Consider the following 72,089-nt stretch of genomic DNA (forward strand, 5'->3'; position numbering starts at 1 on the left):
TGGGTATCGAAAAGCAAGTGAGTTAGGATTTGCCCATTTCGAGCAAATTCAATTATTCACTAACCGTGGTAACATCTTATCCAAATCATTGTCTTCTTCATTCCAACCTTACTAACACCGTCTGATAGTTGTTGTCGTTCTGTTCCTTAATGTCCAGCTGAGGTGGTCTTAGAGGGTGTTCAACACGCTAGTAGCTTCCTGAGCGCTAAGGAACACAAGTGGGACAAATTTCTGTTAACATGGTGTCTCTTAAACTTGTGCAACGTGCAGAGAATGAAGAACGAATCCCTTCACTTAAGGAACACTTACCATATCACCAAACATGATAATTCAGCATGGTTTAAGCCTCCGTGGCTCAGGCGGCAGCGCGTAGACCTCTCAGCGCTGGGTTCCATAGTTCAAATCCCGGTCACTCTATGTGAGATTTGTCCGGATGCGGGACAAGTTTTCCCACTCATCTTTCATTCCAGCACATTCTCCAATTTCATTTCATTTCATCTGTCAGTCATTAATATGCCGGTCCCGAGGTGTAGCGGTGGCGTGCCTGCTTCTTACCCGGAGGCCCCGGGTTCTATTCCTGGCCAGTTCAGGGATTTTACCTGCATCTGAGGGCTGGTTCGAGGTACACTCAACCTACGAGATTACAATTAAGGAGCTATCTGACGGTGAGATAGCGACCTCGGTCTAGAAAGCCACGAATAACTGCGTAGAGGATCCCTCATGCTGACCACACGACACCTCGTAATACAGTATGCAGGCCTTCGGACTGAGCAGCGGTCGCTTGGTAGGCCATGGCACTTCGGGGCTCTTGCACCATAGGGGCTAGTCATTAATCATTAGCCTCTAGGAGTGCGACAGGCTTCGGCAGTCGGCACAATTCCTATCCGTGGTTTCCCATTTTCACACCAGGTAAATGCTCGGGATGTACCTTAATTAAGGCCACGGCCGCTTCCTTCCTAGTCCTAACCATTTCCTGTCCCATCGTCGCCATAAGACCTATCTGTGTCGGTGCGACGTAAAGTCAATAGCAATTCCTACCCTCGCCAGTAGATGGGGGCTTCATTCATTCCATTCCTGACCCGGTCAAACGGCTGTGGATTTTCATTTCATCCCGCATGGTTTATCGCATTGAAGGGCTTCACTTTTAACTTCGGTTTACTAGTCTCTTTATGTGCTACGTTAATTCCAATTGTACGGCATCATTGTAGATACATTTACTTCCACCCTTCTCACCTTCAAAGGTATAAAAGTCAAGCCAGATAAATTTCACCTTGGTCTTATTCTGTACGTCAGGCTATCATGTTCATTCATAACCAAGCATTTTGATCTTCATTACTAACATCCTCCTTGCATTTTTCCCACCTTTTTTGTACTACTCGTAGCAATTACTCTCGATATGTAAGCTGTAGCTAATGGATTTCACTCCCGATTAAGTAAGTTGACTGCCGAGCGAGTTAGCCGTGCGTTTAGGGGCGTGCAGCTATGAGCTTGTATTCGAGAGACAGTGGGTTCGAACCACACTGTCAGCAGCCCTGAAGATATTTTTCCGTGGTTTCCCATTTTCACACAAAGAAAATGCTTTACCTTAATTAAGGCCACGGCCGCTTCCCTCCCACTCCCATCCCTTTCCTTTCCCATCGTCACCATAAGACCTATCTGAATCGGTGCGACGTAAAGCGGCTTGTAAAATCTTCTTCTGTGAGAATTCAGTCTAATGACTGGTTTGCCCCTGCGATGCGTCTTCTCCAAGTGGGTCGCTCCTGTGCAGTACGTTTTGCGTCTGCATAGCTCCTGCATCCTGAGTTCACAAGAAATGTCATCATGAATGTCTTTCTTGGCCTTCCCGAGGGCGTTTCCCTGGCATTTTACCTTCCAAAATTTCCACCCAAATATTCCTAGTCGAACCATGATTTAACTCAACAACTGTCCCTTTTCTTGGACAACGTTCAATATCTCACTGTTGGTCTTCTTCTCCACCCAACTTACCCGTTTCTGCCGATGCCAACACCACATATCAAAGGCTTATAGCCTTTTATTATCACTCTTGGTTAACGTCCATAACTCAGCACAATACAGCGCAACAGACCAAACATATGATTTCATTATTCTTTTACAAAAATTGAGGGGCATTTTTTCCTGACATAGAAGGGAGTGTTAATCTCTGAAGGCTTGCTTTGGCATTGCTATTCGTGTTTTTAATTTAGTGTGGCACTGAAGATTTTCTGTTTGGATCCGGCCAAAGTACACTGACTGACAGAGCAAATGCAACACCAAGAAGGAGTGGTCAGAACTTTATGCCAATTGCAGGGTAGACTGACGTCACTGAGGTATGCTCATGATGTGAAATGCGCCGCTGTGCTGCGCACGTAGCGAACGATAAATGGGACACGGCGTTGGCGAATGGCCCACTTCGTACCGTGATTTCTCAGCCGACAGTCATTGTAGAACGTGTTGTCGTGTGCCACAGGACACGTGTATAGCTAAGAATGCCAGGCCGCCGTCAACGGAGGCATTTCCAGCAGACAGACGACTTTACGAGGGGTATGGTGATCGGGCTGAGAAGGGCAGGTTGGTCGCTTCGTCAAATCGCAGCCGATACCCATAGGGATGTGTCCACGGTGCAGCGCCTGTGGCGAAGATGGTTGGCGCAGGGACATGTGGCACGTGCGAGGGGTCCAGGCGCAGCCCGAGTGACGTCAGCACGCGAGGATCGGCGCATCCGCCGCCAAGCGGTGGCAGCCCCGCACGCCACGTCAACCGCCATTCTTCAGCATGTGCAAGACACCCTGGCTGTTCCAATATCGACCAGAACAATTTCCCGTCGATTGGTTGAAGGAGGCCTGCACTCCCGGCGTCCTCTCAGAAGACTACCATTGACTCCACAGCATAGACGTGCACGCCTGACATGGTGCCGGGCTAGAGCGACTTGGATGAGGGAATGGCGGAACGTCGTGTTCTCCGATGAGTCACGCTTCTGTTCTGTCAGTGATAGTCACCGCAGACGAGTGTGGCGTCGGCGTGGAGAAAGGTCAAATCCGGCAGTAACTGTGGAGCGCCCTACCGCTAGACAACGCGGCATCATGGTTTGGGGCGCTATTGCGTATGATTCCACGTCACCTCTAGTGCGTATTCAAGGCACGTTAAATGCCCACCGCTACGTGCAGCATGTGCTGCGGCCGGTGGCACTCCCGTACCTTCAGGAGCTGCCCAATGCTCTGTTTCAGCAGGATAATGCCCGCCCACACACTGCTCGCATCTCCCAACGGGCTCTACGAGGTGTACAGATGCTTCCGTGGCCAGCGTACTCTCTGGATCTCTCACCAATCGAACACGTGTGGGATCTCATTGGACGCCGTTTGCAAACTCTGCCCCAGCCTCGTACGGACGACCAACTGTGGCAAATGGTTGACAGAGAATGGAGAACCATCCCTCAGGACACCATCCGCACTCTTATCGACTCTGTACCTCGACGTGTTTCTGCGTGCATCGCCGCTCGCGGTGGTCCTACATCCTACTGAGTCGATGCCGTGCGCATTGTGTAACCTGCATATCGGTTTGAAATAAACATCGATTATTCTTCCGTGCCGACTCTGTTTTTTCCGCAACTTTCATCCTTTTCGAACCACTCCTCCTTGGTGTTGCATTTGCTCTGTCAGTCAGTGTATTTGAACTGTGCTGCTTGGTGTACAGGCTACCACTGATCATCACGTGCAATGGACTGGGTTCCTACTAAACATCATGGATAAAGTTGCTGGAGTACCCGCGATTATAGCTTGATCATTGACAAATTTGATGGCCTGCATTATTTTAAAATAAAAAAATTTTAAAAAAAGTTGACTTACAAACAGTGTTATGAAATATCTTTTTAAGAAAAATCGGGAATTATCGATAAAATATAAACTTAAAAAATTATTTATGAAAACACACACATACTACTTTCGTATTCCTGGGAACTTGAACTTGGGTTATGAACATGCTTCTTTGTCTGTAGAGAGATATTTTCAGTCAGGAGTTAAACGAACACAGAGAGTAGAACAACACCCACTAATCGAATAGTATTTATATTTTGTCCTCTGCGGCAGATTAGCTAGCCACGGGCTGAAGCCGTGAGATCTTAAAGCTGGAAGAGAATAAGCTTTTTCTTCGGTTCAATTGAACTCAGCATGAGAATATTACTATCAGCTTGAAGAATGTTACAATTTCTGAACGATTGATTGAGATCTGATAACACAAAAAGGAGCAAAGTTATTCATACTCATTAAGAAGAGAGATTTCTAAATTGTGCAACAACTTACCATTCTAGGAAAGTAGGGCTATTTATCTTGTGTGGAGCAAGGACGTTGAGGTGAAAGAAGATCCATTACTGCGAAGTGCAGTTAACTTGGAAAACAAATTTAAACGACGCCCAGGAGAGCAATCGTGTTGAATAAGGAATTCATTAATGTCGCATTGCTTGATGCATGTTCAGTATTTTATGTGTCAAATTTACTCAAAGAAATGAAAAACCGATCTTCCTCCTCATAACGAGTACACAACTTGCCGTTGCTTATATTTACCGTGAGCACATGCAGCCCATTTGAGGACGACTGCTGCTCTGTCCGTCAACCTGCTTATTTTGGGGAGACCCGTACCGGCGTTTCCCAAACAAATTGATAAAACTCATACTTTTTGTCCTTCTTTTTCTCACATATTCCATGTCGATTTCGGAAACTTACAGCTAAAATTCGCAGCTAAAATCTAGTAGATAACCATTTCATAGAACGTAGTTTATGTGAACAACATTTCCGGTAAGTTTCAGGTGATGACACTGAAGCTTCTATCGTGAGTGTGAGCCTGAGATGCTTTGCAGAGCAAGTGTTAATTTGAATCTCTTCTTGTAAAATGTTTCAAAATAATTATAACGATTCTACTTCTAACGTTTCTACGGTTTGTAAGTTGCAAAATTAAAGTGAATGGCTTTTTTATGCAGAATACTGTGTTAAAATTATTTGAAATTATACGAATTGCAATTTGGATTGCTTATATACAAAACTATTTTATGTTTTGCCTGTGGTTAAACTATATGTCAGACAACCAAGGTTCCCCAAGGTTTAGTGAAATATTTCTAGGGTTGCCCGAAACGAAAGAGGTTGGAAAGCTATGCTCTAAAAGCTAACCCCTGTCACCTCAAAAGCAGAGTCCTGTCTTCAACACTCTTAGATTTCACCGCATGTAATGCATTCAGTAAATTACACCTGATAATGCATTATTTGTCGCTGAGAAACATTGACGTTGTTCTTCTATATTAAAAATAAATAAGGAGAATAAATCGGTGTTGAACAGGAGTCTGTGGCCAGAACTGAAATAAGTGCATGCCCGGTTGTGGCTGTGTTACCTCCAGTTGGTCCGTCACGAATACTGAGTCGTGACCATCCGGCACTCGATTATACCTGCTAGTTAACCTGTGGTTAGCAGTAGCCGTGTATTGACTATTACCGTGCTACGATTGAAGGTTCGTGCAGTAACACAGTACAAGATATATAATAACAAAACTCTAGAAAATGGATTTCCCACCTGCCATTCTGTGGACTTAAGAATAGGAATCATTTCTTCCACGCACTGAAATAACTTAGTGAAAGTGTTTACTTTTAATTTCATGTCGCTTTTCTGATACACTACGGGGCTGTCTATACGTGGCTGTAAGTATGTTTTCGCAAGGATGTAGGTTCGATTCCTTGTTAGCAAGTCGAAAAGTTTTGAAATGAGATATGCCCCCCGAGGTTTAACCAGCCTTCTCAAACAAAGAGCACCAGGTTAACTCCAGAGGGCAAAGGTGGGTAGGCATAAAAGCTAATATATTTATACTAACCAGTGCCAAGATTTCCGGATCCATGGCTAAATGGTTAGTGTGCTGGCCTTTGGCTCAAGGGGCGCGGGTTCGATTCCCGGCAGGGTACGGAATTTGAACCATAATTGATTAATTCCGCTGGCACGAGGGCTGGGTGTATGTGTTGCTTTCAACACCATTTCATCCTCATCCCGACGCGCAGCTCGATCTTATCCTCGGGTACTCCCAGCGCTAAACACCGTACGCCATTTCATTTTCATTATTATTATTATTATTATTATTATTATTATTATTATTATTATTGTGTCAAGTTAAAAATAGTGGAAGCCTTTACCTCCCATTCCTAAAGAGGGCCTGTTCAGAGATGGCTTTACCTTTGTTTTCTTTTACCTTATCTGATATATCAGAGTTAAGACATTCCTTTCGGAAATATATCAGTTTGATTATGTGGTGTCATCGACGTATAACAAACTCAAATTATTATTTAATTGGACTAGGAAGAAAAAGATCTCCTCACGCAAAAGTATTTCAATATAATTCATTTCATACTATTACATTGCTATTCTCTCTTGTGATAGGTTATTAAATTGTTAATTTAGAGATAGATACGATCGCAGCCGAGAGATGAAATATTTCTGAGTGTAATAATAATTGCTCTGGAATATTGGTATGCTTCCAACTTGGTTATTAAAATTGAGGTTTCTCTTATTGCTTTTGTACTTTAGCTTATTGTTAAAAGTTCGTTTAATTTACCTGTCGGTGAAAATTATAAACCTCACACACACGTTATGAATTATGAACACAAATCAACAGTAATATGTTGAAATATATATTCGAACCATTTCGAACATCTTCCTTTCATTTATCGTGGGGTAACATTCTAGGTAGTTGACATCCGAAAACTAAGATTACGTGTCCTAACCGGGCAGAGGTAGTTGATTATTTGCAGGGTAGAAGAGAGTCAATTCAACACTCGATGTCATTATTATTATTATTATTATTATTATTATTATTATTATTATTATTATTATTATTATTATTATTATTATTATTATTATTATTATTATTATATCCACAGCGTGACTCAGGCTATGAAGCATGCTATTCAACGATACAGTACTATGTATTATAATGTACATATGGTTTAAAAATATATTACACATAATATGCATAATTTTTTTTAAAATAATTAGCACGAAACTTAGTAACACACGAAATAACAAGACAGGAAAACAGAATGAATATATTTACAATGAACTTAATCCGTCAAAAAAAGCAATCTTAGTAACACACGAAATAACAAGACAGGAAAACAGAATGAATATATTTACAATGAACTTAATCCGTCAAAAAAAGCAATCTTAGTAACACACGAAATAACAAGACAGGAAAACAGAATGAATATATTTACAATGAACTTAATCCGTCAAAAAAAGCAATCTTAGTAACACACGAAATAACAAGACAGGAAAACAGAATGAATATATTTACAATGAACTTAATCCGTCAAAAAAAGCAATCTTAGTAACACACGAAATAACAAGACAGGAAAACAGAATGAATATATTTACAATGAACTTAATCCGTCAAAAAAAGGCAATCGGCCTTAAAACTGGGCCTAATCTCCCGTAGTGTCGACCCCAAATAGTTGGGAAAAGTTCTGAAAGTAGAATTTTTAAGAGTGGATGGTTGCTTATTTGTATGTCCTCTTTCAAATAATCACCACTATCACTCCAATTGAGAGTCAAATCAATGGCTAGACCAGTGATCCAGTGTGATACGCCTTTATTACTATTGTAATTAATTCATTATATTAATTATGATAGTAACAATAATGATGGTTATAATAAAATACGCTGAAGTGTCGAAAATTTTTCCTGAGAAATATTATTTTTAACATGACAGAAATTCTACTAATGAAAAATGAAATGGCGTATGGCATTTAGTGCCGGGAGTGTCCGAGGACAAGTTCGGCTCGCTAGGTGCAGGTCTTTTGAATTGACTCCCGTAGGCGACCTGCGCGTCGTGGTGAGGATGAAATGGTGATGAAGACGACACAATTACATCCAGCCCCTGTGCCAGCGAAATTAACCAATTATGGTTAAAATTCCCGACCCTGCCGGGAATCGAACCCGGGGCCCCTATCACCAAACGCTAGCACGCTAACCATTTAGCCATGGAGCCGGACAATCTACTATAGGACTACCTCATACTTTAGATCTCTTGACTACAAGGCGGTGTGCCGTTCTAAGCACATTATCTAATCGGCTCTGTAGCTGGCGTTAACGGATAGCGCGAATGAAGTTGATGGTTGACAGTTTGTTCTCATCATCGGCTAATGCCTGTTGTACACCATCATTTGTTTTCTTTTGTTTCATTACTTCACAAGAAAAATTATCAAATCTTGTCAAATACAATGTTGCTGAAGGTTTGAAAATATTTGGCAACGTTTGATAGCATTCTTTTAACATGGAGGAAAGGCAAGCAACTGTTGTGGTTCTTGCGTACAAGCAGTGGAATGCATTCTTAAAAAGAAGAGAAACACGCAATGTACCATAATTTATAAAGGGGAAAGTAACAATGAGGTTATCTTCAAACAAATTTTTGCAATTTACTTACTGCCATAACATCATTTGCAGAGGTCATGTTATATTGCATTCACTCACGTTAATTGAATAAAAACGATAGGAATGCAACGGAAATTCATATCTTATTACATGAAAACAGCTTAGGAATTCCATTATAATAATGATGATAATAATATGCGAAGATCATCATAAATCGGTCATTGCTGATAGTGTTTACTTATAGGTAATGGACATTAAAATCTGCCCACTTTCTTGAGATATTTCTCTTCGAATCTCCTCGTACGCTACCATTTTATTCATTCTGTTTTGGTACTCTACGTATTCCACTGAATATAAGCAGAGATGAGCTTCATACTTTACAATTAATACACATACAACATCCATCAGTCATGAAGAAGGCATTTTTGTTGTTTTATTCCCGTCCCGCCAATCCCAGCATGCCTAGCGGCTTGGCACGCACAGTTAATACTCGAATTCCATTGCTCAGTACTGTCAAAAGATTTGGCAATTCTTTGATCGACTAGAGTACGTTCTAATATACTTTCAATACTTTTGAAGACTTCTCAAGAATTCTCAAGTATTGAAAGTGATTTCATTTTTGACAGTTCTTGTGAAGTCTTGAATTCGACAATAAATTGATCGTGTACAACAGGCTTAAGGCAGGAAAATGAAAGTAACATGTTCTAGCTATAGGCTGATGGCCAGCAGTATAGTTTAGGCCCTTTAAGACAGTAATCACAACCACCCGTACCAGAAGATATCGTCGTTGCCGGGACAAAACCTATGTAATAATATTTTTGGAGATATACTGGCCCGCAGCACATACATTATGAAGAGCGAGAAGGTCTTGACAATATGCACACATTATTGTACCTTAGATGACAGAACCTTACCGGCCAAAGTTCTAAGCTAAAATACTTCACATAGGAGGTTTTGTCCCGGCACCGACAATATAGTGCAGTGTGTACGTTGTATCTCACCAGAGAATGAATTTGTGCAGGTCCTGTGCCTAAAACCATGAAATCAACAATCACGTAAAACTATAAGCTTACTTTCGAAATTTCCTTTTGCTACAGCTAGGTCTACTACCCGAGAATTCAAGTGTAACTTGCATTTTGACTCACCTACATAGTTTGTGTCTAGTTAACAGATCCACTGAAGACCAGGAAACCCAACATCGGATGTCATGCTGATCAATAGATTAGTTGTATTGTAAGTAAAGTGACTCAGCTGTCACTAATGGGGTCCTCCTTACAATAACTCTTAGTTTTTACTACCTGTTGAGTGTTAGTTCATCCATCATCAATGAGTATCATTGACTTAACAAAAGTAGTTCCACTGTATTGTTCCATTGATTACTACGATTGAAAATTGAAGTTATTGTGATAAGTGTCGTAATAGAATATTTCACTAGTGTGTGGTAACTTCTGGGTTAGCTAAACACAAGTAGTACTCTAACCTGACAGAGTACCATCAATCATTCTTTTCAGAAGTCATTGTTCCATGAAACATTTAACTTTACTCGCAGAAGAATGAATGCCTTCGCCGTGAATGAGCTAGTGAATGTTTCATTCTCTAACATATTGGTGTGCTCGAGTAAAGAAATGAAATTAATGATAACTCCCCGTGTTGCACGGTGCCTTTCTCTTGACCCACATCTGTTCAAGGTAGTCTCTTGCTGCTCTGGTATTATGATAATACAGAGCGCAGAGGTCAACGTGCAGGAGGTTGCCCTCTAACCATCTGTTACATCTGTTGGCGAGGGTGGGCTGGCACTCATTTACATTTTTCTTAATTTTCATTCTTTATTCATTTATTAGCTATGCTGTACATCTTTGACGGGTTAGTTTTGTACAACTGCAGGACTACTGTCGTATAGCGGAGATAAAAGTAAACTCGTGTCCTCGTACCTAAGTGGTGCAGTTCTTTTCAGGCACACCTCCAATGGAGGAGAGCTGCATGAACCATTTTAACCACATACCAGCCCTCCTGCCATTCTTGAATTTCTGACAATACAGGGAATCGAACCCGGGCCCCTGAGGATGGCAGCTAACATTGTTAATCACAGACAATAATTAATATTTTAATGCATGGTATGTTAATATAAAAGACATTTTTTCTGTAAATTTTAAATATTTGCCTAATACTTCATTTTTACCTGCGACTGGGTATATAAAATTCGAAATAGATGGTTAATTTCAATTTTTTCAGCCTATCTGATACAACATCGTTGTGAAATGTCTTTACAGAAATGTTCGAAACTTGATGGATAGCTGATACGTGGATGTGGTGCTTCGTAGCGCCTCGAAATAGCTCGATGTTGAGGGGAGAAATACTGACCCGGAGGACAAGTATCACACAACGAAAATTTGTTGTGTAGTTAGTGCAACACCGAACCTCAGTTCGGCTCCATGGCTAAATGGTTAGCGAGCTGACCTTAGGTCACAGGAGTCCCGGGTTCGATTTCTGGCACGGTCGGGAATTTTAACCATAATTGGTTAATTTCTCTGCCACTGGGGCTGGGTGTATGTGTCGTCTTCAACATCATTTCATCCTCATCACGACGCGAAGGTCGCTTACGGGCGTCAATTCCAAAGACCTGCACCTGGCGAGCCGAACTTGTCCTCGGACACTCCCAGCACTAAAAGCCATACGCCATTTCATTTCATTTTTACCAAACCTCAGATGGCAGAACCTTTCTGGTCAGAGTTATAAGCTGAAATATTATCACATAGCAGTTTTCTAGGCGCAACGACGGTATGAAGGCTTTGTGTATACAAGCGACAAAAAAAGAAATGTACTGAGAAAAATGAATTTTTCTGTGTAAACAGTTGTATATTTTCAGGATCTAAGTTTCAGAATTGTATTAGATAAAGTACCTATCTTATCTTGTTTATCTTGTTAGTTTTTATTGAGAACACATACAAAACCACGAAAAAATTCTTAAAAACCAAATAGTATGAAAGTGGCTTTATGCTTCAGGACTACAAAATATTATGAGCTATGCTATGGTAGAACCTATTGGAAGGAAATGAATAATAAGAGAAACTGATTATTTTCTGCAATGTACAAGCAAGAATTAATAAACTCCACTTTTAATTAATCGATATTAAACTGTTTATAAAAGAAAAAACCAAATTACTTGCAGTAAATCAAATTGACTTCTCCATTAGTCTGCAAAATGTCCTATAATTGAAATAATATTACTGCACAAGGTTTTCTTAAAAATGTCATACTTTCATCCTTCATGTAATCCATCCCATCCATCAATTCCCTCTTTTTCTCTATTGAAAGTCTACTGATGCAATTTAAAGGCTGCAGAAAGGCGACAATATCGCTCGTTACAACTTAACAGATGAATTCTGAATAGCACACAGCGCTATATCTTCAAACATAGACTTACCATGCCTCCAGTGGCATCTTTGGGAACATTTTGGAGCTACTTCCAGATCGAAGTTGACTTGGTCTATTATATAATTAAATAACGGTTGTTTCATAGCAAAATTTAAGACAAAAATGAAAATCGGAATTTTTTCCACTTGGCCCATTACATATTCACAGTGTTCATATTATTTGATTAGTATAGTGTACAGTAGCGCGTAAATATTTCAGGAAAGACTAAGAAGAGGGCTTGTCCAATATCTGAATTAAAGTCAATGTTACTGGTACTAAATTGTGTATATAACAAAAGTGATAGAACGTACAAACTTTTATATTTTTAACTTCCTTCCCTTTCGATGACTATTAATGGAGGTATACATAATTATTACATTTTCACCATCAACTTTATATTTCAGCAATTTTTAATATATCTAAAACCCGTCACAAAAAATTGTCTAGAAAATGAAATTTCCAATATTTTGCGTTAATTACATTTTTACCGTACGAACTGTAAATTAAAAGAAATTCACAACTTTCACAGGACGACAGACTCAAACATTTTATATCGTTTGACCTAAACAGGTCGGAATCATGTAACAATATCGAACGATCAAAACATGTAAAGTACTTGTTGTTTTATTTGTGTGTAAATTAAATTGCAATCACAGATTATGTATCTTAAAAAGGGGATTTGTAAACTGGTACAGTGTGTACGTAATCTCCTCTGTGCACCGAAGAACAAGTAAACTGCATAATTTGACAGTTACCTCTTTTCTAAGATATCCCTCAACCAGAAACATATTATTCAGACATACTCCATGGCAAGGGATTTTATTCCTAACGGAGTTGTATCTCATTAGCGACTATGCCCTTATGTTCGACACTATGTGCTACCTGTTTGCTTGAAACGCAGACTTGGTATCTGCATAACTCCTCTTCGAAGATTCTGTAAAATTCCTCGTATCTTTTTTCCTAAAAAGCAATTGATATACGTTGGCATGCATCACTCTAAGGCGAATAAAATTTACCGTAAACACCGCGCATATTAAAACTGTCTTGATGTGATACCGAATCACTGAAATGGCGTATGTCTTTTAGTGCCAGGAGTGTCCGAGGACAAGTTCGGCTCGCCAGATGCAGGTCGTTTGATTTGACGCCCGTAGGTGACCCTCGCTTGGTGATACGGATGAAATGATGATGAAAACGACACATACAGTACACCCAGTCCTCGTGCCAGGAGAATTAACCAATTATGGTGAAAATTCCCGACCCTGCCGGGAATCTAACCCAGGACCCCTGAGACCAAAGGCCAGCACGCTATTTACCCATGGAGCCGGACAATCGAATCACTAAACCCTCTTGATAGGGTGTAATATTTCAATATAAATGAAGAACCTCTAAGATTATTCAATCTGTCGAATACACATACAAATTGAAGATATCTTAAAAATATCATTACCGGGCGAGTTGGCCGTGCGCGTAGAGGCGCGCGGCTGTGAGCTTGCATCCGGGAGATAGTAGGTTCGAATCCCACTATCGGCAGCCCTGAAGATGGTTTTCCGTGGTTTCCCATTTTCACACCAGGCAAATGCTGGGGTTGTACCTTAATTAAGGCCACGGCCGCTTCCTTCCAACTCCTAGGCCTTTCCTATCCCATCGTCGCCATAAGACCTATCTGTGTCGAAGCGACGTAAAGCAACTAGCAAAAAAAATATCATCCGTCATCATTAATACATGCATCGACACACCATCGCATTGAATTCAGGATGCGCTTCACGTGGAATGCTGGCACGTTCTGTTCGTGAGTGTTTCCTATGATTAATGTACCATGTAGAGTTGTAGGAAAGGAGTTATAACATGTAAATAAATCGTTCCCAGACTCATGCCCATATAACATATCGTGGTTGCCGGGACAAAACCTCCTATGTGATAATATTTTTGGAGATATACTGACCCGCAGCACATACATTATGAAGAGCGAGAATGCCTGGACAATTCTTCTTCTTTTGCTACCGCTTTTTCCCACACCTTCGGGGTTGCGGGTGAGAACTGCGTCGCATGTATGGATTTGGCCCTGTTTTAAGGCTGGATGCCCTTCCTGACGCCAAACCTGTATGGAGGTATGTAATCACTATTGCGTGTTTCTGTGGGGGTTGATAGTGTCGTATGTTGTCTGAATATGATGAGGATAGTGTTGGGACGGACACATACACCCAGTCTCCGAGGCAGAAGAATTAATCAGAAGCGATTAAAATTCCCGACCGTATTCGGGAGATAGTAGGTTCGAACTCCACTGTCGGCAGCCCTGAAAATGGTTTTCCGTGGTTTCCCATTTTCACACCAGGCAAATGCTGGGGCTGTACCTTAATTAAGGCCACGGCCGCTTCCTTCCCACTCCTAGCCCTCTCCTGTTCCATCGTCGCCATAAGACGTGTCTGTGTCGGTGCGACGTAAAGCAATTAGCAAAAAAAAAAATCTCGACCCAGCCGGGAATCAAACCCGGGACACTCTGAACCTGATCATTTAGCCAACGAGTTGGACCGAGAAGCCATGATAATATTCACACAATATTGAACCTTAGATGACAGAACCTTACCGGCCAAAGTTCTAAGGTACTATATTTCGCATAAGAGGTTTTGTCCCAGCAGCGATGATATTTTATCCTCTACGTGCGACGAATTTGTCCTGAAAGATAGGCGGTACATTATTATTGCATCCTGTATGACATCACTGGAGAAGGAAATATATTATTAATTTATTATCCAGGCATGTTATAGTGATACTTGAATTTCTAATTTCTGTTCGAGAGATTTCCATAATATAAAAATTATATTAACTACGTCGACACAGAAAAAATACTTCTTTCTTAACAAATTAACACATAGCACGTGTTATAAATGATTAATTATAATAATATTTCCGAAACTAAGATGATGTTGATAAGGAAGGGATATAAAGAATTGATGTCAGGTCGTAAATGTGAAATTTGAACAAATGGATCATTTCAATTTTTTTTTTTTTTTTTTTTTTTTTTGTTATTTGCTTTACGTCGCACCGACACAGACAGGTCTTATGGCGACGATGGAATAGGGAAGGCCTAGAAGTGGAAAGGAAACGGCTGTGGCCTTAATTAAGGGACAGCCTCAGCATTTGCCTGGTGTGAAAATCAGAAACCACGGAAAACTATCTTCAGGGATATCGACAGTGGGATTTGAACCCTCTATCTCCCGGATGCAAGCTCACAGCTGCGCGACTTTAACCGCACGGCAAACGCGCCCGGTATTTCAAGTATTAAGGATATGCATTCTTTCAAGATTGTAGAATAGTATGTGAAACTAAATCAAGTGCAGCAAACGTAATGCGGTGGGTTCGCAGTTGCGCTCAACGGTATTCTATAGGAAAGAAATCGGTTCCGGGAAGAAATTCTTTTTACACCGGTATTTGTTCAGACCGACTTCATTGTACGGGAGTGAAATCTGGGTGGACTCAAGATGTATTATTTATAAGTTGGAAGTAACGGATATGCAAGTAGCGAAAATAATTGCCGGTAAAGTAGGTGATAACAATAGCAGGGAGGTACTCGGAATGAGGAGATAAAGGATAGATGAAGCTATACGTGTAAGCGGGTATCGGAGGTTATGGAGGGGTATAGCATATATAGAATGATAATGAACTTGACCACAAAAGGTTATAAAAGTAAAGGGGGGGGGGGCTAAAGTGATAATTATTAGACTCAGCTTTTAACGATCTAATGACATGAGGTATAGAACTGAAAGAGACCTCCGGGCTTTTTACAAATAGAGATTGTGTAGGCACATAAGTCACAGAGTTATATAACAAAGTAAGCTCGTGTCCTCGTCTAGAGGTGATGCATCTCTTTTCAGGCAGTAGCGGGAATCAAATCCAGGCTTCCAAGGATGGCACCAACCGTTACACTATGGAGGCGGGTTGTTCTATAATTCTCTAACAATCCTCATTTGTTTGACGTCACCGTCGTAATAACAAGAATTAATGTGTGTATAGCAGCTTCCGAAGGAGCATTCATCTTCTTGTCCAAGGACAAGACAAGTATGCTATGTCATAATGATCATAACCTTAAGAATTCGTGGTCACTTTTTGTGAGCAGACATAGTTTTATTGTGCCGTATTTTTCCTGTTACATCAAGTACTACGAAGTAGTAAGTACGATCAGCACATTGCACGTTGGTGAAAGGGCAAGCAACTTTTTTTATGTGAAGTTCAACGCAGCCGGTTCACCTGTGGTGCTATACAAGGAGTGATCCTAAAAAACTAGATCCTACACAGTGGCAGACGAAGGGCATGATCATCGACGTTCTACTGTGGCGTGACAGCTGAGGAAGCTCCAGATATCCTGATGTCATCAAAAGCTTCCTGGTCTCATATCCTGATGTTGTAAGTTATAGTTGCCATGCCTTATATAAGTAATGTTAACCAGACTCAAGATACCGGGGAGCGGGCCGTGCGGTTAGGGGCGCGCAGCTGTTAGCTTGCATCCGAGAGATAGTAGACTCGAACCCCACTGTCGGCAGCTCTGAAGATAGTTTTCCGTGGTTTCCCATTTTCACACCAGAAAAATGCCAGGGCTGTACTTTAATTAAAGCCACGGCCGCTTCCTTCCCACCTCTGGTTCTTTCCTATCCCATCATCGCCTTAAGACTTATCTGTGTCGGTGCCTGATGAAAATGGGAAACCACAGAAAACCATCTTCAGGGTTGCCGACAGCGTAGTTCGAACCCACTATCTCCCGAATGCTGGATACTGGTCGCACTTAAGCGACTGCAGCTATCGAGCTCGGTATAGTATTCCTAACTCCTTGCAGTTCGTTCCCACTTCTTATTTATGTTCCAGCTGGGCTGTAAAAAAAATTAGAAGAAAGGTACTGGGCTTGTATTATGAAGATGATGGGTTCAAATCCCACTGTCGGCAACCTGAAAATAATTTTCGATGTTTTCCCATTTTCACACCCAAATAGCCCTGTTCTATCCTTGCACCGCCGGAAACGTTCGATGTTTTACTGGGATGCTAAACCACTAATAAAAAATATCTTCCTAAATATTTGTTTTGCACTTTCTCTCATATACTTCATATGCACGCTCATTAATTTTAGGTTATTTTTATATTGCTCATTGAGCCAATGTTACTTCTTCTCCAATCTCCCTTCTTAACCCAGAAATTATAATCATCGATAGTCCATCTCGAATGTTGAATTTTTCTATTATATTTCTTATCAGTTTCTCTCCAAGCTCCCTTCAATACATTTCCACATGAGATGAGTGTTAATACCTCACCTGGACCGAGTGAAAATAATTTTTAAGAAATTGAATGCTTAATATGACAAGACAATGTTCTGAAATCAGAAAAGTAGGCTATACTCCTATACAGGGTGGCCCACTTAAACCTTTCGCCGCAAGATATATCTGGAACAACAAGATATATTGAAACATGACTTTCACGGACATGAAGGCAGGGAAGGGGCTAATTAAAGTAAATACTATGAGCCAGTCTGAAACGTAGGAAAATGGTATTTTCAACATCAACTTACGTTTTTTAAATGGATACCATGTATTATTTCGTGCGCAATCGTTAACATGAAAAATCACATAAGCAATGGCGTTTGTTTCATCGCAATCTGCGATGAAATGTTTAAGTGGGCCACCCTGTATATCGAATATCCATGGATAGAGACTGCAAAGGGTTAAGTAAATTAGGCAGCTGAAGTAATCAGTAATCAGTCCCCTCAGGCACCTAAAATGGAACCGGTACCTCATTCTTTACCTCAGAAGCGAATTTCGAGTGATGGAAAACTTGAATAAAGTAAACTAATTTAAATATAAAATAAACTTAAGACTATTTCGACTCTTTATAAGCATCGCAGCGTTTCTAAGATTAAAACGTGGTACTTACGGTCGTTGAGTGCAGATAAAGAGCGTCACGTTGTTAGTGTTGGTTGATTCCTCGACACCTGAAAAATTAAAAAGAAAATTACTAAGTATTACTATGAAAGTTGAATTTATTCAATAAAATATACACTCTATTTAAATAATATCCTCACTGTATTGATCATAGAATAAGTGCTATTGTTCATGCCATTATATTATATTACATTACATTACATTATATTTTTGCTTTGGAGACAGAATGAACGTGTTAGGAATGCGCATAACGCATAAGACGAGGCAAGTAGGCTTGTTCCATCTCTACACAATGGTACATCATACTGCACAAACTTTCCTTTTAGTGGAAACTACCATCTGACATGAAAATGCTCAAATTATCATCCCATTTTGAGAATAGACTCAATGTTGTTTACGTGGAGCCCATCGTGGTAAATAATGTACGATCGACTTCTTACACAAAACTATAAATTAATATATATTTTATTACTACATCTGCTTGAATATAAAAAGAGAGTTGTCTCAACGACAAAAAATACCAGTACAATATATATGCAAAACACATGTAATATCGCATGTAGTTATATTGGTACTCTTTGCCACTGGCAGCCTACAGTTGCTGCAAGAAGAACAGTAATTAAAAATGAAACCACTTTTCCCTTTGCGAAAATCAAATGATCTCTTGGTCATGGCCATGCATCAACGGCTGCTAATTTCAGATGACTACCCGCTATAAGACATAGCCTGCACGGTTCTTAGGGTTACATTTCCGTTACGCTGAATTCCGTAACGCAAGTTTTCAGCCACAAGACATATTTATTCAATTTGGACTTCTCAATCAGTCAAAATTTGATACAATTTGAAATTATTTCAGGTTGATGATAAGTTTGGCAAGTCCCGTGAGGTGGGGATAGCGTGACTATATTTTACTTGAAGTCCACGGGTCCGATTTCCAGATAGTCCGTGAGTTTTAATTCTGGAGTGAGAGCAGCATCCGAGTTCACTCAGTCTCCTGAGATCAACAGGAGTTGGACGATAGGAGAGGCAGCGCACTCGGTCAAGAAAGCCTCGCAGTAGGCAGAGGATGTCGTCACTTTGATTTTGTGCAACCCCAGTAACTGCGGGCTGATTGGGAATCAGGCGTGTTGGCAGGCCAAGGCCCTAGCGGGCTGTTTCCTTTACACACGGGCATAGGAAAATAAACTCAACAAAAATTGTTCTGATGGCGTGTCCAGTCTTGAGGGAAATAAAGGAAAGGAAAAACAGTCACATTTGCGTACAGCAGAGACGATATGTAACACACAACTGTACATTTACCGCTATCAGTTATAAAAATATTAGTATTATAAGTTCATTTCACTTGACTATTTGGTGCAGGTATTTGGGTAACTTTGCATGTACAGTGTTAAGCATTTATTTAATTGTATTTATCTTTTCTCGACGGTCGTATCTGTCCCTAGTATTTAGTTTTTGTAGAATCACTGTGCCTTACTTGTGTTTTTATGTTTATATATTTACAGTTTATTACTGACAGTGGTTAAGTGTAAGACAGAGCCGTGAGCCTTAACTTCGCCGCAAATATAAGCCAAGTACAAATAATTTCTTTTAAAATTATTTTCAGAGGGAATTTAAATGAGACGTTCAGTAAATCCCACATGTAAATGACCTCATTATCCGAAGGTTTTAAAATTAGCATCGGCAGCATTGGGAGGTAGAGACTTTGAAAAGTCATCTTCATTTCAATTAATTCTGTTATGTTTGTGCTGGTCGTGACTAGACTGGACTGGGCGAGACAGAAGTACTTATGATGTAATTTCTATTTCCACCTTCAAAACGGTGATGATCGGTTAGGTTAATAAGCTGGCATTAGCATTGCCCTTTACGAATGATGTCATTAGTTGTGAATGTCTAGGGTAAGTTCGCACCGAATATCCACTTTCGACAGCATGCCGCAATTCCCCTTCTGAAGGTCATGGTCATACTAGTCATTACGGCGCCTGTGTGATTACCTCACAGTGAAGAAGGACGGAAAAGTAGCGTAAATACACGAAAAACTCCGGTTGGTTCACATTCGGATCCTTGTCAATATGAGGAGTCCACCACTTTCTGTTTCTTGATGGATGCTGTATATTAGCGAACCACACTGTCGGCAGCCCTGAAGATGGTTTTCTGTGGTTTCCCATTTTCACACCAGGCAAACCTTAATTTACTTCCCACTCCTAGCCCTTTCCTATCTCATCGTCACCGCAATACCTAGGCCTATCTGTGTCGGTGGGACGTAAAGCAACTTGTAAAAAGAAAAAATATATAATCTGTCCTCTGGCACGTACCGATACATTAAGTATACCGATGTTTCATTCATTATCGATAATATGAAAAGTATCGATATGTCGACATTATCATAAGTAATTATAATTATCGCTATTTCTCGATAATATTTAAAAATATAGTTCCAAAAATATACATCCATTCGATGTCCAACTTTAACTTCCTGTGAAATACGATGGATTCATTTACAATGTATTACGTAAACATAAAAATAAACGTTCTATGAAACGTTAACAGGAAAGCGTATGGAAGGATCCAAGCTTCTGCGCTCAACACCAATAAATAACCTACTTCTTTATCCATGCAATGTACAGAGTGTAACTTATCTAAATATTTATACAAATGTACGGATGTGATTTCTGTGATCAAAACGAGAAAAAGATGTCCATGTGAATATATGTCCTGCGATGCGTTGTTACTGAGTTATGCGACAGAGTTAAGGGATAAACATTGTTCGTATAACAGGAGACGCTGAAAGTGTCCATTATGAAGAGTCTCAACATGAACTGGTGAACCCGCTCGTAGATACCTGGCTCCTGTCGAAAAGCTGCACAGGAGTTATTGATACGCTGCACCACGTCACTGATATCGTTAACCCCAGTAGCGAACGCTACAATTTTCATGTGTTCACACAAATAAAACTCCTGTGGATTAAAGTCAGGAGACCGGGGAGGCCAATGTACTGGACCTCGACGCCGATCCGCCGTCGTAGGAAGGTACTGTCCAAAACCTGGCGCACATCCAAACTGAAGTGAACTGGAGCCCCATAACGTATCAACAACACGGCGCGGAAAAAACCACGGTCACATGTTCCAGTAACACACACAACGTGGTACGCTGGTGCATTCAGTCGTCGGAGTAGCGTGAATGGACCGATCAGCTGCTCATGGAAAATGCCGCTCCGTACATTGTGTACAAAGCGCTGTTGATGATTAGCGACAATCATACCGTGGGGATTTTCAGCACTGCCTACAATAGATTGTGTGCTATGTAAGTTTATGATGCCATCTCTTCAAATGTGGCCTCGTCGGTGACCAAATGGGTGACAGACGACAAATATGTCAGTATGTTAGTGCCCATTATGCAACGTCCTTCCCTCAATAACAACGCATTGTAGGACATGCGTTCATGGGGACCTTTTTCCTTATTTTGAGCCCAGAATTCCGCCCCCCACCCGAAGTTTGCTACAAATAAAAAGTTCAAAAAAATTGGGGAACATGTTTTGTAACGTCCGGTATGTGAACGTTAATTTGGTAGATGGGGTCTTAGCTAGTCAGGATATGTCAAATCAAAGTTATACTCCATCTGTAGGCGTAGCCATGCATTAAAATGTCAGGTGACCCCTCAAAACAAAGTGAATAGCGGTGCGTCCGTGTGTCGTTGCGAGGTACACAGACTACTACGGTCATTTAAACACGTTGTGCGTAAACCAGCACATCCCACGATACATCTTAACAAGGTTCAAGTCGCAAGGGCCATCAGTTTGATCCAGGAAGGATGGACTTTTCGTCGTGTTGCTATTCATCTCAATGTCTCTCCATCAGTTATTCAATTCTTGTGGAATCGCTACGATGAGACAGGCCAATTTAAAAGGAGGGTCGGAGAAGATCATGGACGCATGACAACCCCACAAGATGACCGATATCTGACCATCTGTGCGTTGCGGCGTCTTTCACCAACTGCCAGAGAACTGCAACAAGACCTCAGGAGGGTCACTGGAGTCACGGTGTCTGACCAGACAGTAAGGAACACTTTAAGACAAGTGTCTTTGCGAACCAGACGTCGTGTTTGAGTGCCTCGTTTAACTCAGCAACATCGCGCAGCTCGCCTTCTGTTTGCCCTTGCCCACGTCAACTGGCAACTTCGCCAATGGAGATTTGTGTTGTTCACAGACGAGTCCAGATTTCCCCTGGCACAGCGTGCTGGACGTCAACGTGTATGGATACGCCGTGGTGAGCAGTGCATGCCAAACGTTGTCCAGGAAGGCGACCGTTTCGGACAAGGTTCTGTGATGGTGTGAGGTGGCATCAATATTGATGGCCGTACGGATCTTGTCGTGCGGGGTACATCGAGGAGATACTGTTAGAGCATGTGTTGGTTGCTGCAAACGGTGTTGGCCCTGAATTCGTACTCATGCACGACAATGCCAGGGCTAATGTAGCGCGCATCACCAGAGCTGTCTTGTGAGAACTGGACATTCAAGAGATGGAATGGCCAGCAGTAAGTCCCAACCTTAATCCCATTGAGCATGTCTGGGATAGGCTTTACAGAAGTGTTCGTGGGCGTCCTGTTCCTCCACAGACTCTCCAAGACCTCGAACAGACTCTCATTGAAGATGACGTGACCCCCGTAGACTTATACGGAGCATGCCACGTAGGTGCCAAGCTGTGATAAATGTTCGTGGAGGACATACATACACCATACTGAAGCTCTCCAACTGTGATAAAAATACACCCTGGAAAACTGTTACCACTTTGTTTTCGCCCCTATTTGGACATTTCCGTTTGTGTTCTGAAAATGAACCCGAATTCATCGATGTTTTGTATTCTTCAACGGGCTCGAAAAGATGTTCCCGTAATTTTTTTGAACTGTGTGTTTTGATACACTCTGTGAAGGTGTTCTTTAAGGGTCGGGTTGTGAATACAGCTCAGTAATTTCTAAGAACTGGGATACAATTATAATAGATGCTATTAAGGACTCACTCGCCGTCCTTTAACATCGCCTTTTCTGCTGACGTCCCTCCTTTGAAGTCATTGACTGAACCTTAATCAATGAAGATGGTTCAATGTTTCTCAAGTATTATAATTTCATACTTGATCGTCACCCTGCACAAATTTAGAATTCAGAATGATTGAGACCATTCGCTGCAGGTGATCTGATCTCTCCTTGAATGAATAATTATGAAGATAAGTTACCTCACTCTGTATTTCCCTTTTCTGACACGTGTGTTTATGAAGCAGCTGATGTTTGATCTGTTGGATATCTGACCACCATTCGGGCTTGGCATGTAACACACAGCGGCGGATAAAATTACTAGCGTACGAGTAGGACGCATGAATTCCAATGCTATGTCAACGCATTGGTGTCTCCGTCTGTCCAGAAAGTATCAAATGAATTAGCCTTACAGAAAAAGCACCTCATAATTCTGGCTCAAATTCTCCTAAAAACCTCGCGATGCTACGGGATGTTAGATGTTTTTCATTCTTGATTCAGTTTGTCATGAAAGAGTTGGTCACCATTACGGGCAGCTGCTTAACAAATGTTTTCTTATTCTACGGATTTTCGACAATGCTTGCGTAAAGAATGGACCAGTAGTGGGGAAAATAGAGGGAGTTTCTTAAATGTAAGTAAAAGCTCGATATTTGTTTCGGTTATAAACAAGAAAACACTGAAAACTCAGGACTGTAATAATAATAATAATAATAATAATAATAATAATAATAATAATACTAATAATAATAATAATAAAACTTTTACGTCCCTCTATTTTGATGCTTTCGCAGTCCCCAAGGCGCCGTAATTTTGTTAGTTTCTTTACGTACCAGTAAGGCTACTGTATTTGAGCACCTTCAAATCCCATCAGCCTTGGCCGGAGTGGAACCCGCCATCTTGGGCTAAAAAGTCCAGCGCTCTATTCTCCGAGCCACTCAGCCCGGGTCAGGACAGGCTTATATTAGGTGACATGTGACTCGTCCAGTGCTTCAGAAACACTCACTGACGATTAAAATTTATTATTATTATTATTATTATTATTATTATTATTATTATTATTATTATTATTATTATTATTATTATTATTATTATTATGTCAAAATCGTGATACAATATCGATCGTAGATGGAAAATGATCGAACCGTTAGTTTTTCATATAGTAAAATATACCTTCGGGAAATGACCTAGTGCTCTGAGGTGACGTAATATTAGCCTGGAAAGTCAACATCAGATTAAATCGATATTCATACGATTGAATTAAATTCGAATGACTGTTGTATGCATCATCGTAAGGTAATGGATTATTTATCTTCAAAGGCACAATTTAAGTCGAATGGGTATAAACCGAGTGCATCACTTAACCAGTAAACACCAAGTATATAGTAACAACGAGTGTATTCCAGAACATATGAGCCTGCGGAATGGATGTTTACAAGACAAATGGCGGAGACGAGAAGCCTCCAGCAGACCATTATATGTAATACTTGTCATGGATATCATGATGTTAGCATTGATTATACTTCACCAATTTCCTCTTGACGACTGATGCTCCCTGAAGCTATGTTAATATTGAAATCAAACGAAAACAATAAGACCTCGCAGATATTCGCTCGCGAAGGACAATGAGATATCGCGATGATCTCAGATGTGAACTAGTAAACCAGAGAAATTGCCAGTCATGCATTTTAAAAATATCAGCCGCTTAATTAAGCCACAATAGAAATGTGATGAGCTCACAACCACCACGCTCTGTTATTTATTAGCTGCTACTGAGAAGAGCCATCAATGAACATTAGTCTGTGGTAGCTTTCCAGGAATTCCATTCGTATCCTATAGCAGATATACTGAAACTAAGAATGGAAGTTTCAAAAATATCGTTTAATATTGGTGGGTAAATTTTGAATTATCCTTGCTGGATTTAATTATTTAATTGAATTTATGCTGCTTCATGATGATGTAGTAACCACAATCAAGCAGCCCATTAACAGTTTTGGCCAGCCAAGACGACTCTAATAATAATAATAGTAATAATAATCCCACCTCGTTTAAGATCGTTAAAGTATCAAGTCTGTGCGGTCTGACATCGAGGTAGGCCGGTTCGAATCACCTTGGTCGGAAAAAATTTCACCACCAGAATGTTGGCAGGAGAGGTGGTGTTGTACAATTTTTAATTACAACATTGCGTGCCAAAAACCTGGATTCATTTCAAAAATCTCTCCGCACTATGAACTCATATGTGATGCTGTTGATGGTGATTCGTCGGTCGGATGGAGACGTAAAGCTCTGGGCAGTATTATTCGACAGGTATATGCTACGTACCGGCACCGCGCTTCACCTTCTCCCTCCCTACTATCATACATCACGTCATTCATTTCATCTCATTGACTTCTCTGATGAGGAAGGACATCTGGTGTTTGAAAATGATCTGATAGGGGCCTACTCCATCCTCATGTCAGCCGACTATTTTTGCTAGTGTTTTGTCTTTTTTTCCTTTTTGTCTTTTAGCGACAATTGAAAAGGAATGGCCTAGGACAGCGAAGAACGTGACGTTAATTAAAGTACCTGGTGAGACACCAAAGGAAGTCATCTTCGGGACTGCCGACGTTCGGGATACCAACCAACCATTTCCCGCATCAATATCATAGCTACGTGAACCACCGCATAGCCAACTTTCTCGGTGTGTCGGTAAATTTACTATTCGTGATTTTTCCGGGTAAGGCACTCAGGAACTCTACTACACTTGAACTTGTAATCACCTCTTCTACATTAGTCATTGATTTAAATTTATTGTTTTAAAAGTAATAATCGAAACTGTATTTCCGACAGTGAAATTGAAGAGTCTTCATAGAGCACAGAAAAGGATACCAACTCGGGGTCTTTCAAAACTGAATATGACATTAGGACAGTGGTGTGCGGTTAACACATTCGTTACCCCACCTTCAAAAATGTTTTTCTTTTAAATATAAGCAATCGTAGCCCCACTACACTCTCTAAAGTCAACATTAGTATTTTATAAGGTTGATTTTTTTTTCGTGGAAAATGTTTACCTGAGAAATGTCATTCAATAATATTTTCAACCACACACTCGCACATATTTCCAAGACACCATCATAACTTAATCTATAGCAGATTTTAAACGATGTACTTACAGTTTCACCCGGTGATTCTTCGTGATAGTACACAAAAATACACTGGGTCTATTTGTTTTTAACTTAAAAAAAGCCTAATCTAAACCTTATCAGAAAAATTTAACGGCTATTTTACCGCCGCCGAGGTTTTATTGAAGAGTCTACTGAGTGTACGTGCATCAACGACAAACGAGGGAAAATATTCGTCACGACGCATTGACACACGTTATATTCATGAAGAATGCCACAGAACTTGCGAAACCTTCACCTATAATCCAAGAGGAACGCTTCTTTTGCTTTGTTCGGGGCGTCGACCTAGAACGGTCCTTTGCCCCTAGAAGGAACACTACAAAAATTCGCTGCATACCACCATCACAGAAAACCAATTACAACATTATTTTACTTTGCGCTTAGCTCTGTGTTCATGCTGGGCAACCTAAATATTTTTCTGCTCCTATCGGAATACATACTCTACGTGTGCTATCAATGAATTGCTAAAAAAATGTATACATGCCAAAATCCAAGAATAAAATATATTCTTTTTATTATAATTGATCTCATAAACTGTCTCTATTTTTAATAGCAAGACGATATGCAAGTGGCTATACTGTTAACATACTGATATTTTTTCTGTAGTCTCCATTGCGTGGTGCTGAACACTTCTAGTGTCAAGTATTAAAACTGACATATTTTACCCAAGCTAGCTGGTCTGTCGCCGTGAATTGCTGTCGGGGGAGGTCCCACAGCCCCGCCCCGCCCCGCCCCGCTTCCAGGACAAGGAAGCATCAACCAGGTAACTTAAATTTCGCTGGGGTAGCTCTCTTTCGCGCCGGCAAGGAAACCCAGCTCGCTGTAGAAGCTGAACTGCGGTAGTGAGAGCAGATTGTCTAGACAGCTGTTCTTGGCTTGGCTGAGATGTTCGCAGCTTTTTAAGCTTTATAAAAAGCGTTCTAAGGAATAATACGAAAATGCAAATACAAAGTTATTCACCCCAGCAGCGCTGGGGTAGATGGGGTTCAGTGCACGCCACTGAATTGGGAAGTGGTTAACTTACGTTCATGGCCTATCGTTTCTCGATAGCTGCAGTCGCTTATGTGCGGCCAGTATCCAGTAATCGGGAGATAGTGGGTTCGAGCCCGACTGTCGGCAGCCCTGAAGATGGTTTTCCGTGGTTTCCCATTTTCACACCAGGCAAATGCCGGGGCTGTACCTTAATTAAGGCCACGGCCGCTTCCTTCCACTTCCTAGGCATTTCCTATCCCATCGTCCCATAAGACATATCTGTGTCGGTGCGACGTAAAGCAAATAGAAAAAAAGTTTCTTCGTCCAGACAGAAAAAGACTATTCAGTTTCCTTATTGAACCTAATGTGATACATAATTTTAAACACTTGAGACACAAAAATTAAACCACACCCACCAGGTGTGGTCCCAAGGGAAAACGTTGTCTTTTACGTGTATGTAGCAGTTCGCGGACCTAGAGCTGACTCAGCCACACTTTTGTGGCAATTCTCCTGGGACCGACACATTTACTTGCAAAAAAAAATCTCCGTCAATTTGAAGTCCAATTTGCCTTTACAACAACAAATTTTCGTTGTAGATTAAGGAGTAGTAAATTACCTTTGTTGCTTCTTTGTCAAATAAAACTTTTAAAAAACTGGCCAGAAGCAGTCGGTACCGAACCAATCTTCAAAATATTTCTAATATATCTAGACACACCGGTAAAATACCGGCGTTGACAATAAGGTAAAACTAAAAATCCCAAGGTTGTAGTGACACTTACACCAACAACAGAGATATACAAGATTGCTTCTGTTCGCGGTTTCATGGACAGCAGTGTATATTTTATGATTAGTAGAACGGCTCCAATTACACAACTTAATGATCTTCTGTACAGGAGAGAGTAAAGATTTAGTTTATCCCTATTTCAAAACTTGTCCGCGCTGTCAGCATGCTCACATGTCATCAACTAGACTTCACGGTGTTAATTTAGCTCCGGAGCTGTCAAGGACGCTCATACCTTGCAGCATTATTTCAGCCTAATCACTCCAGCGCAAATTACTACCACTTAAATTGCCTTCTCCGAGGAAGACTCTCAGATATTTTGTAACTTCCTCCAGTTTAAGAGTACCGCCTAGTTGGACCTACTTTTTTACGTTTCAGCGTTTACTGACTGAGGTTAAAAACCTTCGGTTTTTTAACTTGAGTTCAGTTTTACGTCAGACTTTCACTGATGCCGTTCAGTTGTATCACTGCCAAAATACGCGAAAACGGATTTAAAGAAAGTGTTTCAAAGTGTATCCATTTACTTACTACACATTTGTCCGGCCACGCGGTATAGAGGGCAGCGCGTCGCGGTTCGATTCCCGGCCGAGTCAGGGGTTTTTAATTGTAAATGATTAATATCCCCGTCCTGGGGGCTGGGTGTTTCGTCTCTAACATTCCTTTCCTCGCATTCAACACTGTACACTTCACAATTCCACCTACACGCAGGTTCATATCATATGGTGAAAGTAGTGTCAAAATATTTCAGAGATCGACGCCACGAACAAATATAATATTTAGAAAACTACATATTAAACATTTATTCTTAAAACATCAGTTTCAAGGATGATTCTGATCACCAAATATCAGTGATTCCCTTAGGAGGTGTCGCACATTGTTCTAATTTCTCTGTGGTAGACATTTAGGTACTGACACATATGTATTTGTAACGATGTAATAGGAGGTCACTTGACCTTAATCTTGTTTTGTCACATGAATCAATCAATCAATCAATCAATCAATCAATCAATCAATCAATCAATCAATCAATCAATCAATCAATCAATCAAGCACACTGATCACCACAAAAGAATTTCAGTGGATATCTTGGTATCCAAGACCCTTTTTAAGGCAACTGAAACGTACTGATTCAAAATATGCGAACCATTCGCCTCTATACCCATCCTTCTTGAGATAGACGATATCAACCATTTACACTGACTGACAGAGCAAATGCAACACCAAGAAGGAGTGGTTCGAAAGGGATGAAAGTTGGGAAGAAAACAGAGACGGCACGGACGAATAATTGGTGTTTATTTCAAACCGATATGCAGGTTACACAATGCGCACGGCATCGACTCAGTAGGATGTAGGACCACCGCGAGCGGCGATGCACGCAGAAACACGTCGAGGTACAGAGTCAATAAGAGTGCGGATGGTGTCCTGAGGGATGGTTCTCCATTCTCTGTCAACCATTTGCCACAGTTGGTCGTCCGTACGAGGCTGGGGCAGAGTTTGCAAACGGCGTCCAATGAGATCCCACACGTGTTCGATTGGTGAGAGATCCGGAGAGTACGCTGGCCACGGAAGCATCTGTACACCTCGTAGAGCCTGTTGGGAGATGCGAGCAGTGTGTGGGCGGGCATTATCCTGCTGAAACAGAGCATTGGGCAGCCCCTGAAGGTACGGGAGTGCCACCGGCCGCAGCACATGCTGCACGTAGCGGTGGGCATTTAACGTGCCTTGAATACGCACTAGAGGTGACGTGGAATCATACGCAATAGCGCCCCAAGCCATGATGCCGCGTTGTCTAGCGGTAGGGCGCTCCACAGTTACTGCCGGATTTGACCTTTCTCCACGCCGACGCCACACTCGTCTGCGGTGACTATCACTGACAGAACAGAAGCGTGACTCATCGGAGAACACGACGTTCCGCCATTCCCTCATCCAAGTCGCTCTAGCCCGGCACCATGCCAGGCGTGCACGTCTATGCTGTGGAGTCAATGGTAGTCTTCTGAGCGGACGCCGGGAGTGCAGGCCTCCTTCAACCAATCGACGGGAAATTGTTCTGGTCGATTTTGGAACAGCCAGGGTGTCTTGCACATGCTGAAGAATGGCGGTTGACGTGGCGTGCGGGGCTGCCACCGCTTGGCGGCGGATGCGCCGATCCTCGCGTGCTGACGTCACTCGGGCTGCGCCTGAAACCCTCGCACGTGCCACATGTCCCTGCGCCAACCATCTTCGCCACAGGCGCTGCACCGTGGACACATCCCTATGGGTATCGGCTGCGATTTGACGAAGCGACGAACCTGCCCTTCTCAGCCCGATCACCATACCCCTCGTAAAGTCGTCTGTCTGCTGGAAATGCCTCCGTTGACGGTGGCCTGGCATTCTTAGCTATATACGTGTCCTGCGGCACACGACAACACGTTCTACAATGACTATCGGCTGAGAAATCACGGTACGAAGTGGGCCATTCGCCAACGCCGTGTCCCATTTATCGTTCGCTACGTGCGCAGCACAGCGGCGCATTTCACATCATGAGCATACCTCAGTGACGTCAGTCTACCCTGCAATTGGCATAAAGTTCTGACCACTCCTTCTTGGTGTTGCATTTGCTCTGTCAGTCAGTGTACATATGTTTAACATTGAATCCAAGAAAACAACTCACAAACAGAAGTTTCTCTAGAGCATTGATTGCTACGTAGAGTGCTGATGAACATGGCTTTAGCTAATATTAGTGCAAGTGGACCACATGGCGCATATTGTATTTGTTTGTTACATAGCCGCACACGTAGCAAAATAGATTCGGTGAATTCATACACACTCTGAAAGCCATAATGTCCACTGACTCGGACAATAAGAAAAGAAGGTAATGAAAATTTTCGCCTTTGTATGAAAAATAACGAAAAACAATTAAAACACTCCATGCACGCTGTTCCATGAAAAATAAAACTTTGTCAACATCTTCAAAATCTGATGTGATAAAGCAAAATGGTTAACAGATTTGAAATCAGGATGAAAAACCTCATTGGAAACAGTAAACACCATGTCAGACATCTACCCTTGTAAATCAATATAATCTATTAATACTTATTGCCATAAATTTCAATAATAATAATAATAATAATAATAATAATAATAATAATAATAAATTTGGCTACTCCCAACCACTACAGAAGCGCATATTATATTATATTTCCATGTCCGGATCAAACACAATTATTCCAGAACTCATGAGCTGATAAGGCGTTCGAATCGATTTAATTGTTAGAGTTGAAGATAAAATGAGTGAATAAGTAACAGAAAAAGTAAACGATACATATGAGAGCATGACGGCTGGACATACTTTAACCCGAAGAAGAGAAAAATGGATCAGATATATTTAGAGACATGGGAGTGAGATAGATTCTCGTGCATCCCAACGATACGTTTCTCCACGCATTACAGTCTCCATGTAGGCCTTCACACTTGGCGAGCAATTTGTTGAGTGACACCCCGGTTCAGTGCAGGAGTCATAATGGCTGACTGCTCATTAAAACCTCGATCTTGCTCTATTGTCCAGTTGATTGTGTTGCCTCAGGATTGCCTCAGACTGCACTCAACATACACAAACGGGTTATTAATTAATGACTGCCTTCCTGTATATGTGTTATCGCGTGCCCCGACGGATGTTGCTCACTGCTTGATTGCCTACCTTTTTATAGTTTCGTAACTTGCGTAATATTATTTCAATTATAGGTGGTTCCCTATTTCTCAAATGACCTGATTGCCTCGGTTGTAATTCACAGCTGTCTTGTGTGGGAGGTGGAGAAATCTCAGCTCCTAGTTTTAATACCAGTATTAAATGTCTCAGAACTGCCATTGATGGAAGTAGAAATCATTCTCTCGATTAAAAAAAAATATTATTTCATACCTCAATTACACAATGTCTTACATTAACGACCTGACTAACTTTGCAACGCCCAACTGTCTCAGGCGCATCACAATATGGTAGAGTATACCTCTGTTTTAGAGGTGTGAGCAACACAGCATAACTACAAGCTTTCCAGTTACGACATTTCACCAGTGAGAATGCGAAAAATATACCAGTTGTTCGAAAGAAATTTATAATAAATACAATATATCTTTGTTAGAGACTGTTATTTGTTTTAGAGTTAAATTTAATGTCTTTGTGAATGCTAGCACTGAGGCCTCGTACAGGTCTATACCTCCCACTTTAAAATAATTAGAAACTACAGCAAGTCTAACTCTCCTCCCCTGTTTCTCTCACCCTACATGTCTGAGGTCGTTATTCTCCTAGGTAACTCCTCCTCCATTCCCCTCACATGACCCACACACCGATCCCGGATCATATATCTGACCAGTTGCACAGAAAGGGACCAAATGTCAGCAATGGAAAATTTGCAGTAGATCTGATCAAAAGTGTTTGGAGTGTAAACATTGGATTTCTATGTTTTGAGTTCTTTTGTTACTTGCGGGTCTTCTTAACAAACTAACACGGCAGTTTGATTCTTCGCAACTCGATGTCACGGATTTATTTATTTGTTTACAATTTGCGATTAGTCTTATGGGACAGTGGGAGAGGAAGTCGCCGTGGCCTTAATTAAGGTACAGCCCCAGTATTTGCCTGGTGTGAAAATGGGAGACCACGGAAAATCATCTTTATGGCTGCAAGCTCACAGCTGCGCACCTCTAACCGCACGGCCAATGGAATGGATTTATTTATTTATTTATTTATTTATTTATTTATTTATTTATTTATTTATTTATTTATTTATTTATTTAACGAATGGCTTTTAGTGTCGGGAGTGTGCGAGGATATCTTCGGCTCGCCTGGTGGAGGTCTTTCTAGTTGACCCCATAGGCGACCTGCGCATCTAGATGTGGCATGATGATGACAACAAGGTAGGGAGAGGGTGAAACCCGGTGTTGGCACGTAGCCTACTCCTGTCGAATAATACCAAGGAATCTGCTCAAAACTTCACGTCTCCATCCGACGGACGAATCACCATCAACAGCGTCATATTCCCTCATTCCATATGAGCAATGTGGAGAGGTTTGCAATTGAATCCTCGCCTTTGACACGGAATCTAATGATTAGAAATGTATACCACCACCTCTCCTGTCCTGCAGGCCAACATTCTGATGGAAAAAAAAATTCGATCAACGGAACTCGAACCACCTAGCCACGGTGTCAGACCATGGCCACCAGGCGGGTTAATGTCGTGGAAAGTACAATTGGTAAGAAAATAAAAGGAAGGCTGTAATTTTTCTCTCAAAATACATTTTTCTTAATGGCAACAGTCAATAGTGAACATCCTCTGAAGTATTGCACCTAGAAGCATTTACTGTTTTTTAATTACTCAATATCTTGTGCCAATTTTTGAACCACAAAAATCTCAAACCTGAATTTTCCTGCTTTAGGTCCATTTCTGCACAACTAGACCCATTCAATTCCATATACAATTTCAACAATCCACATCTCGTTGTTCTTTATTTTTGCTAGTGGCTTTACGTCAAACCGACACAGATAGGACTTACACAGACGATGGGGTATGAAAGGCCTAGTAGTTAGAAGGAAGCGGCCGTGGCCTTGATTAAGGTACAGCCCCAGCATTTGCCTGGTGTGAAAATTGGTAACAATGGAAAACCATCTTCAGGGCTGCCGAAAGTGGGATTCGAACCCACTATCTCCCGGATGCAAGCTCACAGCCGCGCGCCCCTGACCGCCCGGCCAACTCGCCCGGTCTCGTTGTTCTGAGTAACCTCCTGCCATTACTCCCATCTGTTTGCACCCCAAAAAAATCCTTCTCGCTAATTCCATGTTCGTAACTTACAGCTTGTTAGTCTCACACGTCATCAGCCAGGAGGCTGGTGGGATCCTCAAATAGCACCGCCAAAGGTTATCCGGTTATTGGGAAACGACAGAAACCAATGGCAGCACTAAAATGAGGCGTACTGGGCAAGATGAGGAGTGAGGTAGTTTTCCGTTGTTTTCCTCGCCCGGTTAGAAAGTGCTATTGTAGCACAACTGGCCAAATTAGTAGCACATTCCACAACATACAGACACAAAAGTCGTGCTCAAAATGTCATTATCAGCACCACACTTATCTCAGCAGCTCCATACTGTCACAGTCATAAATGAGACTGAGACTTAGGTTATAGCTATATTTTTGCTCTGGCCTATGCTAAAAAATACGCAAAATTATTTCATCCAGCAAGAAATTGCAGCAGTCGTCACTTACATCTTATGGATAAGATATCACGAGTCCACCCAGCGTTCACTCTCGTACAGCAAAGTCATTCTGAAAATCCTTCTTGAGATTATGGACGGCCAGACAATGTTACCTAGCAACCGTGCAGGTAGTGTTTTAAGGTATGGATGGCCAGACAATGTTACCTAGCAACCGCGCAGACAGTGTTTTAAGGTATGGATGGATGGCCAGACAATGTTACCTAGCAACCGCGCAGACAGTGTTTTAAGGTATGGATGGATGGCCAGACAATGTTACCTAGCAACCGCGCAGGCAGTAATGTAAGGTATGGATGGATGGCCAGACAATGTTACCTAGCAACCGTGCAGGTAGTGTTTTAAGGTATGGATGGCCAGACAATGTTACCTAGCAACCGCGCAGGCAGTGATGTAAGGTATGGATGGATGGCCAGACAATGTTACCTAGCAACCGCGCAGGCAGTAATGTAAGGTATGGATGGATGGCCAGACAATGTTACCTAGCAACCGCGCAGGCAGCGATTTAAGGTATGGTTGGATGGCCAGACGATTTTACCTAGCAACCGCGCAGGCAGTGATGTAAGGTATGGATGGATGGCCAGACAATGTTACCTAGCAAGCGCGCAGGCAGCGATTTAAGGTATGGTTGGATGGCCAGACGATTTTACCTAGCAACCGCGCAGGCAGTAATGTAAGGTATGGATGGATAGCCAGACAATGTTACCTAGCAACCGTGCAGGTAGTGTTTAAAGGTATGGATGGATGGCCAGACAATGTTACCTAGCAACCGCGCAGGCAGTAATGTAAGGTATGGATGGATGGCCAATGTTACCTAGCAACCGCGCAGGCAGTGATGTAAGGTATGGATGGATGGCCAGACAATGTTACCTAGCAACCGCGCAGGCAGCGATTTAAGGTATGGTTGGATGGCCAGACGATTTTACCTAGCAACCGCGCAGGCAGTAATGTAAGGTATGGATGGATGGATGGACAGACAATGTTACCTAGAAACCGCGCAAGCAGTAATGTAAGGTATGGATGGATAGCCAGACAATGTTACCTAGCAACCGTGCAGGTAGTGTTTAAAGGTATGGATGGATGGCCAGACAATGTTACCTAGCAACCGCGCAGGCAGTAATGTAAGGTATGGATGGATGGCCAGACAATGTTACCTAGAAACCGCGCAGGCAGTAATGTAAGGTATGGATGGATGGCCAGACAATGTTACCTAGCAACCGTGCAGGTAGTGTTTAAAGGTATGGATGGATGGCCAGACAATGTTACCTAGCAACCGCGCAGGCAGTAATGTAAGGTATGGATGGATGGACAGACAATGTTACCTAGCAACCGCGCAGGTAGTGTTTAAAGGTATGGATGGATGGACAGACAATGTTACCTAGCAACCGCGCAGGCAGTGATGTAAGGTATGGATGGATGGACAGACAATGTTACCTAGCAACCGCGCAGGCAGTAATGTAAGGTATGGATGGATGGACAGACAATGTTACCTAGCAACCGCGCAGGCAGTGATGTAAGGTATGGATGGATGGACAGACAATGTTACCTAGCAACCGCGCAGGCAGTAATGTAAGGTATGGATGGATGGACAGACAATGTTACCTAGCAACCGCGCAGGCAGTAATGTAAGGTATGGATGGATGGCCAGACAATGTTACCTAGCAACCGCGCAGGCAGTGATGTAAGGTATGGATGGATGGACAGACAATGTTACCTAGCAACCGCGCAGGCAGTAATGTAAGGTATGGATGGATGGCCAGACAATGTTACCTAGCAACCGCGCAGGCAGTGATGTAAGGTATGGATGGATGGACAGACAATGTTACCTAGCAACCGCGCAGGCAGTAATGTAAGGTATGGATGGATGGACAGACAATGTTACCTAGCAACCGCGCAGGCAGTAATGTAAGGTATGGATGGATGGCCAGACAATGTTACCTAGCAACCGCGCAGGCAGTAATGTAAGGTATGGATGGATGGCCAGACAATGTTACCTAGCAACCGCGCAGGCAGTGATGTAAGGTATGGATGGATGGACAGACAATGTTACCTAGCAACCGCGCAGGCAGTAATGTAAGGTATGGATGGATGGCCAGACAATGTTACCTAGCAACCGCGCAGGCAGTGATGTAAGGTATGGATGGATGGACAGACAATGTTACCTAGCAACCGCGCAGGCAGTAATGTAAGGTATGGATGGATGGCCAGACAATGTTACCTAGCAACCGCGCAGGCAGTGATGTAAGGTATGGATGGATGGACAGACAATGTTACCTAGCAACCGCGCAGGCAGTAATGTAAGGTATGGATGGATGGACAGACAATGTTACCTAGCAACCGCGCAGGCAGTGTTTTAAGGTATGGATGGCCAAACAATGTTACCTAGCAACCGATCAAGCAGTGATGTAAGGTATGGATGGCCAGACAATGTTATCCATCAAGCGCGTAGGCTGGTTGCAATCCGAAATTGGTAGCTTTTGATGGATGCGAGACACATTTATGATCATTTGATTTTCGCAAAAGGGAAAATGTTTCTTTTCTCATTTCTTTTCATTTTTTCAGTTAAACTGCCTGGGTCGCAGCCTTGCAACATGTCGGAAGACTGCGTGCTCTGTGGTTAAATGTATTATAGAAAACAACTGATATTTAGGCCGAAGAAGCTATAAAGAAGTGCGCTGCTCTGATGAATTTACATAAAAACAAGTGCACGTAAGATGCGATAAAACTAAAGTGTTAATACGAAAACGATAAAACTGTGGCAATAGGCAGCTGTGATAGGTTGAAATTCCTGATGTTCCTATATTGGTCACTGATTCATGAGGCTAATACTCATCCTAAATACCTTCCTTGTTCTTCGTATTTTCCTTCCAATTTTCCCCACAACTTTGAGGTCATGGGTGCGAACTGCGTCGCACATGTGGCCCTGTTTTATTGCCGGGTGCCCTTCCTGACACAACCCTATATAGAGTGATGTAATCACTATTGCGTGTTTCTGTGGTGTTTGGGAGTGTGATATATTGTCTGAAAAAGTTATGAAGAAGAAAGTGTTGCGACAAACGCAGACACCCATTCCCCGATCCAGAAGAATTAATCAGATGCGATTAACATTCACGATCAGGCCTGGAATTGAACCTGGGACTCCGAACCGAAGGCCTCAACGCTGATCATTCAGTCAAGAAATCGGGCATTCATCACAAATGGCTTTGTTTGCTATTATCGCCAACACTGGACACAATAAATCCGGAGTAAGGTCGACATCGTTTACTTGGTACTCTGTAATAAGCCTTATCTAGATCACCGAGTGAGTTGGCCGTACGGATAGGGTCGCGCAGCTGTGAGCTTTTACTCGGCAGATACTGGATTCGAATCCCACCGTCGGTACCTTTGGAGGAGGTTTTCCGTGCTTTCCCGTGTTCACACCAGCAAATGCTGGGGCTGTACCTTAATTAAGGCCACGGCCGCTACCTTCCCAATCCTAGCCGTTTCCCATCCCTCCGTCACCGAAAACCCTCAACGGGTTAGTGTGACGTTAAAATCAGCAATATCCGAATCATAACAATACTTTCTGTTCCTCTCGCAACATTTTCTCAATTACTTGATGCATACGCAAAATTATATTTACATAAATACCCGCTGTTGGCTACGTTCGTTGAGGCGTTAAGTCTATCTGATCTGACACTGTGATTAGCCGGTTCGAGTCCCGTTGGCGGAGAAAATTTCACCAGCGGAATGTTGGTCGTCCGCCTCTGTGGTGTAGTGGTTAGCGTGATTAGTTGCCACACCCGGAGGCCCGGGTTCGATTACCGGCTCTGCTACGAAATTTGAAAAGTGGTACGAGGGGTTGAACGGGGTCCAGTCAGCCTCGGGAGGTCAACTGAGTAGACATGGTTTCGATTCCCAACTCAGCCATCCTAGACGTCGTTTTCCGTGGTTTCCCACTTCTCCTCCAGGCGAATGCCGGGATGGTACCTAACTTAAGGCCACGACCACTTCCTTCCTCTTCCTTGCCTGTCCTTTCCAATATTCCCAACCCTCCACAAGGCCCCTGTTCAGCATATCAGCTCAGACCACCTGGGTGAGGTACTGATCATCCTCCCCAGTTGTATCCCTTGTCCCAGAGTCTGAAGCTCCAGGACACAGCTCTTGAGGCGGTAGAGGTGGAATCCCTCGCTGAGTCCGAGGGAAAAACCGACCCTAGAGGATAAATAGATGAAGAAGAAGAAGAAGAAGGAGGTGGAAAAGGAATGTTGGTCAGCAGTGTAGGAGAGCTGATGGCATACAATTTATAATCGCTAGTTTGCATGCCAAAAGCCTGGCTTCAAATCCAAACCTCTCTGTCGTGCTGATTTGGAGCTAAGGTATATAGCGCTGTTGATGGTGATTCGCCAGTATGATGGTGACGTTAAACCTTGAGCAGATTCCCTGGTTTTATTCGACAGGAGTAGGCGACGTGCCGACACCGGGTTTTACCCTTCCCCCACCTCATTTTCATCATCACCTCACGCCCAGACGCACAGCTAAAATAGGGTGACCTATCTGTTCGGTGCGACGTTAAACATAGCGAAAAAAAGAAAAGATGACCGGCACAAGGTAAGCCGAGCATATTCTCGGACACCCCCGGCAATGAAAGCCATACGCTAAGTAAATAAATGAAAACATAAGAAAATAAATATACATTTACTGAAATAAAATCATAATGGCATTTTAAGATTATTACAGTTTGGCAATTATTTTAGAAGGTGTAAACCCCCAACGAGTGGCTGCGCGCTTTGGGTCACGTAGCTGTCACCTTGCATTCGGGATATAATGGGGTCGAACCCCACTGTCGGCTGCCGTGAAAATGTTTTTCGTGTTTTCCCATTTTCACACCACGAAAATGGTGTCCGCGGCACTTTCCATCTAACTCCTACCCATTTCCTATCCCATCGTTACCATAAGACCGCCCGACTCGTTGGCAGAATGGTCAGCGTACTGGCATTCGGTTCAGAGGGTCCTGGGTTCGATTCCCGGCCGGGTCGGGGATTTTAACCTTGATTGGTTAATTCCAATCGATCGGGAGCTGGGTGTTTGTGCTTTCCCAACATCCCTGCAACTCACACATCAGGCATAACACTATCATCCAACACAATAACACGTAGTTATCTACACATGGCAGATGCCGCCCACCCTCATCGGAGGGTCTGCCTTACAAGGGCTGCACCCGGCTAGAAATAGCCACACAAAATTGAAAAAAAAACACAATACATATCTGGGTCGGTGCGAGGAAAACAAATTGTGAAAGAAAAGAAGCTGTAAATTTATTCTGTATATTTCATATCATTCGTTGAAATACAATGATTAATTATTGTGGATGCAGCTAAACAACGTGTTTGTTTTGCTGACGTGTAACATCCACAGAATGTTCTCCCTTCAAACAGAAACAAATAGCGATAATTGGGCTGACTGCCTCAGACCACTCTCAGCAGTAACTACAATGCCAGTTGGAGGCGTAGCCCTGCATATTAATATATTGTAACTCATAAATTCTAGTTATGGCTCATTTTGTGCAGAATAAGTATTGCACCTGCAGGTTTCGGCGAGTATAAAGATTGTATCGCACCCGCGTTCTCCAAATTTCACCTTCATCCACGCAGTTAGCTGATGATGCAATCTCTGCCGAGCCGATACCTTTTAAGACTCGAGATTACGAGCTCTTTAGCATCGCGTCCTCGAAAGTAGACCAAACGACCGGCGACGTGTAGAAATTCAAATTATTTATAGTTGTAAACCAGTTCAAGATTACGAAGGGTCCTAGGAATGTGAGTGTTGGACATTGAGAAACACGATCGTACAATATTGCATATTTTCACTGGAATGTTATAGATGCGGTCCTATGCTGAACTAGGTACTCATTAGAGTACCGGTACCTCATTTTAAGCATTCCAGTCACATTCTTAAACTTCTTCCATGTTAATAAAATGTGTAAATGAGCACTGTCGTTATATTTACTTATGTGTATTAAACTACGAAGCCAGCTTTAACTCAGCATACTTAGCTTTCAAATTATGATATAATAGAGTGGCTCTCTTAGAATTTAACTTTGCTAGGTATGTGACTTAGTTGCTGTTAAGTCCGCAGTTCTGCTTTTTAAGTCTCGGCTTGATGCAGTACCGTAAGTTTCAACAATAGGCCTATATTTGCCAGTTGCTTTACGTCGCACCGACACAGGTAGGTCTTATGGCGACGATGGAACAGGAAAGGCCTCTGAATGGGAAGGAAGCGGCCGTGGACTTAATTAAGGTACAGTCCCAGCATTTTCCTGGCGTGAAAATGGGAAACCACGGAAAACCATCTTCTGGGCTGCCGACAGTGGGGTTCGAACCCACTATCTCCCGGATGCAATCTGACAGCTGCGCGCCCCTAACCGCACGGCCAACTCGCCCGGTATACGTAGACCTATGTATTGCATACCTTGTCCTCCGTAGCGTAACGGTTAGTACTGTTAGCTGCCTCCTTGTAGGCTCGGGTTTGATTCCCGGTACTGGCAGAAATGCAGGAATGTTAGGAGAGTTGGTGTTTGGATGAAATGGTACATGCAACTCACCTCCTTTGGGGCTGTGCCTGAAAAGAGCTGCACCACCTCGGGATGAGGATACGAATTTACTTATTCCGCCACCATGGCTAAATGGTTTGTGTGCTGGCCTACGGTTCGCGAGGTCCCAGGTTCGATTCCCGAACAGGTTGAGGATTTTAAACTTCATTTGTTAATTCCTGTGGTTCTGGGTGTGAGTGCCGTCCTTATATTTAGAATTCATCATAAGTAGGGGCTCATCTTCACAGACGCGAAGGTCGCCTATCAGGGCATCAGCTCGAAAGACCTGCAGCAGGTCTCCACAGAGCCCACACGTCATTGTTATTTGCCTACCTTCTAATGTTGTTTTGTCGTGTAAATAACTTTATTTCATCACTATTATCTAAAATTTCATTTTACTCACACGTGATAACCATCAGGAATGTACAGTATTTATACAGGGAGCTTTTCTTTTGCTAGTGGTTTTACGTCGCACCGAAACAGATAGATCTCATGGCGACGACAGGGGCTTTAAAGAAAAGAGATACAATTGGAAATGTATCCAAATGTTTACATGGAAGTGAGTAGTTTATATTTCAATTTTAATAATCAAGTAAAATTTGTACTTTTAAAAGTATTATTCTGTTTTTCAGGTAAATATTCGGATGTTGAAGGAAAAAGAATGTAAATAACTCAAGATTTTACAAGGGCTATATTTTAACCCCCCATTCGTAATAACCCACTTTTTATCAAATTATTTAAATTACTATTTTAATAATAATAATAATAATAATAATAATAATAATATTCAATTTACGTCCCACTAACTACTCTTACGGTTTTCGGGGACGCCGAGGTGCCGAAATTTAGCCCTGCAGGAGTTGTTTTACGTGCCTGTAAATCTACCGACAAGAGGCTGACGTATTTGAGCACCTTCAAATACCACTGGTCTGAGCCAGGATCGAACTCGCCAAGTTGGTGTCAGAAGGCCAGCGCCTCAACCGTCTGAGCCACTCAGCCCGGCAAAAATTATTATTTTATGATCCAATTTATATAAGTCATGTAATGTATGCAATGTACACATGCCAACACACAAGCTTGCTTATGTGGGATTCACAGAGCTCCCATATTACCTTTAACATTTTATTGTGAATAATCTGAATATAATAACTCGATAGAAAACAGGACGCGATTTGTTGTTAGGTATGGACATGGTACAGGTGTGTTAGATTTATCGCTGGAGGCAACACTGCTCGGTTGTATAGAATGACAGAGGTGAAACAACTCGATTAAATTTAACATCGTGGGTAATACTACTCGATGAGATGCAACTTGGTAGGCAACACTCTTCGCTTAGACTCTATACCAGTGTTCATAGATGCGGTAAGATAAAGTATAACTACTCAGCAATCTCCGAAAGTAATTCCGCTCAATAAGCTTCAACACCAGAGGTGATATCACTCGGTGAGATTTAACTCTGAAGGTGAAATTCCTCGGTTATATTAACTTCACAAACGATACCAGTTAGCTAAATTAACGCTGGATGTAATCCTGTTCGGTTAGATTCAACTACAAAGGCGATAACTTTTGTTAAAATTCTGTACGTCGTACCATTTCGTGATATTTAACTCTGGAGGGGATACTGTTCGGTAAGATTAACTTCGAGGCGATATTACTAGGTAATTTAACTCCAGCGGCGATACCGCTCGATAAGATTTAAATCTACTTGGTGAGATTCAATACCGGAGATGACATTGGTCGGTTAGATTAACTCCAGAAACTCCAGAAGACTCTAGGCTAAATATAACTGTGAAAATGAGACTTCTTGGTTATATTTAATTCCAATATCGCTTGGCTGAATATTTAACTCCAGGCTTGGTGAGATAGCCAGGCTACCATTCGATAAATTTCACTTCCGCAGGTGCTGCTATTCTAGTAGTTTCACCCCTAATAAGACACTGCTTTGCTAATGAAGTGCGTATATGATACGGTGATTTCATGGATTATATTTGGGTTATATTTTACTCCAAATTTGTTTAATTCTTTGATTTTAACACTGACTCTAAACGGTTCAATTTTATCCCCCAAAAATTTACTTCTCCGTTAGTTTCAGTTCTGGAGACAGTATTGCTCGGTTAGTTTTCAACTCCCAAGACAGAACGACTTAACCATTCTAAACCTCACAAATCAAATGAGTCATCTCTATGAAAGCATGTGTACTGTGAATTATTTCCGTGCATTACAAACGGGGTGTTCCATCTCGCTTAAAAGTGGCATATTTTAAATTTCATCCTGCTCTTCCAATCCTCTCAAACAGGGCTACTTGCTTGATTTAATGAGGCATATTTAGAATTTGCCAACGGCCGTAGCCGTGTTGAAACACCGGAACCCGTGAGATCTCCGAAGTTAAGCAACATTGGGCGTGGTCAGGAGTTGGATGGGTTGCCACGCGCTGTTGGTGGGGGGTAAGGGAATGGAGGAGCGGAAAGGAACTGGCCACCCTACCGCACGTAAACTGCGGCTCAGGAACACCTCTGCGGAGGTTCGGACCTGCCTTCGGACAGAATAACCCTTACCTTACCTTATTTAGAATTTGTTCTGGTCTTTCCAACTCTCACACATAGGGATTACCATCACAATGAAAAGTGGCATGATTTGAATTTCTCCTAGCTGTGAGCTTGCACTCGGGAGGTAGTGGGTTAGAACCCCATTGTCGGCAGCCTTGAGAATGGTTTACTTTGGTTTCCCACGTTCACACTGGAAAAATTCTGCGGCTGTAACGTCGCTTCCTACCCACTCCTAGCCCTTTTCTATCCCATCGTCGCCACAAGACCTATCTGTGTCGGTGCGAGGTAAAGTACAATTGTAAAAAAACTTTTTATTAGCTCTCCTAGCTCCCAAAAACAGGATGTAGCAATACGATGAAGTGTGTCATATTTTGATTTTTTTTCTGGCCCTGTCAACGCTCACAAACAGGATGTGCCTGCGCGAGGAAGTGAGGAATTCCGTTAATTCCTTCTGGCAGCTCCAAATCTCATGGTATATCAGCTTATTAAAACGAGGCATATTGTGAATTCTTTCCTACCATTATCAACAAGCGATGCCAGCTCGCTGAATTGAACCATTCTGTGAACTCCTTCCTATCCTCGTCCAGAGCATTTATCGTGAACAGACAGCTCTCTGTTGGTGAGAGAATCCAAAAAGAGGTAAGTACAAAGGTTTGTGAACCAGAGGAAAGGTCGTTGTTCCTCTTGTGACGTACACGAAGCTCTGTGGAAGACCGGCTCTCCGGATGACAATTACCTAACCCAAGAGTTGCCTGATCCAGTTTCAACTTTCGCTTCTTGTTCACTCGCTCACACTCAGGCGGACGAGCCAATAGGCGGCCTTGATCCGACCAATCAGATGACAGTGAAATCGACCCTCGCTCGCAGTAACATGATGAGGAGAGACTGCTCAGGGCTAAGGCCACAGCCTTGTTGCAGAGGTCTGAACAAAGGTTCTGTCCCACAAAGATTTAACTGGTTTCTATTAGACTGCTTGTCGTACTTGCATTATGAAATTAATTCACTTTTTCTGTATTTGTTCAAAGACGCTTCAATTTTTATAGATTTTAGAGACGGAAAGGTGTCACTATTTAGTCCCGCAGGAGTTCTTTAACATATCAAACTCCAACGTCACGGAGTTCTCGAATTTAAACACTCCTGAAAACAGAAGGACGTTAACTAACCGATTGCAAGCTCCAGATGGGACTGATCAGCTAGATGTTTAACCCCTTAAAACAATAATCAACATCATAATCATCATCACCTTTCATTAGATGACGCTGAAATCTTCACAATTCCATATCTGAGACGGTGTATTCTATTGTTACTGCCACGTTATCCACAATGAAAAATTCCAGTGTAATAATTTCAGGTGGTTAACTTGATCACTTGTTGGTAGCTAATCGCCTGAGCTACTTTCAAGGATTCGCAGTGGGTGAGATTATTATGTAGTTGATAATGATGATGATGATGATGATGATGTTAATAATAGCGTATGGTATCTGGAGAAGGCTGGTGCAGGTCTTTCGAGTTGACATTTGAAAGACGACCTTTGCGTCTGTGAAAATGTGGCGCTAGCTATTATGAATTATAATGTTGAATACGCCTCACACACATCCAGTCTATCCGAATTAACCAATAGAGATTCAAATCCCCGACTCGGTCTGGAATCGACCCCGGGACCTCTTTGCCCAAAGGCCAGCATGCTGACCATTTATCCTTGGCTCCGGACATGAAGATTATTATTATTATTATTATTATTATTATTATTATTATTATTATTATTATTATTATTATTATTATTATGGTTAGCGTACTGTCCTTGGGTCCGATGGGTCCCGGGCTCGATTACCGGCCGAATCGGAGATTTTAATCCTCATTGGTTAATACCGATGGTTCGGGGGCTGTGTGTGTGTGTGTGTGTGTGTGTGTGTGTCATCTTGATCATTAGAATTCGTGTTAGAGGTGGTGCCACATTCTCACAGGCACGCAGTTCGCTTGTCGGGATATCAACTCAAAAAACTTGCACCAGGTCATACGCCATTATATATTATTCATATTATATTGTACACAATAGTATGATGGGTTATATATATGCAAGAACTGGAGCAAACCATTTCAACAATCAACGGATTTTGCAGTCCGGGCTGTCCAGCCAAGGCAAGGCCTGTGTAGGTGTCCCTGCAAAATCTTCCGGTGATGGACATATTCGGTTACGATATGCTGGATGGTGTTATTCGCTGTTATAATCATTATAAAATATCAAAGCCATTTTGACAGTGCTGATATAATTATTTTATTATTATTATTGATATATACAGTCGTATCAGCACACACGTTTTTAAAACATAACCGGTTTTCGGACACTAAGGTCCATCATCAGTGTTAATATTTAAATTTAATTTCACATAAGTGTGTCGTCAAAATGAGTTAAAAATGAGTTTAAATTTGTAGCCCTGTTGACATCAACATGTTAAGGCTGGCTTTCCTTCAGGGCTGCCGACAGTGGGGTTCGAACCCATTATCTCCCGATTGCAAGCTCACAGCTGCATGACCCTAATCGCACGGCCACTTTCTCGGTAGATAACAACTTAAGCAACAACGTAGGTCTCTTATCATGTTTCCATTCTTCATGGAATTTTGTTTTGCTTTATTTTTAGAATTTGCTTTACGTCGCACCGACACAGGTAGGTCTTATGGCGACAATGGGAAGGAAAGGACTAGGAGTGGGAAGGAAGCAGCCGTGCCCTTACTTAAGGTACAGACCCAGCATTTGCCTGGTGTGAAAATGGGAAACCACGCAATACCATCTTCAGGGCTGCCGACAGTGGGATTCGAACCCACTATTTCCCGGATGCAAGCTCACAGCTGCGCGCCCCTAACCACACGACCAACTTTCCCGGTCATGGAAATAAGATTTCTGTTCTTAAAAACGAATTACTTATGTCAATAAATTCAACAATCCCTGTTATCATGACTACTACAATGTATTGTAGCAGACAATGACATATAAGAATTTTTTTTAAATTACGTAGTTTGAAATATTTCTCGCTAAAAATAGTCGAAGATCAATTAGCGATCGTTCAAATAAAACGCCCGATCGACATACTGCACAGGTTTGCACACTTAGATGATGCTCTTCCGTGGTAGTTAGGTGTTAATCGATGTTCCTGTCTGGTAGGGAGGAAATGTTTTCTGAACAAGAGCCTTAATTGTTGTGAAATTGAAGAAGGAATCTATAAACTGAAGTGTCGGAAGGAACTGCTTCTCAACGGAGATAGTTTCTTATTATCATTATGGACATTCTGTTCCCTATTAATAAAGTGTCCGCCAAAGAAACATATTAACACCGCTAAAAGCAATTTGTACGGGATAATAACCGTGCCTGTTTTACATGTAGGCCCCGGGCTAGAACGAAGCAGTGAAATGGCCATGAATTGCAAGCAAGTTGATGTTGGCGCTTGTAGATTACAACCACTTTAGACATGAGGATGAAGTATGTGCAATGTGTCCGATATACATGGCAGATGGAAGCTTGGATGCCTTATGGAGCTGTCTTTCTCTTCCGTGTGGAGACACAAAGGTGCGCTTGCTGTTCTGATGTTCTGTCTACTGAGGTGTTATTTTTACCGAATTGGTTGACTGGAATACCAATGCCTTGTACACGTAGGTTTTGTTACAGAATACACCGGGTTAATTTTAATAGTGGGGAAATCTGGATAAATTCGTGGCACCATCGTATGCTTGTGCATACTGTTCATAGTGTGCATATTGTGAATAACATAATCGAATACTTAAGTCTGCATATATACGAGTGAATTCAGGTGTCTGTGGAGCTCTTTCTATTGACTAAGGTAGGTAGTGAACTATCGTTGTTTCTGTGATCTATAAGTTTGTGTTCATCAGTCTTAAACTTTAGTGAAATTAACTCGAAAACAATGGTTTTAACATTAATTGATTACATTTCCTGCATACATCCGCTATCTTCTCGTCAAGTTGTGGCAAAATCTGTACGATAGTTTTTGTATCATATTTCAATGTCTTTTTACAGATGCGTGGGAAAATTTCAGTATACTTTCAGGAGACAGTTTGGACACAATGTTTAAATACATTAAAAGACATTGTTTGTTATTCCATATGGGGAGCCTGTATAAAATATCATGATGCTCATTACAGTGAGACAAAGTCAGTGTGGAACAAACTCTTAATGTGGTGACTGATATATGGCATCCGTTTAAGGAACTGCAAAGCTATTTCACGTACATACACAAGTTCATAGAAATGTATATACTGTATGTGGCTAGAATGTAGTCGTTTGCAGTTCTACTGGAAATTCCTCTGTGTTTCATAACCATAATTCAGTCCAGATTTCCTCTCCAACCTGTCATGAAACAAGGAACCAGCACGCTAAGAAATCTCACCCTTACCACATGCACTCCAATATCTACAGGCCATCTTATGGATAATAGCAGTCTGGACCCACGGCGTAGGGGGTAACGCGTTTGCCTGTCACTCGGCGGCCCCGGGTTTGATTCACGGCCGGGTCAGGGTTTTTTAATTGTAAATGATTAATATGCCTGGGGACTGGGTGTTTGTGTCGTCCTTAACGTTCCTTTCCTCACATTCAACACTTTACACTTCCGCCATTTACAAAATACACGCAGGTTCTTCACATATGGTGCAAGTAGGGGCAAAGGATCTTTCTAGGTCGAAGCCACGAACAATTAGCATTTTAAAAATTGGATAAAAGCAGACTTGTCATGCCCAAGGTCCTTGACAGGTTGTGTGTGCTGTAAGTGCGTTTTCTCTTCTTTCTCCCCCCCCCCCCTATCCTTACTCACCCAATCAGTCCACTTCCTTCCTTATAGTGCCATAGCAATACCAACTCTTACGTACGGATATAAAACTTGAAATGCATAGAAGAGACGCTTATATTGTCTGCAAAAGTATCACTAGCGCCGTCTTAGTAGTTCGATGGGCCGGCCACTTCCGGCACGTTCCACAAACAAAGCACCAGGGGTAGAAAGCATTCCAGCTGAATTAATAAGGATAAGTGGGTAGACCTCACTCGGATAGATATTAAAATTATTATTATTATTCGTCTCCTTCCCCAATTCCCACTCTGTAATGGGGTCACACATACGGATTTGGCCATGGTTTACAGTAGGACGCCCTTCACGGAGTGCGTTACAGATGGACCCAACATTATGCCAAATGGTCTCTTCATAACTGACACAAGTTTATATTGCCGATGACGCGTGATCCTTGTTCCTGAAAATCGTCGGTAACGTGTTTGGAGACAATCTGCTCAGGCTGACCAGACGGTCTAGCATGAGTAGCAAGGTGGTGATTCCTTGATGCTTAGGTCCACCGTACACGATTCCTAGTCATGCAGGTAAATGTCACGGCTGTACGACACAGGGACAACATTTTCCGACCCATAGTGATGCCGTATCGCTAGCATTTTGGAGGATAATTTCTTTTAATGGGCGCTAATGCACGCATCCATCTTGCGGTTCTCGTAAATGACTTCCTTCGTTATCACGATATAGCTCGACTAGAGTGGCCACTGTCTTACGCGGACATGAACCCTTTCGAGTATGCCTGGAAAAAATTAGAGAAGGGTTTTTATGAGCGGTACGACCGACCGACCACTCTGCGAGATTCACGCCGAATCACCATTGTGGAGTGGGAGGATTTGGGCGAACTTTACCTTGATGAACTAGTGGACAGTTTACCAAGACGAATTCATGCATGCATCAATACAAGGGGACATGTTACCCTGTATTAAGGGTACTGTATTCAGTAACTCAAATTGAGAAAGTAAACCTTATTGTTGTAGAGGCTCTCATTAGTTGTTTAAGTGGGATATAAGTACCACTGCTACCTCTGCATATCTCATTTCCTTTTTTCTTTTGCAAAGAGCCAGGAGCTCTTTGGTCCGAAAACTATGGTTTGTGTGTGTATTTACGGAAGATCCTCAGTGTGATGTAATATCAGGAGACATAACGCTGCAGCTAAACAGGTATAGCGTGAAAAATAGTCTCTGATATGTCAGCGCACCATGTCTCTCACACTCGGATCGGTGACTTAATATCGTATGGTTAATTCCTTCGGCTCGGGGACTGGGTGTTCGTGCTGTCTCCAGCATCCGTGCAACTCGTAAACCACACATCCACCACTGTGATCCGCAGTTTTCCATGCACAGCAGATGGCGTCCACCCTCTTCGAGAGGTCTGCCTTACAAGGGCTGCGACAGGCTAACAATAGCCATACAAAATTACTATCATGATAGGACCACAGCAGAAACTCCGTGGCGTCTCACAGCTGAGTTCCGTGGTTCAAATCCCAGTCACACTATGTGAGATTTGTGCTGGATAAAGCGGAAGCGAGACATGGTTTTCTCCGGGTACTCCAATGTTCCCTGTCATCTTTCCTTCCAGAAAACACTCTCCAATATCATTTCATTTCATCTGGCAGTCATAAATAATTGCCCCAGAGGAGTGCGACAGATTTCGGCAGCCGGCACAATTCCTATCCTCGCCGCTATATGGGGCTTCATTCCAATCCTGACCCGGTCGGATGACTGGAAACAGGCTGTGGATTTTATTTTCACGTCTTTAAGGAGATGTCTGTAATATTATGGGAGCCCAGTATCAACGAACACAATGGTTCTAAGCAAAGCAAAGCAAAGCAAAGCAAAGTCACCTCCGTACAGGCCATGAAGGCCCTTGGAGGAGTGGAAGGTAAAGGCTTCCATCATAGTTAACCTCGGCACGTAATGGGGTAGAGTGGTTAGCTCTACGCCCGGCCGCCTTTGCCCCCAGGAATTAACCTGGTACTCATTTTTGGTGTAGGCTGAGTGAACCTAGGATCATTTGCACCTCCGGAAGTGGAAATCTCGTTTCTTAAAGTTTACGACTTCCTGACGGGGATTCGAACCCACGTCCTTCCGGGTGAACCGAGCACGCCTTTATCGCCTCGGCCAGGCAGCCCCTACAATGGTTCTAAACACTTCATATAATATTTCGCGTTGACAATAGGTGAAATATCACAATAGCATGGGGACATTCCTTCTAAACATAACGTAAAACATTAGCTCTAACATCTGTGTTGAATGGCTTCTAATACTGGCTTAACAACTTCGACACGCGCTCTTTACATTCGCTGCGGATTCCTGTTGAGAAAAGGAAACTGCTATCTGCTGAAGACAGCCTTCCGGAACTATTGTGAACTCTGCAGCTAAGCTGGTTCGCCAAGTAAAACAAGAATCGTGACTGCAGGCTGACTCGACTCCGATCTGTAAATGTACTGGAGCTGCAGTTAATGTAATATATATGTATGAAGAGGGGATTGCTTCTAGCTGAGCCAAGTCTGGACCAAACAAACTTATAATAAGCACTCTTACTTTCTACTGACCCGAACCTATATTAGACACGCCTTAGGACTGGTGTTAACCAACTGTTGCAATCATTCGACTGTCAAATAGTTGATAAAATAATACTTCTCCTCTTACTTCAAAAACCGAGGTCGATAGCTGCAGTAGCTTAAGTGCGTCCAGTATCTAGTATTCGGGAGATAGTGGGTTCGAGCCCCACTATCGGCAGCCCTGAAGATGGTTTTCCGTGGTTTCCCATTTTCACACCTGACAAATGATGGGGCTCTACTTTATTTAAGGCCACGGCCGCTTCCTTCCCACTTCTAGTCCGTCCCATCGTCGCCATAAGACTTATCTGTGTCGGTGCGACGTAAAGCAAAATAGCAACAAAAGTATATATTTTCACATCAATTCTATAAATTTTGTATGGTTTCCAGCTTTTATGTTTCACTACTTTTAAGCAATTTTTATCTTGATTTCAGTTACGTTATAATTCTCACGTATTCTTCTATAATTACTTTTCTTTCGTTTTCCTATTTCTTCTTGTAATTTTTAAATCTTTCTTTTTGCAATTAAATTTTCGTTTTTACGTAAGATTTTTTTTCCGTCTATTTTTATATAATTCATATTTTTATTTAATTTCTTCGTTATACTACTATGTATGACTGGACTTCGCCAACGTAATACCTCACTAGTAATATACTTGTAAATAAATAAATAAATAAATAAATAAATATAATAATAATAATAATAATGTTATTTGTTTTACGTCCCACTAACTACTCTTTTACGGTTTTCGGAGACGCCGAGGTGCCGGAATTTAGTCCCGTAGGAGTTCTTTTACGTGCCAGTAAATCTACCGACACGAGGCTGACGTATTTGAGCACCTTTAAATACCACCGGACTGAGCCAGGATCGAACCTGCCAAGTTGGAGTCAGAAGGCCAGCGCCTTAACCGTCTGAGCCACTCAGCCCGGCAAATAAATAAATAAATAAATAAATAAACAAGAAGGGCTCAATAAGGTAAAAAATATTCGAAAAGGGCTGTGTCGGGATCACGGTGGCAAATTATGAAGTGGAATACGTGCTACGTGATAGGTATTGTAGATCTAAAGTATCAGTTTGAAATTTTCCTACCACTCGGGAAGTACAATCTAAAAGGTAACTGTGCAGTAGAAATCTGACGTTTGAAATGTTGAATTGATACTTTCGGCAGTGCTCTTTTATCAACAGGAGATGGTTGTAAATGTCCTCCTGCGGTCTGCATACAAGCAACGCTGCAGGGTGAAGGGTGCAGCCCTCTTGAATTTCACGTTCGTTGAGTTGGGCCACGCAAGCTTCCACAATTTCAGTGCAGTATCGTTCTGCGTTGAAGGTGTCGCGAAAAACATGGCACAATATCACGCTCTTTCCTCCTAATCGTGAGGGTTGTCAGTGCTCCAGACACGAGTGTTCTAACTGTTAACGTATCCCGACAGGTGAAAACATCATGTCATTCCTAATTTTCCTCAACACCACACTGCAGAGTTCCGTTTTGGACACCCGGCAGGTGTGCTCGGCTGGGGCTCCAGTTGCATAGAACTCGCCTCACGGCACTCGGCTTGCTTAAAGTTTAGACGTCCTCCAGGTAGTGTTGTTGTTATGCCCTACCACAATCCTAGGTCAAAATATTATCCTGGAAAGTTCCTTTTTGTTCTGGAGAACAAAAAGAGTGACAGCGAACACCAGGTTTACAATTTTAGCTTTAAAATGATTATCTTCCAATCTCATCTGTCACGCATTCTTCGCTTGATTGTGAAGCCAGATTAGTATCTGACCTGAAACAAGCATGTTACAGTCATTTACGGTCCTGAAGGTCGCCTCCGGAGACACTGTTCTCACATTATGAAATATGCTGTGATAGTTTTGACATTTATAATAATTGCCTTTATAAGGCCTATACATCTCCTGAGACGCCAGTGAAGAATAAGATGATATTGGAGTATAGCATCCACTGTTATTGTGCCTGACGGCTAGCCCTCTGTTGTACAGAAGCTTAGTATTAACGGAGATATGAGGCTAGTGGCAAATTTACAGTCTGCTGAAGATTTTCAAGTTTCTATTATATATTGCCTTAATCTTTTGTTTCATATCGTTGTGATTTTGAGGTATCCTATACTACCACAATACCTTCAATATCCAGCAGTTTTCTTCGTGGTTCAGTATAAACCAATCAAAATGACAGAGTTAGTTTGCAGACGAACATTGCAATGAGGTTTGTATCAAATCAAAACATTACACGGGACATTGAATATTTAGTGGCCGGAAAGGGGCGCAGACTTTCAAAACAAGATGAATTTTTACTTCAATTTGATTATAATAGCATTCCGTTTCTGAAAAATCCGTAACTCGGCCTTCGCTTTTCATTTGTGGATTATATTGTCGTTCAGTTAATATGCTACTATATGACTGATCTTAAAAAACAGTCCAATGCATTGTTATTGCCGGTGTTATTCACGAAGTGTGTGGCACTTTCTATTGAATTCAGGACAATTCAGTGGCTTCCTTATTTTGAGATGCCTGTGGTATTTAATAATGTAATGTTTGCATGCTCAAACTCAGAGAACACATTTATAGCACATACGTCTATATAAATAAAGTTGAAGGGGGGTCCGCTGTCTGTAATTTCGTTTGTTTTGCCAATTTTTGAAATTTTTATCCGATTTAAACTCAAGACCGGATCAGTGGTTTTTGGCTTTCGTGTCTGTTTGTCCGCCTTTCTGTTTTTCCGTCACCATCACGGCGAAACGGCTTGATAGTTCTCGACCAAACTTCATATATAGAGTACACTCATCCAGAGGAAAATTTACATATGCATATGATTTAAATATCACTCAATAGAATGGGATTTCATAGGAAAACCACAACAGTTTTCTTCTATTTCCCCTTATACTACTGATTTTCTGTAAAATATGTGAACTATATGTGAAAGATCGCTTCATATTAAACAACTTCGGTTATGTACATAATTTCGCTTGGTCACTGGACACTCTTTCCTTTGAGGGAAACTTCCAGGCTGTTCAAATGCAATACTTTTATGCCCCGGATATTGTCGAAATATGGAGGCAATTTCAATGACTTTCAGTCCTTCGTTTCTTGGTAATTGCTTTCTAAACGGTAAGTCATTTCACAAAGCAGATTACACAATCGCTGTTCAATTTGAAGAGATCTTCAAATTTGGTCCTATGCCTTATTGTCGGATCTCAATTCTTTATACTTTAGTAGCACAGAATTTCTCTATTATAATCAAATCTCTCCAACTCGTTTGTGACTGATATTAGGAAGTGGGGCCTGTCATCATAAAATGATCCATCTCTATCGTGAATGGCACTTGGTAAGTGAGCCTGCCATTATTGTAGAAACTCCCGAACTCGATTGTGAATGACAGTAGGAAATGTGGCCTACCATTATAATAAAAATTTCTCCAACGTGCACCTTATATCGGAAACAACGTATAGGGTCCTCCCCGTTTTGTTTCTTGGATAGCGCTAAGAGACATGAAATTTACAGTAATACAATCTTACTCACTGCGTGTAGAGTAACTTTCGTAGAACTCCGTATACAAGATAGAATGCCGTAGCGAGGCACGGGTACATTTGCTAGTTTGAAATAAAAGAGAAGGTACTGCATTGGTCATTAGGAGTGAATTTATGTGGAGTGCATAAATCTTGCTTCCGCCTCCTGAAGGTACGATCAGCAGTGTGTTAGTAAACACACGTGCGTCGAGTGAAACTGTTCATTATTACACGTAACGAGTTTCCCTCCTGCAATTCGTGTTATGGCTGAGCACATATATTTTACTGAGCAGAGTGGTTTCATTTGTCCGGATTCTTGTCTGAATGGTCAGCGTAGGGGTCTTCGGTTTAGAATGCGTCCGGGTACGATTCAAGGTTGGCCCAAAGATTTTATTTGTGTTTGGTTAATTCCTCTGGCTCGGGGGACTAGGTATTTGTTTCATCTACATATAATTCACTCACTACCAACCACCACAGAAACGTGCAATACATCTCTCTGTATTAAGTACCGACTCCCCTCAAAAAAGTGAAAGAAAGGGCGGATGGGCGGTTGGACGGATGAGAGGTTTTACTTACGATTCTTGTGTTGTTCTGCGTGCTGTATTCTGGAGATATTGGGTTCGAAAACAAAACTGCGGTTCGCCGGGTTGAGTGGCTCACACGGTTGAGGAGCTGGCCTTCTGATCTTCGCTCAGTACAGTGGTATTTGAAGGTGCTCAAATATGTCAACCTCGTGTCGATAGATTTGCTGGCAGGTAAAAATAACTTTTGAGGGACAAAATGTCAGCACCTCGGCGTCTCCGAAAACCGTCAAAAAGTAGTTACTGGAACGTAGAAACAATAATATTATTATAAAACTGCAGTTTGTAGAGTCCATAGGGTGTCTTAGCCCACCAATACTCCTGTTGCCCAGATCAGAAGGGCAATAGATGTTGCTGTTTCACGTGGTCGCCGTGTTCTCTTCCTTGACTGGAAGATTTGACAAGAATTTCCGGCTCTCTTCAGGAAAATACTCGGGTTGTACCTTAATTCGGGTTAATGCCCTCAACTTTAGACCTCATGAAACAAAATTCATAATCACCAATTATTATAATTATCCATTCCCAGAGAAATTGCCTCAATCTTATGTCCAAATAATTACGAAGTTACAGTCATTATACAAAAATATACATTTGGTTTGTATGCATAGACAATTCACACACCGAGTAAGTTGGCTGTACAGTACGGACCGTGTACCTGTAGCTTGTATTCGAAAGATGGTGGATTCCAATACCAGCGTCGGCAGCTCTGAAAAATCTTTCTCCATGGTTTCTCATTTTCACGCCTTAATTAAGGCCTCAATAGGTTCCTTCTCAGTCCTATCGTTGTCCTACCCCATTGCCGCCGAAAACCGGTATATTGTAGTGTGGCGTTAAACCCCCAGCAAAAAATGAATAAATGGAAATATGGTTTTCCATGGTTTCCCATTTTCACACCAGATTGTACCTTAATTAAGACCACTGCCAATTCCTTCCCACTCCTAGCCCTTTTCTATCCCTACCTATCTGTGTCGGTGCGACGTAAGGCAACTTGTAAAAATAATTTAAAAATAATACGTTCTCATATTATGACAAGTGTACCTAACGTGACCAATAATTACTATCCGATTTAGCAGATGATGTAAAGGAATCCGTCTTCGTCAGGATTGGTGATTAGCACGAAGGACTTCTTGGTGGCAACTTGAATTTTAACCTTGATTTCGACCTAAATTAAGTTTCATCAAGGCTTTTATTATTACATCACTTCTTTACTGTACAGTGAATTAGGCTTTCAAACAAGCAGAACTGTCAGGATTGCTGATGCTATTGTCTGTAGCGCTAAATATAAACCTACAGTTTTGTCCGTACTGGATTAGCTAACGTTGAGCGGGTTGCATCGTATGATGTTCTGAAGAAGTCAGTACAAAGCGAATCTCGGAAATACTTCGTACTACAATTACAATTATCATCTAGAAGCATTTTGAACTAATTAATGTATAGTCAATTCAGAAGTCTGTTTGGCTTCAGTGAGCTGTGGGGAACATGTTACATAGAGTAGATTATAACTACGGTATAGTAAAGCTAGAAGTAAATTCACCTCCGTACTGGCAATGAGGCCTTTGGAGGAGCCAAAGTTGGAGACTTCCAGTATTTGCAACATCGGCACAAAGTGGAATATAGTGGTCGCCTTCGAAACCCGGAAGTTGGTCAACCGACGAGGAAGAAAAAGGATTAAAATTTTAGACTGAATTTCAAACATGCTAAATCAAGTAAAAATTTTTAAATTTCATTGATGAATGATAGACGAGGAAGGAGGGTGTAAAGTGGGTGTTAGAAAGAGAGTCAAACAGTCTGGAACAAGTGGAGAGATGTATTCAGAATCGCGTGTGATAAGAAAATACCCCAGAAACTGAAAATAAACACAATTGTACTGATATATGCAGCAGAAACATGGTTAGTAAGGAGAAGAGAACGAAGTATGTTAGACAGAACATAAATGGGAATATTTGCTGCGACTGCCACCATAGAAGAGATAAATAAAAGTCGATTGAAGTGGAATAAGTGTGTTATAAGGAAGGAGCAAACAGAGTCTGAAAAGAGAGCACGAGACAAACAGGTAACGTGATACAGGTCAAGAGGGAGACAGACGATGAGGTGGACGGTACGAATCGTGGCCGACCTAAAGGAAAAACCTACTTCGCGAATAGAATGCATCAAATAAAAATTGAAAGAAACTCAATGTTCCAGCCTAAACTGGGATAATACAGGAGAGAATAAAAAGATCAAGAAGTATTACCCTAGTACTGTTGTTTGGTTTAATTGATTGAAGCCCAATCCAATGTACTACTCCGGAAGTGGAAGAGTCATTTTTAAGTTATAGACATCCGAACGTGGAATCGAACCCACGTGTTTCCGGGTAAACAGAGCTGGGCTAGGCGGTTAGCTGAAGACTGTTTATGGGTAAGGTTATGACAATAAGTTTGGAATATATAGGGTATACTTACTCGTGAAAATGACATTTCAAATGCAAGGATGAATGGCTCAGACGGTAGAGCGCTGGTACTGAAGTTACGGATAGTGAAAATGTTTACTCATATCATACTTCAAAGCCAGTAGGGATATTATTTTGCTTATTCGTGAGTGTTATTCATCCTTCGATTTAAAGCATTTTTTAAAAAAAATATTCGCTGCTCTTAAAAGATATCTAACAGTTCCTTCATAAGTAGGCATACAATATAATTCCGTATTTTTCCAATATTATATCCATTTGTAAGGCAATTTTCTCACTCGAAAAGTCAACACTGTACTTTGTGGGTAGCATGTCAATGTTTATTCCATGTTTATTTTCCTCTTTGGTCAAACGAATCTTAAATACTAATAATAGACTGGGAACGCGACTGGCTCACCCTAGTGCATATAATATAGAAGAAAAAGAACCTAAAATTGTGTACTATAATTTTTCCACTTGAACAAAAAACAAAAATTAGGGTAATTCCTAACATAAATGTGTTGGCCGTATCTTTCCAACTTCGACTTTCAACCAAGAAATACACACATCAATACAGAAGCAAGAGTCAAGAATGATTATGGGAGAAATTTCACACGTTCTAGGTACATTAAATTGTTCTTTATTACACCTCAATTTACTAAAAGTGTCCGGCTCCATGGCTAATGGTTAGCGTGCTGGCCTTTGGCCACAGGGTTCCCGGGTTCGATTCCCGGCAAGGTCGGGAATTTTAACCTTAATTGGTTAATTTCGCCGGCACGGGGGCTGGGTGTATGTGTCGTATTCATCATCATTTCATCCTCATCATGACGCGCAGGTCGCCTACGGGAGTCAAATCAAAAGACCTGCATCTGGCGAGCCGAACTTGTCCTCGGACACTCCCGGCACTAAAAGCCATACGCCATGTCATTACTAAAAGTGTTATGAATTTACCAAATAAAATAATTACACCTTCGTTTCATTAGTGTCAATTAACTACGTTACAAATTCAACACAATTACAATATTTTCAGTGGAAAGTAAAAGCAGCTTTGGTAACTGAGAACGTAAGCTAAAAGGTCAAAAGTTCTGTGTCAAATGCGAACCACAGGAACTTGAGATATTCTTCCGAAAATTTCCCGCTCTATTGACCAGAGATCGACTCTCTATCACCTTCGAAATGAGACTGTCATTCAACTATCACGCCTTGTATTCATCTGACCACCAAACATTTGAGTACAATGACCTTCGCATTTACTGGTCTGCACCACTGAATTTAGCTCATAATATATGGTAAGCACTTCTGATCGCAACGTAGATGTGTGGACAAGGCCCCTCATTCAATACAATGTGTGAGATGAGAAATTTAATTTTCAATTTGTTAACTGAGTACAGTTGGTACGGTGAGAACAAAGTGACTTTATCAGGATTGGCGCGAGCAAATGAATGCACAAGTAGCTTCCATGATCCAAGAGATAGGCAAAAATGCTCCATTTCCTTTCAGAAGCTGCTCCTTAGACAACAGAAAATTTCACAAGAAATTTACCCTTATAGTCTAGGTTTTTAAGTTTCACTGGCTATTACTTTACGGACTTAAGGATTTAACATTCTGGAAGATACCTCTCCTGGCTCAACAAGCACGAGTTTCTGTGAAGTATTTAAAATGAAAATACACATGTCAATATTTTTCACATTTAGCATATGAAACTTTCTGTCTCATCCCAAATTACGAGCAGGTAAACATGACAAGTTTCTCTATCTTAAGGACACCTGGGTATGCAATCCGCATGTTTTGAGGTCCATCCTTGGGGTTTCATCGATTTGTTCCTAAACTAGAAAACTTTGCTCACCGTTTAACAAGAATTAGGGCAAAATATATCCATAAGTTTAATTTCCGGTCTGTATCCCTTAGTTCAACAAAAGGGTTTTTAAAAGCAATGAATCACATTAAAAATTCAAATTTCAAGAACTGTTCTCACTGAATAATAATAATAATAATAATAATAATAATAATAATAATAATAATAATAATAATAATAATAATAATAATAATAATGTTGTAGATTTTACTTCCAACAAGCTACTTGATCATGCAGGTAGAGTCGTGCAGCTGTGAGCTTACATTCGTGAGGCAGTGGATTCGAAACCCCTGTTGGCAGCCCTCCAGATGGTTTTTCGTGATCTCCCATTTTCACACCAGGAAAATGCCGGGGCTGCGCGTTAATTAAGCCTATTCCGCTTCCATTCCACTCGTCTCTCTTCGTTGCCATAAGACCTAACTGTGTCGGTCCGACGTAAAGCAAATAGTAAAAAAAAAAAATATGTCCAACTAACTACTTTTACGGTTTTCGGAGATACCGAGGGGTCTAAATTTTGTCCCAGAGGATTTTTTTACGTGTCAGTAAATCAAACGACACTAAGTCGACGTATTTGAGCACCTTCAAATACCACCGAACTGAGCCGGGATTGAATCTGCTAAGTAGTGCTCAGAAGGCCAGTGCTTTACCGTCTGAGCTATTCATCCCAGCTTCTTAGTGAGTCATAATTATTTGTGTGTAAGCAAATAACATTAGTACCTACAATAAATATACATGTATTCAATAATTGCATCAACCTGTTAAAATAGTTTCTCAAAAAGTGGAGTATTATATTCCCTCTAAAATATTCAGATTGCCGGTATCATACTAAGTTACATTATAAAGAAATCCTGTTGTGGCTAATTGTTTTAATCCAAAAGATAAGTATAATGATTTCTGGAAGTGATGAACTTTGTATTTAAAATCTTCTTTTATATAATCTTCTACACAAGTACAAGGCATGCAAACAGTATGTCTAATGTTATCACTTGAGTTCCGATCACAAGTCCCAAGAGCACCGCGCCGTTAAGGAGAAGAGCAGTGAGCTTACCTTAGGTAACGGTCGTAGCGAGGTTAAGGCACGGTGGGTTTATGAGCACCTTGCAATCCTGGCCGGTGTATGATAACAACTGACCGAGAACGGTGCGTCAAAACAAAACCGTACCGTCCGTTCAGTGAAAGTGACCAAGCAGGTGAGGAGGGGGCTGGGGCTGATCTGGAGCAGCTACCCCCACCCCCCGCAGCACAGAGCTCGGCCATGGCCTCGTTCACCGACAATGCAAACCGGAGTGGAGTGCGAACTTTTCGGTCAACATTTCGCCCCCACAGTTACGAAAGGTCTTCCCTCCTAAAAATATCAAAATAATTCCAACTAACGATTACTTTCTACAGCAAGGTCAAATGGCATCTTTTTTCATCTCGTATAATTACTGAGGATAATTTAATAGCTAATGTAAAAGTACCTTGAAAGGAGTAGAAAACTGGCGTTATATTCAAAACATGTAAAAAAAAAATTGGCTATCCCTCTAACCTGAAAATGTCAATACCATTTCTCAGCTGTGGTTGGTCTTATATCATAAAAGCTTATGGTAGCTAAATATATCCTCCTAGAAGTTTTGCGTGAGCTCCAAGGTACGGTAGTTATTTGAGCGCAAAAAATGGTTCTAACCAACCGATGACGTAACCAAAAAACCGGAACTTCACTTGGTATTAAATATACAGCACATTAAAATGTAATTTTAAACTTCAGTAATATTTATTGCAACTTCTTTAAAACGTAACAGAAAATTTATTAAGATAAATTTTCCTATATATGGGCTAAGTGTTCATCTAATAAATAAAATAATATTAATATTCCCACACACCGAGCGATTAGAGTCGCACAGCTGTGAGCTTGAATTCGGGAGACAGCGGGTTCAAATCCCACCGTCGTCAGCCCTGAAGATGGTTTTCCGTTATTTTCCATTTTTATACTAGGAAATTGATTGGGTTGTACCTTACTTAAGGCCACGGCTGCTACCTTACCAATCTTAGCCCATTCCCATCCCTCTATCGCCGTAAACCTTCAATGAGTTAGTACAACGTTAAACAAGTATATATAAAAAAGGTATTTCCTCTATTGTCAGGCTTCTTCAATGAGCAGTGGTCTCCGGTTCGGAGGTTCCCATTTCCGATTATAGGTCTGGCCGGCGTTTTAGCCGTATCTCCTGAATTATTCTTTTTCTTTTTGCTTTACGTCGCATCGACAGAGATATGTCTTATGGCGACGATGGGATAGGAAAGGCCTAGGAAGTGGAAGGAAGCGGCCGTGGCCTTAATTAAGGTACAACCCCGGCATTTGCCTGGTGTGATAATGGGAAACCACGGAAAACCATCTTCAGGGCTGCCGACAGTGGTGCTCGAACCCACTATCTCCCGATTACTGGATACTGGCCGCACTTAAGCGACTGCAGCGATCGAGCTCGGTCTGAATTCTTCTAGCACGAAGCCTGGATATTTGTATTTTTCTCAACCTACATCTCTTCTTCTGTACACAAAACACAACGCAACACACTACCAACGACCATAAAGACAATCAATAGAGATTCTCGCAGGATTCAAGTCAGGAAGACATTCAGCCGTAAAACTGGCGAAATATACACGTAGCAGCGATACGAAATAATTAATAAATGGTTGGGAAGAGAAAGGAGGAGAATATCTCACAATATTCTCTTGGAAATAGACATATTTCAGCTATAAATATTTTGTGTTAAAATGGATGCTGATATGTTGAATGTCCTGGTGTATGGATGAAGTTAATTAGAATACTGATTTAGATTGATTTCATAAAATCACCTTTGATTATTCTAATAAATTATTTTGAAATAGTTAACAATTAATGGTGTGTGGTCTCCGAAGAGTTGACGCCCTACAGGTAACTTGCGCGTCTGTTAGGATGGAGCCCTACCTAGAATGATTTATAATGCTTAAGGCAACACACACCCCCAGTCCCCGAGCAATTGGGATTAACCAATTAAGGTTTAAGTCCCCGACCCAGCCGGGAATCAAACCCGGGAGCCCAGCCACTTAGCCGCGGAGCCGGACATTTTGAAATGTGTACCTTTATAGCGGATGGAAATAAAAAGTTAATGCATGTTACACTTATTAATTTCTGATTCACTAGCAAAACCTTAGTTTTCTCAATTTCAGAAAAATGAGGGTTAGACCAGTTTTGTGCAAATGTTTTCAATTGAATACTGTGTTTAAAAAACGAAAATTCTCCGTCGAATACTTTACAAACATTTTGGAGTCCGCCTCTGTGGTGTAGTGGTTAGTGTGATTAGCTGCAACCCCTAGAGGCCCGGGTTCGATTCCCGGCTCTACCACGAAATTGAAAAAGTGGTACGAGGGCTGTAACGGGGTCCACTCAGCCTCGGGAGGTCAACTAAGTAGAGGTGAGCTCGATTTCCACCTCGGCCATACTGGAAGTGGTTTTCCGTGGTTTCCCACTTCTCCTCCAGGTAAATGCCGGGATGGTACCTAACTTAAGGTCACGGCCGCTTCCTTCCCTCTTCGTTGTTTATTCTTTCCAAACTCCCCATCCCCCATCAAGGCCCCTGTTCAGCATAGCAGATGAGGCCACCTGAGCGAGGTACTGGTCATCCTCCCCAGTTGTATACCCGACTCAGAGTCTGAAGCTCCAGGACACTGCCCTTGAGGCGGTAGAGGTGGGACCCCTCGCTGAGTCTGAGGAAAAAACCAACCCAGGAGGGTAAGCAGAATAATAAGAAGAAGAATTTATTTTGGACACTTGTAGTGCCTGTTACTAAATGAAAATATCCTGATATTCCTTTCAATAAAGTCAACCAACTAATAATTTATACAGATATTTTATATGTGATGGTGATGATTCTGAAACAAATGGTGATAATTAGAAGGACAATAAGCGGAAAATCAGTTTTAATAATCTTAAAGTACGAAGGATATCTTTTGTAATTAAGGAACGTTTGGAAACAAAGTTAAAACCACTGCATATAATTAGTTAATTCCTGTTTTATTCCTTATTACAGCTCCAACTAATTTTCCTCATTGTTCTATTTTTATATAAACATTTTGCATAGCGTGGGACAAGTTTTTATGGACACCCGCCGTAGAATTCTATTGCGTGAGAGAGGAAAGCATTTCCGAGTTATCGTTTTCACTTTGTCATCGGTGCGAAAGCGATTATCTCTTAGGAACCTCGTCAGGTACGGTAAGAGGTGGGTGACACTAAGCTATGTTTAAACGAGAGCCCTTATCCAGTCTTTTGGCTGGCAGCAGTTCGAGCATCCTCTCTACAGTCTCGACCTTGCCTCTAGTGACTACCATCTCTTTCTGCATCTGAAGAGGTTCCTCAGCGGTAAGCGTTTACACACCGACAACGAAATGAATGACGATTCAGAAATGGTTTTCCTCGCAGGCGGCTTGCTTAAAAGACGAAGGTCTACAAAAACTTGTCCCATGGTATAAAAAATGTTTGAATGAGAATAGAATTATGAGGATCATTAGCTTAAGGTATTTAAAATGGAATGAAAACGAATTGACCAAAAATATGTAGAGGTTCTTATTTCACTGGCAAGCAATCCTTAAAATTAGCCTTAAAATAGAAATGATTTTGTAAGAGAAAATATTTTTAACTTACTATTTAATGAATGAGTGTATAACAACCTGTATTGACTTGCAATCACAACATCTTATGTAGAACATGTTATTTGCAAATTGAGTGAAAGATATAACATTCGCCCAGAAAGCTGGTCCATGACAGGTCTGTTATTTGGAAGCAGAGGCAGTGTATCTAAGCATATGTGAGAAATATTTAAGAAGCCTGGTACCAAACACACTTTGGAAAACATTATGGTGGACATCTAAACTATTCGGCGACTATTTTAAATCATCACTTATGCTACTCCTAAATGATAAATAAGGTTTCCTTTCTGTACAATAATTTTAATATTTTCGGTTATCATCGCCTAAATTGTAAAATTTCAGGATCCTTGTGGTCATTCACGATTTGTGAACTGATATATTTTGAAAAAATAAATAGTATCTCTAGCATAATAAAGTTCCCCAGATGTCAGTGATTCATTAAAGAACAAGAGCACAAACTCTTATTTCTCTTCATGAAGCTTTCTTGTATCACCATGGCGATATCTCAGCCAATATATTTGGCCAAGCTAATAACTCATAACAAAAGTCACAATACTCTGATGGGATGTATGACTCCAATCTCTTTAAGCAGCTAACGTATTTTCATTCAATGCCATATACCCCTGAAAATAAGCAGGAATTCTGGGCAGTACCGGTAGCTTACTTGTAGAAAATAAAAATTTAAAAATATGAGCAAACAGTCCATCAATACTTCTTTACTATAACTCGATCCTCTTGATAATGAAACTCCATAAACAGAAGTGAAGAACTGTAGCGTAAATTACGAAAATGCTAGTAATTCGTATACCAGGGCCTCTCCGGGTGCATGCACTGTGCACGGTGCAAAAGACAACTTCGCTTGGTTGACCAGAGTGCAGACCCCCATTCCTCGATTTGGAACAATAGCGCTGTCTCTCTCTTTCCCCACGCCTGTCTCGCTCGCTCCGCCTGTCTCCCTCTTCCTCACTTGCTCCGTAGCCCTCCAAATCCTAGCCGAGTTGAGCCGAGCTTAGCCGAGTAGCCCAGAGACGAAGCGTTGGTCCGAGCGGAGCCGAGTGGGACCGATGCACTGTGCACAGGAACTCTGCACCTCAATTTGCACGCGTGAGATTTTGGGCGTTCGAGAGGCCCTGTCGTATACTGTCAAAAAAGTGTAGGAGTGCTGTTTCCGAAACGAAAGATTAATTAAAAAGCCCGGTGTAAGAAACGAACTCCTCCAAATTATAAATGTTTCAGGAGACACAAAACTTTATAAAATTATTGAATTTAAAAATTGTTGGCCTACGTAAAATGGTAACAAGAGAAACAACAGCATTAGCACATTGATTTCGAGAAATACATTGGTAAACTTGAGTATATCTTGTTTGAGAGTTCATTCTTGTTTGTTTTGGATTGTGTAAGTAGAGTTGTCCTGATAACAGCACCGAAGTAGTAACCGGGGTTGACGGCATGAGCGGCCGCTGCTGCCGACGTCTGAATGGGGCACTCTGACCCCTTGGGTACCCTGAGATACTCTCCTCCTAATACAGTGAGTGTAGAAGCCGAGATGGTGAGAGGCCAAGAACAAAGAGTAATGTCCCGCCCAAAAATAGAGTGGGAGGTGGAGTAAGGCATCCCAGCGTCTTCCCGCGATGGCAGGCCCAATAAAAGCAAATTTTCTGGAGTCTTAGTCGGAACGAGGCGGACCCATACCCCGCGCCAGCATCTCTCCCAAGTTGATTTCACATGGTCTCAGATGTAATGTAGGGCACTGTAACATGCAAATTTTGTGGCAAACTCGCCCCCAGATTTCATGGACCTTGTATTTTTCGGATTTTCTTACTCCTATCACCCTTATGGTGAGTAATCCGGAGACTAAAAGGAATTTTCGTGTTCACCTGTCTCAAGTAAAGCCTGTGTGAAGGCCTTCCTCATTATTAATTACACACCACCAATTAATTGCTGAATTAATTATATTTCTTTCCTTGGAGTATTTTACAAGTCTAAGTTTAAATATTATAGGAAGTTCAGAGAAGGAGTAGTCCCTACATCTGCTCCTATTGTTCACCAAAAATTGTGTATGTAAACAAATACCTTCTCATATGATTAAGTTGTTCCCTAAATGTTAACTATTTTTATTGTTAAAATTCATTTTTTTAAATTCACTTCTTTAGATTCTACGAAATCTGCCATAAGCCACTCCTGCCTCCAAACCTGAATCAGAAACTCCGCGTGCTCCTCCTTCAAAGTAACCAGCCTTTATCTAAACTATAGGTAGCACCTTTGCCCGCGGGAACAAATTTTTTAACCATGACCTGATCTCCAACATTTCAATTGGTAGGTATTAGTCCACGGCCGTTACTCATATTTACTCTCTTATGAGAGGTCTTAAGATTATTCCTAGCTTTCCTCCATAGATCTCGGATATTCTCTGGATCTATCGTCTCTGGTAAGAGCTCATTGATAGACATAGATTTTACAATGGAGTGTTTGGGACGAACTTAAACACAAGAGAAGCTAACGATAACCAATGCAAGGATGTATCCCAACGGGACTGATCTTCGTGCTGGAAGGCAATAAGGGCTGATCAAAGATTTCGATTAACCCGCTCAGCGAGATATGGCTGGGGGTAGTAGGTCGAAGTATTGACCTGCTAAATAGAGAGATCGAAACAGAACTTACGAAATAGATTGGAAGTTAAAGCCTTAGCGTTATCGGAAACAATATACTGATATGGTCCAAAAGATGCTAATATTGAACTGAGACAAGAAATAGTAGTTTGTACAGTGGCAAGCCTAGTAGGAAACAGCCATGAAAATCGAGTAAAACGATTCACACACAAGAATGAATTTATTAGCGATCCCTTCTGATTGCGGGAAGGGTCACACATAATATACCATCGCTCCTTTGGGGGAGAAGCTTGGTGCCATGACAAGAGCCCTACTTTGGTAGATAATGTGGACTTGCTAATCAGACAAGTTTTCCATGCTTTAACTATAATTTCGCCATCCATGGCCTTCCAGATGAACAGTTCCCTTAACTTCTCTCTGGTTTTAAAGATGCCCAGATGTCCCCCTAATGGGGTCTCATGGCAATATTTGAAGATCATAGGAACTAGAATTGATGAAACAACAATTTTCAATTTTTGATCTTGTCTTGATGGACAACGCAGGACCCCGTTCCTCCGTACACAAGGGGCAACATCTTCCTCAGAAGAAATGGTTTCAATTATGGGGGCCAGCACCGGATCTTCACGCTGGTATTTAGCGGTATCATGGTATAACATAGGGGCGTCAGTAAGAATGGCGCTTACACCAGAAGTTGCGGGAAGAGAAGGAGGAGGGCCTTCGTCAAAACCAGAAGAAATTATAGGATCACTAGAAAGAATTCTGCTCAAACCATCTGTGACCACATACTCCGATATCCGAATGTACCGCACGTCAAACTAGAATTCAGAAATTCTAATTTCCCAGAGAGCAGTTCGCCCGGTACAACGGAGTCTAGCGAGCACCCGACTTAGAGTCTGATTGTCGGTCTCTAGTTCAAACTTTACATGCTCAAGGTAAGGACTGTAAGTACAGCGTGTCACTCTAGTTCAGATATGGAATATTTGGACTATTGAGGTGATAAGGTACGAGACGCATAGGCGATGGGCCACCTTCCGAGTTAAGATTCTTGCAGAAGAACCGCAGCGACAGCAAATGAAGCCGCGTCGGTCTGTACAATGAACTTCCTGGGAAAAATCCGGCATAGCCAAGACAGGGGCATTGCAGAGGGCTAATCTGAAATCCTCGAAACGGCTTATTGAGAAAGACCCATTCGAATTTGACACCTTTCCTGCGAAGAAGATTCGGGGGTGCCGGCCGGTTAGCGATTACTGGGATAAATTTTCTGAAGAAGATGAATACAGCAACACATTTAACATCTTTGGGAGGTTTGAATTTACGGATAGCATGAGTTCTAGATTGGTCTACCGAAACTCCATCGGGGGAAATAATATTCCCCAAGAAGGACATTGATGGTTTAGCAAAGGATCCTTTTGATAATTTAACCGTCAAACCTGCTTTACGAAGGCGCTTGAGTGCTTACTCTACATGAGCTAGATGTTCTTCAAAAGTCCCTGATTAAATAACAACATTATCTAAATAATGGTGAAAATATTCAAATTTAATATCAGAGAAGACACTGTCTAGCATTCTAGTGAGAACCACCGCTCTCGCGGGGAACACAAACTGCACGGGGTTGTATTCGTAAAGATTCCAGCCGGTAGCGAAAGCCGTCAGATGTTTCGATTCTTCCGCTCCGATTATAGGCTTGGTTGAGATCTAAGATGGTGAAGAAATTGGCATTACGAAACTAAGAAAAACATGAATGCAAGTCAAAGAAGGGTACTTACTAAAGAACAGTCTTACGGTTCAACGTCCTGTAATCCCCTACTGGCCTGCAGACGCCTTGTGGTTTTGGCACAAGAAATATAGGTAAAGAATGTGCCGAAGTAGAGGGGCATGTGATACTATCGCTCAACATCTTGTCGATAAATTCCTTCAGGGCCTTCGCCTTAGGCGGAGACAAACTATAAGGAGGAAATCTTACGAGGATCGAATCCATAACCTCTATCTTATATTCGATTAAGTCAGTCACTCCTAGATTTTCCGAAAATACTTGGGAAAATAACCGACCTAATTTACGAATGCTAGAAGCTTGATCCTCAGGGTGATACCTCTGAAGAGGCGAAATAAGCGAACATGATGCATATGAAAATTACTATCAAACACGAAAGTGCATGATTTCTTTTGAAGATAAAGTACAAGATCTGAATGAGACATAAAATCTGAACCTAATATCACAGGGTATGAAAAAGTTTTAGCAACAAATAACTTAAATTTCCAGGTAAACTTAGAAATACGAATTTTTGCATGGATGAATCGTAAAATTTCTAAAGGGCTGGAAGAAGCATATTTAGAACATTTACAACAAAACTTTAATTTAGAATACCAGTCTTCTGAAATGATGGGTTCAATACTTCCAGCATCTAAGAAGGCGGTGACAGGTTCATTGTTTATTTTAATTTTGAGGAAGGGCACAAATTCTGGAGCATCATAAGCAATTTTCATGCATTCTCTAGAACCTTCAAAGAAAGCTTTTACCGAGCTCGATAGCTGCAGTCGCTTAAGTGCGGCCAGTATCCAGTATTCGGGAGATAGTAGGTTCGAACCCCACTGACGGCAGCCCTGAAATGGTTTCCGTGGTTTCCCATTTTCACACCAGGCAAATGCTGGGGCTGTACCTTAATTAAGGCCAAGGCCGCTTCCTTCTCACTCCTAGCCCTTTCCTGTCCCATCGCGCCATAAGACCTATCTGTGTCGGTGCGACGTAAAGCAACTAGCAAAAAAAAAAATGTAAGGAAAGCCTTACGCGGTCTTCCTTCTTCAGTACATGAAATGGTATCATCAAATTTAAACTGGGCTGAACCTGAAGACACTGACTGCGAAGAGGACTCAGCCGAGCACTCTATACAATTTCTGTTACTATTATTACCAGTGGCACAACAAGGTGTAATATGTGGTGAGTTACAATTCATTGCCAAGTGTGTGAATTCACCACATTTAAAACAGTCTGAAGAGGCAGAAGACCCCTTTTTAGAACCTTTTGTATTTAATAGGGACACTTATTCCTTAAATGGTCCGCAGGTCCACAAGCATAATATTTACGGGGAGTGAAAGTTCTACGTGGTGGTGGCCGAGAAATATTAGAAAAAGGTGGTGGGTCGCATGAAACACTCCGTGTGTTGGCATATTTCACTCCTTCCTCAGAAACTGACATGGCCTCAAGTTCCCTAACCGTTTGAGAACGGGAATCAAACCACAAATATGATCGGTAAGATGAAGAAATGCCTTCAAAAATGGTCTGTACAATTTGACCCTCGGAATAGTGCAAGGCAAATACCCTAGTATAGAATTTGATGCCCTGAATGAAATCCACTAGTTTTTCAACTAGCCTCTGAATTCTGAAATAGTACTTCTGAATTAATGACGACAAGGCTCTCGCATGGATAAAGTTAGCCAAAAATTGTGCATGGAAACTTGCAAATGGAACTTCTTTCAGATGTAGCTTTAACTATTTTGTCCGTTTGGACACCAACGGCGTAGGGATAGATTATTTGTAAGATTTGAGTGCGTGACTGGGCAAACGCCAAAGCGTGGTCTTGGAATTCCACAAGCAATCTTAGAAACGAAATGGCATCGTTCGTGGAGTTGACAGAAAATCTTGAAATCCCTTTAAGCAACATGGCTAAAGGATGGGATAAGCAGTTAAAACCTGGCGATATTACTGGAGAGGCAGACGGAGGGTGAGATGCTTCCACAGCGGCATTATTAATGTAATAATGGAGAAGATATTGGAGATTTCCTACCGTATTAGCTAGGCTGTTCTGATGGAGGAGGTGCTTGCTCTTGTTCAACCAATTCCCCACTATCTGAAGACTTATTAGGATCCTCTTCCGTATTCATGGTTAATGGGGCAACGTAATCACTCTTCCCACTAACAAACCCTGAGAACAATTGGTTCACCTTACTGGACAGATCAGAAATATGTTGGCGCAAGTAGTTAGCCATACTAGAATGTTCTTCGCTCAGCTTACGAGGCATCAGATCCCCTACTCTATTACAGAAGTGAAACAGCCTAGCCTGAACGCGTTTATGTTGGTTACTGGACGTTTCACCTCCTTCAAAAAGCTAACAACAGTTGCAAGATCAGCATCTTGATCGTGGATGAAGCCTCACCAACTTCCTTCCCTCCATAAATAGGAATACAAATAGGTAGATCTAAAGAATCCTTTAATCTGGACACATTTCTCGCAACCGCGCCTCCGGACTGAACCTTTCTAATTGCTAGTTCATAAATAAGCTCTTCCCTTGCGTAAATACAAAGGATCAAGAACGTCTCTGGTGCCAGACATTAGAAAAATAGGAAAACCGAAAAATGTCTAGTTTTCAAATCCCAAAATTTAGAGAAAATAGTCAGAAGTTGCTTTGTCCAGGCTGTAACCGTACAACAGGGTTACAGATTCCATTCAGTATTTATTATTATTATTATTATTATTATTATTATTATTAACCCGATTCATTAGATTTTATATATTCTCTTTCTCATCATTTAGACTGTAATAATTAGGTATCACGTATATTATTGTATTTAATCATAGGTTAAGTGAAATTTGTTTCTAATTATTCTGTATTGTAGTAAGTGAGATTTGTTGGTTTCATATAGTCAGGCTGTGGCTTGTAACTCTGGCTAGATGAGCTGGCATAGTATTTTGCAATCGAGGCTATGTTTAACTGAGAATGTTATGTGCATGTAGATTTCCCGGTGACGCATGAAACTTAGTCATCTGCAATCCGCTTGGGCACGCTTAGACAACACTTGACTGATGGCATCAGTGCGTGGGCACGTGATTGCGACCAAGTGTCAGTATTCGCCAGCTACTGTATGTTGAAGTGGAAGGGATGAACAGAGAGTAGGGAGATGAGTCGTCATCGCGAGGTTATAAAAGTCGATGCAACGGTGGTGAGAGGTGTTCAGATCATATCGTGCAGATCATATGTAACAGTCAGATGTATCAAATGGAGGAAGTGGTCTTAGTGTGATGGTCAGAGCTAAGAGTTGTGTTTTCAAGAGGTCTTGTAATAATCGAGGAGGTCTACAAGTGGTGGTTGTATCCGAGCAGAGACGGGCACTATGCTGATAAAGAAACATCATCTTCTTGTGAGGATGGACTTCACAAGATGTTTCAATAATATTTTCAAATTTCTTATAATATATTGACTGGACGTAATTACATTGGAGCTCCCTACACGCGTACATGGTATGTAGGCCAACTCCTTGTTATATAAGAAGATAACAGCAGACGGCTCCCGACTTCAGCTCATAGGTTTTCCCAAGAATTTCAAGTTCAACAGCAGTGTATGCAGACATCAGGTAATTAAAGCATCAGACATGTTATGCATTCATAACGTGAAGAAGAATGGAATCAGCGGCGATATCACATCTCACTTCAAGTTCATGCCAATAGTTTTTTCGTTTAGATTAAATTTTCCTTTTATTTTTACCGCAAATCTCACTATATATATTTTTTGTTAAATTAAAAGACGTCAATGCTTGTTCATTGTGACGTAAATTATAGTCATAAACTCAGTTTTATTTTAATTATAATAAGTGATTCCAGTTCCATGTACAATCCTCAATTGTGGAAATGCAACAGTAATTTAATATTGTCCTGATCCATATCCCTGTATATTGCCAGATATGTGAGTTTATCACCTCACGCCTTGAGATAATTGATATAAGAGGTATGCTCTACCGAATTTTGTTGTTTTTATTTAAAAAACAACTGGCGCTCAAACAAATGTCATCTATATTGTGTGGAAGATATGAAGGTATAAGAGTAGTGGTTAGAGTAGCAACAACGTATCGCCAGCAACATGGGACTCGAAAGGTTCAGAAAAAGTGATTGTGAATGGCAATATACATGGATCAGTTCTTTTAATGAGTACGCACATGTTAAATTCACCTAGTAATGTTAGGAAGGTCATTTTGTTGAATTTTGTATTTAAGGGGTAATGTCAGAGGAAGTGCAATGGGAAATAGCTTTGAGATCGCAAAAAAT

Source organism: Anabrus simplex, chromosome 7 (genome assembly GCF_040414725.1).
Source record: "Anabrus simplex isolate iqAnaSimp1 chromosome 7, ASM4041472v1, whole genome shotgun sequence".
NCBI lineage: Eukaryota > Metazoa > Arthropoda > Insecta > Orthoptera > Tettigoniidae > Anabrus > Anabrus simplex.